Raw genomic sequence first — 71,765 nt, forward strand, 5'->3', positions numbered from 1 at the left:
GCCAGCATGGAGGTAAATATTCGCAACTGTTAGAGCGGCACACTGCGGTACAAGGATATCAACTGCAAATATCTACAATCCGAGCGCATTATATGTTGTGACACATTCGCGCGGTGAAATAATTTTGATGAAATCAATGTCAACCCCCCCCCCCCCCCGTTCGTGCGATCAGCTCTAAACACACGGAAATTCTTAAGTGATTAGGACCGATTAGGAGAGAGCCGGGTTTCTTGCAGTAAAATAATGTATCGGCTATTCATAAGTAAGAGCCGCTGTAAATCATGGAACTAATATGCGATTGAGCGACAACTCCATTTGACGACGGTTTGTTCATTTATTTATTTATTCTGGTCGAATAATTACGGAGAGGAGTGGGTAGTAAAAAACATACAAGAAAAATATTGGTACAGAAGAATTGGGTTATACAATCACTAACAAAATTCTTAATTAACTCGGACATTGTAATGGATGCAATGGAAGCAGGAAGGTGGTTCCATTCCTTAGCTGTCTTGGGGATGAAAAGGCGAAATGGATGATGGTGCGACTGCTTGGCATTTCAACCTTGAACTGATGGCCGCGGCGGGAAGGAATATATGAAGGCGGCAGAAGTAGCGAGTCTCTGAGATGAAAGTTATAATGGTATATTTCGTGCCCCCTCCTCACCCCACCCCACCTGGACCTGCCTCACCAGGAACCGATGAGAGTCGAGAGGACGCTGCAGCAAAGTTCTAGGAGAAGCAGGACGCTACAGGGGTCGACGGGTCGCGGCGAAGAAGGTATACGGCACACTCGGAGGCTTGATCCGGTCGTCTCGATTTAGGCGGGTCGCGTACCAAGACCCAAGACGTACCTCGAGCAGCACGATGTGGTCGTTGCTTTGCTCAGTAAACATGGCATGTACCCACGCGGGGGGACTGGCCAATGTACGGTGGTGAATGCCAAGGAAGTATATGCACAGGGAAAAAAAAAGGCGTTAGGGGACGAAATATAATAATGGAATGTTTGAAACTGAAAATACTTGTTGAAAAAGTCATATAAATTCAACAAATTTGAAGCACCAAGAATGGAATAAAATACAGTTTTTGGACATGCGGCAGCATTTTATGCGCAGTTAACATGGTAACCGACCAGTTGCAATAATGTAATCACGAAGGCAGCCGCGAACACTACTTAACGAGAATCCCTTGGCGCTCGCACCGAACGAGAAAAGAGCTGGAAGAGGGATTCCTAACGTCGAAAGAGCGACCTATATATACTGCTTTCTCTGAAATGCAAACCGCCGGCAGGAGAGGAGAAAATGTTCTATTGTTTCAACTTCCCCAGATGAGTCATAAGGGTTTGTCGTAGCGAGCCCGCATCTGCATAAGTACAAATTTATGCGAGGGATTATGCATTGCAGAAGAGTCAGTGGCGCCTAAAACAGCCTTGATTTATACGACCGGGCATTTCATAGGTGCTTTAAGTGTTGAAAATCATGGCTATTGAGCAACTGATCACTCAAGCTGGCTGATATATGTTGGAACCGCTGGAAACGATAAGTCTTCAAAGCAGTTAGATGAGCGACGGGATGAATTACAGGGGCGCTGAGAGCTGACCTTGCCAAAATAGACACCAGAACGACTAGGTACCCAGACAGAACGGACCTCGCTCACTGTACGCGGAACAAAAACCTTAAGGGAACGATTAAATAGATATTTATCGGAAGTTTGGAGAGAGACTAAAATGAAAGGCAGTGTGGCAAGGATAAGAGCCCATGCTACATGGCTCAGGATTTTGAGAAGAGCCAAACCAAAAGCCAAAACCTCTGCAAAGAATGTAGGAGTATAACCAGGGATACGAACGGAATAGCTCCAAGCCAGATCCTGGGAATATAGCTTAATCGGCGCCTTCTTACAGCTCCCAGAGGCATCAGTGGAGAGAACAGTGTGACGAACAAAATTCTCTAGGTATTCAGCAACAAGGAGGAGATTTGCGGGCACATGTTTAGCATGGAACGGAAATATAGGGTCGTAATAGAAGACGGGGTCAGCCTGCGTATCAGCGACTCGTTGCAAGGAGATCAGATCGACCTGAAGCGGGCTAACAGGTTCCCGTGAACATAACTTGCGGAAGCTGATAACGTGGCCAATGATTAGCGAAACAGGTGTAAATGGTATAGAAAAATGGGAGTATTAACGCCGGGAGCCGGGTCAAAGGACCTAAGGAAAGTACGCACCGTGAGAAGTTGGAAGCTGGAATAGAGATCTGGAATACGGGTTTCTAGATAAAGGTCAGCGTTTGAAGATGATTTTTGGAGCCCGAAGCAGAGCCGTAGGGCACACCTTTCTAGTAAGGCTAAGGGGCTGCAGTTTGCAACTTGCCCTACCAGAGAACAGGACGCAACCAGCTTCCAGAATCGGTCTCATATATAAGCCTTATACAGAAACAGTAACATGTCGCGAGACATGCCAAAATTTTTATTGCCTACTCGCGTAAACCGGCCCAGAGCACGTTTCCCTTTAGTAACATTATTCTTGATATATTGACGCCCAGAAGGGGCCGTCTGCTGCAATATTTTAAGAATAAAGATGAATATTGCGCACGTTCGCGCCCATGAGCGAACGTAATCCATGAAAAACGCTGCACTCCGAACTACAAAATATGATAACCGAAACATTCTGCTCAAACGTCGCGGTGATATATGCACATAGTGCAATTAGAAATCCATATCTTAGATGAGAGTTGGAAGACGTTAGCGCCTTGCCCTGGACCACTTTTCGGGCTCACCTTTACCACCCTGCTCTAACCTCTGAGCCATCCTGGCGGATTTTAACGGTATCGACAACTGACCAAAACGGACCATGGGATTACGGTGAAAATAAATAGGTCTTGCTTGACGTACCATCAGCAACGAACGAAACGCGAACAAGAAAACTGAAGTTCCGAACAAAAGCACTAACGTATTAGCTCCTGGAGGGGAAACACAAGTGAGGTTGATTAACAGTTTTAATGGACCGTCTTCGCGCCTTCTAACTGAATTTCTCCTCTGTTAGTATTGAGGTGATCTTAGGAGCTTGTCATTTTGCTCTTCGTGGTTAAATTCTCTTGTTCGCGTTTTGTTTGTTGCTGACGGTAAATTGACAGACTCGGGCATACTAGCACCGATGGAATAAGGATTTGCAATTTCGATTTGACAAAGCAGGGCAGGGCAGGGCAGGCAGTTCCAAGGCTGCCCAATAACAATGGGAAACACAGTGCAAAGTCCCCCCCCCCCCCCACCCGGCAGCCTTTACGATTAAAGAAAGTTATCAGCTTCCCCAAATCCAAAACGGCTCTAAGCCGTTCAGAACCTTTTTTTTTTCTTTCTTGCTCTTTCCCGCCTCTCGGGGAAGAGATTAGGTGATGTCTCTAGTTTGCAATATTTTTTCTTATTTTCATTCTGTATGTACGAAGTTCTTTCTTGACTATAACTGCACCCCTTTGTCTAAAATGATTTGTGTAACACAGGCTGCCAGCCTCTTTCCCTCTCTATTTCCCTCTCCACCTGCGCTCGAATCTCTAGACCCCCTTCGATGGAGCCAAACTAAGCTGTGCGTGTGCCCATCACGTTACCACACTCTGGTAAAATCAGTGTTCTTCGATCCTACAGAGTGGGAAACTGGTTCGAAGCCTGACTCACGGAGTAACGTAGATAGGAGCGCCGACTCAGGTCGCCACGCCAACGTGATGCGCTGTGCGGTGCCACCCTATTGATGTGCTTTAATGCCACCCCAGCGTTGCACTGCTCTCCCACTCCTCTTCCATGCGCTTCCCGACGCACCTTTGTGCCTATTTTCCCCGACGGCCGTGTCTCGATGCAGGCGAAACGCAAACCGATGTGCTGTACCGATGAAAGTGCGCGTTAAAGATCCCCAGGTGTTCGAAATTATTCCGTAGCCCTCCACCATGACACCTTTTCCTCTATTTCTTGTTTCGTTTCCTCCTTTATACCTTCCCTTAAGGCGCGGTTAAGGTCTCCACCGAGCGGTGTGTGACGTCACTGCGCCATTTCTTCTCCTTAATAATAATAATTGGTTCTGGGGGAAAGGAAATGACGCTGTATATTCTCATATATCGGCGGACACCATTTCCTCTCCTCAAAAAGCGATTTCCTTCCTTGCACGCGAGACTGGCGTGTCCCAACGTCAACGGCAAAGCCCTCACGGGCAACGTAAGATTTCGGCCTAGTTGGAATCAGTTCGGAGTGAACAACCGCGCTGTTTGAATGCGCAAGAGACGCGCCTTGACGGCAGCCACGCCCATCCCGTGCCGCCGTAACAGATGACGGCTGGCACCATGGCTGACACGCTGTACGGGATAAAATTCGCGGGAAGTTTGGTTGTAGCTTGGTTCAAGCCTCGAGGCGCGGTTTTTTAGGCGTGATTTTTCTTCGCCAGTGAGTAAACAGCTGTGACCATTCAAGGTTGGAATTGTGCAAAAGAGAGAGAAATACTGAGAGCGAGAGCATAGTGAGGAGCCGTTCTTCAGAGCTGTAAAGCGACGCTCGCCTCGCTCACAAGCAGTGCCTTGAAACGCTCAGGGAATTGTGCGAACGAGGTATATAAGGTTTCTTTACGCGTCTGTTATACAGACAGAAGTTGTTTTATTTGTTCGGTGCGTGAAGGGTCAGCAATCGACAGAACAAGGGTCACCCCTGCACCGCGTCATATTACAGATGTATGAAGCCCATACACAGGAATTGGATGGCCATGGGCGACGGGTTTTTACAATCCCTGTACGGTAAGATGAGAACGTAGAACACTGTACCGATAGTCACCTTTGATTTAGAGTCAGCTTGTTTGGGATACACCGTAAGAGAATTAATAGAATGAGACAGCAATCAAGGCCTTGCAGACAAAAGGGCTCCAAGACTCCGATAGAAAAAAAAAATCTGCCCCCCATGAACACCATTATAGTGCTGTATTCTTTTCAAATGCTCACTTGTATTTCTGTAGCCAGCGTGCGCATGAAAATCTGCGTTGAAGGAAAGTTTCACGGTGAAGCAGAGCCCGCTTAACAGCAGCGGGAGCAGCGCTAGTGCAGGCACCTGAACATGCCCCTTGTTAAGCGCATGCTTCGAAGGAAACGAACTGATAGCGCCCCATGACGCCACGTCACTCTGTTGCGACAACCACGTGCCGTAGGGTTTGTTTTGCAGAACTTTGACTACAAAAGTTCGTTTCGCGGGCACCCTTTTAAAGCCAGGCGCCGAGATTGAACTCGGAGGAAACTGAAAATCTGTTCGAATTAGCGGGAGGCTTTCTAATGCTCTGGATGGTGACGGCACCAAGTCGTCAGTTAAAATTAAGCGGCTCCTCTAATCAAGAGAGTTGCAATAACAAGAGTTCACTGTAACGCAAATACTGGAAGATTGAGAACTCCATCCAATTTTTTCCGGGGTAAAAATCGATTGTGCGGCGCTTTTCTGGTTATGTTGATGTTTGTTGACAGCAAAATGCGCGTTTACTGTAAGAAAGTTGTATTTAAAAATAGAACCTTTATCCCCGCCATTCGATTCGGACTCGTGAGGTGAAGGCCGAAAAGGACTCCGTGATGAGCGCAGGAAGTAAAGACGGTGTAACCTAGCCTCAGGGATCCGCGTCAAGCACTTTCTTGCTGTCTTGACGTCACCGCAGCTTGCATGCGAAAAGGGCCGGTGGTGCCCCCCCCCCCCCCCCCTTGTATTCTTTTGTAGCGATAGCTACATTACGCTAGCATTTCGAGCCTTCAGCGTGGCGGCGCCACCACGCTGTCAGGTGGTTGGTCACGTGGTGCGGAGCAGCTACCCAACGTTAATAGACTAGGAACCTAGTCTAGTAACGTTGGGCGAAACCGAGGTGCCACAGGTGTGCACATGCGCTGTGTCAAGTGGGACGAAGATGAAGAAGGAACGCTCAGCCAAACGAAGCGGCGAAAGACTGACTTTGCAATTCAACTCAGCGAGTTCCACTCGGCCAGATGTAGCTATCGTGTCACTCCAGGTTTAACCAGAGCTAAACCACCACCAATTTTTTTTACCTCTTCCAGGTTATAAAAGCTCCTTGTTCAGCGAGAGAAGCCACTTCTACCGGTGCAGACCAACTTTTTTTTTTCTCAGGGTCACATTAACTTGATTTTTTTTACTTGTTTCAGCCATATTTCTTGAACTGATGCGTTATTTGCACGACCGTGCCTGCGAGTGCATGCGCTCCACATGTACTACGCGTGAAGGGCGCGCTGAACGTATTGGCAGAATGTGACCGTGAAACAGCCAGTCCGGGCATCAGAAACGACTTCATCGTGAAGTTTACATCGAACATATATAAATTGCACCGAAAAAAAAGGCACTGCTTCACTGCGTACTAACAAGCATCAGTCGTGTGCAAATACAGTAAAGCTCAAAGTTTACCTTTGGCGTACATCTGACAGTCACACTGGCCTCTTGCTCCTTCCTCATTTTTCGTAAAGCTCGCGTTCATGTGTGATGTCACACAATGAAACCGCCTCTTCCACTCCTTGCAGTCGCGCCAGCGTCTTGTCGACTATTGCCTGCAGTACATGCACCACATTGCAGAGCAGTAATGAAACACGGAGTTAGCCTCTTCCAAAGCCGAATTTCTATCATTCACTCGATAACTCGATAACTAAGCTGACTGTGGGCCAATGCAGTAATCGTTTAATCGGAAGGTTAGCCTGCCAGCCTACGGCTTTGTAAGATATAAACGTGCAATAATTTTTGTTTGCGGCTGTGCAATCATCGATGCACGAAATGAACGCATCGTAGACAGGGAAAAGCTTCCATCAGAGGGATTAAGAACACACCTCCACGCAACCGCTAGGGGAGCAGAAAGGAGCGACATCTTGACGCGGTGTGTTGAACGCTGAAGGCGGTAGTCGAGCTGCGCCGTTGGTAAGTGGCGCTGTAGGCCTTCGTCGGGAAGTCGGGAATAACCACTGGCGCCGGGGCGTAGGGAACAGTTCGAACATGTAGGCTTGGTGCGTCAATAAACTTCCTGAGCAGCGATGGATTAAGGGGAGGCGGGGGGCGGCTGCAGCCCAGGGCCTCAACTCGGACAGTATAAGGGGGCCCATTTATTCTAATCTGCTTATAGGATATGGAACCATGGGCAACGGAACTTCGAGCGATATGTATGAAACAGCGCAGGCCATTTGTTCCCGCTGACAGTCGCAACAAGAGCGGAGAAGAGGTCGCGTACCTGGATGCCGAAGTGAGCCGAAGTCCAGCGGATGCGCGACCACCGAGTCGACGGTCGTGGTGTGTGTGGCCTTTTATTACCCGTGCCACATGCGCACTAGAAGTAACCGCAGATGTTTGTAGCCTTAGGTTTGCCTATGCCATTATTTTCGGAGCTGGCGCTTCACGTCCACCAGATTTAATGACATTATTATTTATTGACAGATTTAACAATACAGATTCGTGACTATAAGAGAGGAGATTAAAATCAAATAAATCGTATTATACGAAACAACAATTACGACGACGGTCGTGCAGGGAGGAACGTTGCGGAACTTGCCCACCCCGTCGGGTCGAGCACTCTGCCCACAACCTGAGTGGGTTCAGTGTTGATCTTTTCGCCGAACTCTCGTAGGTACTTGTCCGAGCTGCTGACCATGTCGCGCACAGACTGACGAATCTCGTGGAAGCGCTTGGCTGGAGGCTTGGCCGTGCGCTTGATCATCTCGGCGGTCTGACTCTCGTCGAGCTTCTTCCGACAGTGCTGGCCTTCGGCCAGCTCGCACACCTCCAGAGGAATGTAGAGCGGATGCGTCGGGCTGCCACTCTGCACGCAAGGGAAGTTCGGGTACGACAAGCGCCTGTAGCGGCTCTGGAAGTAGTCGGCGACGGAGATCTGACTACCTTCTGATTCAAAATAGATGTCCTTCGCAGGTTCCCTCGTGATCTTGACCACTTTGTACTTGCGCGGGTACGGAAGGTGCGTCACTTTGACACGGAGTCCCTTGAGCTCCCTATTCAGGCGCACGTACTGGTTGTCCCGCAATGACCGGAAGTCCGCGGGCGTCAACACACGACGGCTGTCGCTTAAGAACCTGCACATGAAGTCGACCAGTGGAAGCGACTCGTAGAATGCTGTTGCTGACATGTCGACGTTAAGCATGGGCTTCCATTGGGCGGGTCGAACACTCGTGTAGTAGCCAAACCACACCTCCCGGCCTCCTCCGAGGTCATTGTGCTCTTTGGGTCCCGGCGGTCTGAAGAACGAGCGTCCAACCGGTGCAAGGTTGATCGAGGGGCTGTGCCTCAAGACGATGTCTATGGCCTGGAGGACTTCCGGGGGCACAGTTTGTACGCGCTTTTTGAAGACGCCATGCAGGGCCTCCAGGTTCACTGTGGCCACGTACTGGATCTTGATTATAAACTTCTGGGATCTTTGGTCTTCCTCGAGGTCGACAGTGAATGTCCGCTCGCGAAAGTTGACCTGGCGGCGCGTGTACAGGTTCTTGCGGCCATCAAAAGCCGGGATGCAGTTGGCCAGGTCTTGCCGGTACTTCTTTACTAGGAGCTCGATGACAATCCTGTTGATCTTCGTGCTGAGACATCGGTACTTTTTCTGCTCAGGAACCTTGGTCTCCTGGGCAGTCTCCGAGGAGATGTCGACGTCGTAGTGGTAGACGATGCCAGTCGGTATCTCAATGCTGAAGTGGTTGGCCAGAAGTTGTATGGTCCGGCCCAGCTGGCTGTGGGCAGGGCGCCGCGGGAAGTGAGAGGGCAGGGTTCGCTCGAGCTCCTGCGCCGTGATTGGTGGTAATTAGAGCAGGGCATGAAGAAATAAGTAGGCATGCACTGTTTCGTGTGTTGAGCGTCACATAAGTTAGGCCGAATGGTCTTCGGTCTACACTACAGTGCAGGACCGGTTCCGGTGAGTATTAATGGGAAAAGCCTCCTGCACCCTGTGTGTTGTAGCGAGCCCGTTAAAGGACGGCACTTCATGAATACCTTAAAGTGAGAATGTTATAAACGTTTTGTGCAAGCGAATTTATCTGTAGTCAAAATTTAAATTTCAGCGTCTTCGAGCCTTTCCATCTCCTTTCGCCACTCGTTTCTTGCTCACAGGTCGGCGCTCTTCAGCCAGCCCTACCCACTCGGCCCCACCGCCGGCTGCCGACCCGTTCGGGGATTCCCCCGGCGTGTGTGTGTGTAGGGGGGGGGGGGGAGGGCTTTCTGACCCGCTGAACCGACGCTTATTACTGGCACCGGCCATAGTAGCTGTTTTCCTTCTGAATTTAACCGACAGACAGATTTGAACTTCTAGAAATACGCACGAGAGCGAGGCGGAGAAATGCGCGGGCGTGAAAAAGTCGCTGGAAAGAGCTCGCCAACCTTCGCTCGGTATTGTGGGTACTGTGCTCAATGTAGAAATATTTGGTTCAGGTGTTTGTGACGAGAGAACGTAGTGGTTGAGCAAGGTTATGTACGCGGTAGGTCAAAAGTTCAGGGGCCACAGCGTTTGCTTTTTTCATCGGCATGTTGCATTTAAGATGCCAAAAAAGCTATCAGGGTTCGCAGAGTATAGAACGATACCTCGTCCGCCCTCTACAGATATTTTGAGTCTTTGGGGGTGTCATGTCTGCCTGATTATGCAGCTCAAAAACAGACCCTATGGCCTGAGAACTTCTGACCGACCCTGTACTTTCCTCGGAAGGTATTTCAGAGCCTTGTGCCATCTTGAGCACCTATGACAGGGACCATCGGGACGATTGCAAAATAAGGGAACCGCACTGCGTGGTCGGGATGTCCAACAAAAAGCGAGAGAGTAATTACACGTTCTTTCTTTCTCTCCCTTAATTTCTTTATTCAGGGAACCAAGGCCATGATGGCGCCACAGATGTGGAAGCATTTCTTGCAAAGTTTCTGAACCACTCAAATGGTAATTGCGGGCGATTTTGAATGTGTTTAGACGTGGTATTGTGTTCCCATTCCCATCACATTTCTTAAGAGTCCCTTCTCTGTGCCTCAAAAACCGTTTTTCAAAAACCTGAGTAGAAGCCCTTTAAAAGAGGAAAAACAAGGAACGCGGAAACCAAAACTGGGTTTCTCCCAAAGTATGGCGTCAAGATTGAAGCTTGTCGTCATGCATACTGTCGCAGAACCTCTCGTCGCGCTGCCTGACTAAACTGGAGACTAAGCGACAGACCACTGGTTGTGTGAAATGATCAAAAACAAAGGACTTAATTTTCTTCTTCTTGAGCAAACTCTGAGCAAATATCGAGGGGCATGCAGCTGGTGACGTCACACGTCCAAGGTCGCCCACAGAAATCGTCCCGATTGGGGCGACAAAATTTTAAAAATTTAATTATTCGTTATGAAACAAACCGGCGCCCGGCGGCGAAGCTCGGCACAAGGAACTACCGTGGAAATTTCGGCATTCGTGGAGGTCGGAAAGATGCCGCAGCCGCCCATTAACAGCGAAAGATGAATAACAGGAATCTTTCTGTGAAATGAGAATGTGCCGGCGGGTAATTTAAAAGAATCAACTCCAGCTACAGGCCAAGGAAACATCACATTGCCAGAGTGGATATATGGGCCCGACAGTGCATAATTTCGCTGGGATTAAAAGCCCATTTAACTCGTGGATAAAAAAGACAATACACTGATAGCGGTGGCTCAGTGGTTAGGGCGCTCGGCTGCTGTCCGGTGTTCCCAGGTTCGAACCCGACCGCGGCGGCTGCGGCTGCGTTTCGATGGACGCGAAACACTAAGGCGCCCGTGTGCTGTTCGATGTCAGAGCACGTTAAAGATCACCAGGTGGTCGCAATTATTCCGGAGCCCTCCACTACGGCACTTCTGCCTTTCTACTTTCACCCCCCCCCCTTTGTCCCTTCCCTTTCGGCGCTTTACGGGTGTCCGCCTATATGTGAGACAGGTACTGCGCCATGTACTGCGACAGGTACTGCCCCCCGCCAAAAAAATTAATTTGCATTAGCTCAATAATAATAATTATAACTGGTTTTCAGGGAAAGGAAATGGCGCAGTATCTGTCTCATATATCGTTGGACACCTGAACCGCGCCTAAGGGAAGCGATAAAGGCGGGAGTGAAAGAAGAAAGAGGTGCCGTAGTGGAGGGCTCCGGAATAATTTCGATCATCTGGGGATCTTTAACGTGCTCTGACATCGCACAGCACATGGGCGCCTTAGGTTTTTGTCTCCATAAAAACGCAGCCGCCGCGATCGGGTTCGAAACGGGGAACTCCGGATCAGTAGCCGAGCGCACTAACCACTGAGCCACCACGGCGGGTTGGATTAGCCCCGCTAATCCAGGATATACAAAGCGAAAGCGAGATTGAGGTCTCCACTGACCCACGGAGCCGGTTGTGCGTCTTTCCTTTCATGAAAATGAACGGTCTTTGCAAAGTTGTCAACGCCAATGAATTCTATGAACGCCGTCGGCTCACTTGTTTTGTTTGGTTTTTGAGGAAAAGAAATGGCACAGTAAACGTCTCCCATCCCGGTGGACACCCGAACCACGCCGTGAAGGTAGGGATAAAGGAGGCAGGGAAAGAGGAAAGAGAGAACAAAATTGAAAGTTGGATTTTGAGGAAAGGCTCGGCGGTGCGCAGCGGCGGGACACCTGTGGCTCGGTGCTACTAGCGGCGAATGCGCAGTAGTGATTAGGGAGAGAAATGCGCTCTGTGTCATCACTGCTCCTTGTTCATGCGCAGCACGGCTGTCCAGGTATCACGCGAAACAGCTCAACCTGCGACCAGTAAAGCTTTCGCTTTAAAAACAATTTCTCACGGTGGCAACACAACACTCGGCCGCCGGTGTGTAGGTACTGAACCCAAAGGCTAAACCTGACGACGCACCTATTGCTTGAGCCACCCTTTATCCAGGCGACGACTGAGGCCCTGAACCTCACAGAAGAATCTGTGAAATTTGAAATTTGGTTTTTGGGGAAAGGAAATGGCGCTGTATCTTTCTCACATATCGGTGGACACCTGGAGCGCGCCGTAAGGGAAGAGAAAAAGGAGTGAGTGAAAGAGGACAGGAAGAAAGAGGTGCAGTAGTGGAGGGCTCCGGAATAATTTCGACCACCTGGGGATCTTCAACCTACACTGACATTGCACAGCACACGGGCGCCTTAGCGCTTCTCCTGCATCGAAACGCAACCGCAGCAGTCGGGTTCGAACCACTCATCTAAATACGGTCGTTACAACACAAACTTCGCTTTTAAATTTCACCCACTCGCCTTGCCCTCCTCATTGTTGACCAAGGAAGCCGTAGCGGTTCTGAAACGTTGTTCGTGATCTTGAATTTGTTAGCAGAGTAAATCTTGTTTCACTTCCAGAGCGCCCTATACGTCATGCACTACCACGATTCTTGCTACCCACACCACTTTTCAGTAGTAAAAACTAAGCCCTGCATAGTCGGCTGCAGCTCCAGAAAGAAGCGACGGATGCCCTACAAAGGACGCCTTGTAGCCAACGGCGTCGGCCGATTCTGCGGACGCCGCTGTCAATCTGTTTAAACGGTGGTTCATCTCCTTTCATCTGCCACTCCCTGAGATGTCACACAGGTCCAAGACGATTGACTAACCATGGCGTCATGAAAACCAGTCATCGCCATTGGCTGGAGGGCCTCTTTCGAGGGGCACATGCCGCTTCGTTCTTGAGTTGTATTATACCCGGGTTCGGTTCTCGTACCTTGCGTGTAAGTCGATGTTTCGGACAGGTGAGCTTTCCTCTAGCCTTCAAGCTCACAGTTGAACCTCTTTGTAACGAAGCGGTTTATAACGAAACAACAGATATAACGAAGAAATTATGTTTGCACGTGGAAGCTCGGCCAAGAGCGGATATAACGAAGCTACAGCTATAACGAAGTAATCGCCGGAAACCTTCAACTTCGTTGTAAAGAGGTGCTACTGTATATGGACCGCTGGCATAACGAACTGTAAAGCATGAGTTATGACGAAATAATGGATGTAACGAAGTAATTACGATTCCCCTCGGAAACTCGGTCAACACTGCATACAACGAAGTAACAGCCGGGAACGAACTTCTACGTTGTTATACGAGGTTAAACGAGATACATAGCATATGGCTCAAGTTGAAGCCCTTTTCGGCAAGCAGTACGCACCCTGATCTTGACATCGTCGCCGGGCGTGGTCTTGTCGCCAGCTTCGGGTGTTTGCTCTGTCACCGCAACGGGCGGCGTGCACGGCGGCGACGGTGGTGGGGCAGCTGCTGCCGGCTGACAGCCACTCACAGCGGCTACCGCGGATGCAGGCCAGGGGCTGCTGGCAGCTACGTTGGCGGCACCAGCGGCGGCCCCGTGGCTGGGTCGGTAGCCGCCGGGCTCCACGCTGGGCCGAGCGCTGCGCTCGGCGGCGGGGGTCTGGCTGTCGCTGACGGCGCGCGGCTGCGGGCTGGCCGCAACGCCCTGCTGCAGTGCTTGCTCGAACGAAACCCGCGAAGGACCGGCGGGCGAAGCGGTGGCTTGGTTGCCACCGCTGACGGAAGGCACCGCTGCGAGCCGAAAATGCCCATTTGACGTCGGCTTGATATATCTGCTGCGTTTTCGATCATAGCGATTGTTACGACACGCAATATACACCGCCGAAAGCAGAAGACTGGACAGCCGTCGCCCTAGCTCGGTAGAGCACCGGACGCGAAATTCAGAGGTCATGGGTTTCGGACCGCACCGGCGGCAAATGGTTGTTTTTCTTCTGCTTTCTAATCAATTATCTTTAAAAAGTTTCGTCTCTTTATGGGGGTTTAGCGTCGCAAAGAGATTCTTTAAGAAGTTATTGCCCTATTAAGCCCCACTGATGAAGACCACAAATTATTTTATAAAAAACATCCCCTACGCTTTTTGGTTCGGTAACTGTTGGCTTGAGTCATGCATGTCATAACGAGCACCTCTTGTTCCTTGCCTTGCTAAGCGTCTTGAGCCTGAGATGCTTGCTAAGCGTCTCAGGCTCGTCCATGGGAGCGCCTGGATGGACAGCCGTTCTAGAGTATACACCCACACGACCACGTGGCTTAGACGTAGTATCACATGGTCTTACACCTCCATTGAATGTGTTGAAGGTCAAAGGTGAACCCAAATGTCACCCAATGTACCACGTATGGTCATACACGGCTAACGTGGTTGGGCTGAAGGTCATTCAATGTTCTTCTCCGGCCTATGCGACGACTGCTTTACCAAACGTGGTGAAGCTTATCGCTTCGTGTTCAACAGCAGTGACTTCTTTAGTTTATTTTATTCTAGAGCGCAGCTCGCCCGTTCCTGCGTTCCGCGTCGTAGTCAGTGTAACATGCTACCTGACAGCTGACGTGTTGGCAGGCAGTAGCAGAGCGAAGCGCCACCTGACACGGCGAGAGGAATGGACAGCCGGAAGGCGGCTGCTACCGGACGATTCCGGAGTGTGGCTAGCAACGTAGCACGACACCTGCCAAGCGGTAACAGACAGCTTGCGAAGAGCTGCGCTCAAATTCCGAATTACCGTCTGCCGTAATCGGCCTTCGATTTTTTAAAGTGGAAGCTTTACTGGCCGCTAACTTGCGATTTCGCCGTGGCGGTACTAGGAGGAGGCACATGACGGCACAACGGGCGCCTCGCCGCGGATATTTCTCTCTCTCTCGCTCCCTAGTCACTACTGCGCATGCGCCACTAGTAGCACCGAGCTGTTCACTTGTTCGCTCAGCGGAAACGCCCAGGCACACACTCTCGCTCGAGATCTCAGCTGCCGAGCCGAGAGTATGATCAGCCACCCTGCTTCCGCTGACACTAATATCCCACGCGCTTCACTATCTCTACTCACCACTTACACGGACATACTCCAGCACTACAGACTCCAAAGGTGCATATATCCTCCCGCACACCGCGATCTAACAAGGCGCGAGGCCGTCCAATGGCGCAAACTACAAACTGGCAGCTTCCCACACCCCCTCTTATACAGCAGGATCTTTCCGGAACAGATAGCCCCCATGTGTAAACACTGCTCAACTCCGGCCACACTCATACACATGGTGTGGACTTGTCCACATTACAACAGAGACAACGCAAACACCCCAGAGACGTGGGAGTCTCTCCTGTGTACTTCCAAGCCAGCAGACCAACGCTGGCTTATCCAGCGCGCGGTGGAGGCCGCGGCATCCCAAAGGATCCCCGCCGACCTCCTCTAAGTCAGCGCAACCGGTCCTTTGACTGGTCCCCTGTTTTTGGGCGCAATAAAAGAGTTTACCTACCTACCTGTTCACTTCAACCGAGCCACAGGTGTTCCGCCGCAGCGCAGTGCCGCGTTTTCCCTCAAAATCCAAGTTTCAATTTTCAGTTCTCTCTTTCTTCTTTCCCTCCCTCCTTTATCGATTCCTTTACGGCGCGGTTCGGGTGTCCGCCGAGATAAGTGAGACGGTTACTGTGCCATTTCCTTTCCTCAAAAACCAAACAAAACAAGTGAGCAGATGGCGCTCATAGAATTCATTGCCGTTGACAACTTTGCAAAGGCCGTTCATTTTCACGAAAGGGAAGGCGCACAACCGGCTCCGTGGGTCAGTGGAGTTACCCGCCGCGGTGACTCAATGGTTAGAGCGCTCGGCTACTGATGCGAAGTTCCCGAGTTCGAAGCCGACCGCGGCGGCTGCCTTTTTTTGGAGGTAAAACGCTAAGGCGCCGGTGTGCTGTGCGATGCCAGTGCACGTTAAAGATCCCCAGGTGGTCGAAATTATTCCGGAGCCCTCCACTACGGCACCTCTCTCCCTTTCTTCTTTCACTCCCTCCTTTTTCTCTTCCCTTACGGGACGTTTCAGGTGTCCAACAATATAGGAGACAGATACTGCGCTATTTCCATTCCCCCTAAATCAATTATTATTCCTTTGCTCAAAGCCATCGCCGTCTAGAACATTGCCAACGCCAACGCCAATGAACACAGTGAACGCCGACATCTATCGTTTTGTATATCCTGGATTAGCTGAGCGAGTCCACATTATTTTTATTTACATTTACATATCGGGCGTAAAGAATGCACCTTTCTTACCGCGGACAACGCTTGCTGTCACGGAGGATGTCAGCACATGCTGGTTGTGGGAAACGTTTGCCCAGTTCCCTTCTTTCCTCAAAAGTGACGGAGTCCAGAACACCGTCAACGCCAATGCCAATGATCACAATGAACGCGACGGTGGCGGCTGAGTTACGTCATAGCTGTCACGTGGTTTCTCCTCGGTTCAAGGTCAAGCTCGCGTACACGGCGAAGCAGCTACGAAGGGTAGCAGTAAAGCTGTCACTTCACGGGAAGGGGACGATGAGGTGGCTGCCTGCCCCTGCTGAGCTGCGATGCAGGGGCTCTCGCACATGTCGCGAGGGCTCCTTGTCACCGGAGGTACCAGTTGCTAAACCGTCGTCGTCACTTCAGATGACGCGGTCGTTGCGACGCGCGTCCTTTCTTTCACTATTTCCTCTCTTATCTCTTTTAACTCCCCTACTGTCTGCCCGTGGCAGCGATTATCTGCAAGTGGCAGCGATTGTGGATCAGCTTGAGCCAGTGGCCGGGCCCCTGAACTTTTCATTCTTCCCTCAGTCCCAACAACAAAACCCTGCCACTCATCGTGCCCCACAGCGGGACGCCAAGTTGTTAAGCCGGCTTGGTTTTACCCGGCAGCCCCATAGAGTGCACACTCTTACCTATAGCAAAACACACTCAGTCGCCATAAATAGTGACCACAATTCGGGGAAAATAGACATTTGCTGAAGTAATAATAATAATAATAATAATAATAATAATAATAATAATAATAATAATAATAATAATAATAATAATAGGTTTTTTAGGGAATGGAAATGGCGCAGTATCTGTCATATATCGCTGGACAAGTGACCGCGCCGTAAGGGAAATTATAAAGGAGGGAGTGAAAGAAGAAAGGAAGAGAGAGATGCCGTACTGAGAGGCTCCGGAATAATGTGGACCAACTGGGGATCTTTAACTTGCTCTCACATCGCACAGCACACGGGCGCCTTAGCGTTTTGCTCCCATGAAAACGCAGCCGCCGCGGTCGGTTTCGCTGAAATAATAATAATAATAATAATAATAATAATAATAATAATAATAATAATAATAATAATAATTGGTTCTTGGGGAAAGGAATTACAGCAGTATCTGTCACATATCATTGACACCTGAACCGCGCCGTAAGGGCAAGCATAAAGGAGGGAGTGAATTAAGAAAGGAAGAAAGAGGTGCCGTAGTGGAGGGCTCCGGAATAATTTCGACCACCTGGGGATCTTAAACGTGCACTGACATCGCACAACATACGGGCGCCTTAGCGTTTTTCCTCCATAAAAACGCATCCGCCGGGGTCGGGGCTGAAAATTGTTTTTTAGGAAAGAAAATGACGCAGTAACCGTCCCTCATATCTCGGTGAACACCTCCACCACGCCGTAAGGGAAGAGTTAGGACTGAGAGCAGAAAGGAAAAAAGAGGTGCCATAGTGCAGTGGTCCGGAATAATTTCGACCACCAGGGCGTCTTTAACGTGCAATGATATCGCACAGCACACGGGCACCTTTGCGTTTCGCTTTCATCGAAAGGCGGCCGCCGCAGTCGGGTTCGAACCCGGGAGCTCCGGATCAGTAGCCGAGCGCCCTAATCACTGAGCCAGCGCGGCGGATAATGCGGATAGCCCAAGCAAAAAATGCAGCGGAAACAGAGTTAGGACGCTGAAACACGATGCCCGAAAGACGCAGTTTCGATCCCGGACGCGGCGGTCGAATTTCGATGGAGGCGAAATTCTATAAGCCCGTGTTCTGTGCGATGTCAGCGCACGTTAAAGAACCCCCATGTGGCCGATATTTCCGGGCCCATCTCTACGGCGTCCCTAATAGCCTAAGTCGCTTTGGGACGTTAAACCCAAATAAACCATAAAGAAATCGCAAATGCGCTTAGGGGATTGGGGCGCGGAGCTGCGGAGGGGTTGCTATGCATCAAGAACAACAGCGCTCGGAAACGTGCCGTGGATCAAAGCACTGACCAAGCGGAAGAGCGTTCCACAGCACCCGCCCCGTGTCAGGTCAGCAGCACGGCCGGACCACACAGGCGCACGAGCTACGCGTGCAGAAGCGCGTGCTCGAGGAGCGGCGAGACGCACAGTGCGCGTGCGCAAGGCGAAAGTTCGAAAACGCATTCACGGCAGGAACGCGCCGCCGGTCACAAATGCGCGGCTGGGATTGACCCCCTTTTATTGGCACTCTCAGAAAAAAACATGATGTGAAGCGAAGCGACGCGATCCTTTGTATTGGGTTTTGCCTTTCGGTTAGGTATTTCACATAACCTGTTAGCACTGACGTTCGTAGCATCCCCGGAATTTAGTGATTTTGTCCATTCCGCATACAGTCTGTCGTATAGCAATTCTACCGCTAGATCATATATTCCCGATCTGCAGCATCAATGCAAAACGTTGAGGGCCCAAACAAGAGACGAATATTAATGACATCGAAAGAGTGCATTGTCCACAACGCGGGTTCGAGATTGAGCAAGCTGAAGGCTTTGCCATTTCACTAAGCGTGCGCGCTTTGTTCGAACCAAGCAAGGCTCTTCACAGCCCTGGGGCAGCGCGCCAATTACCGGCGTTGCATATGGCGACACTAGGAAGCACGAGGACAGGAGACGCGCAGAGTGGCGCTAGCCCGGAGCTCGACCGACGTACGTAGTCCAAAGGCCACTTCACATGCAAGCGAAAACGCTAGCGATTTCTGCCGCCGCGGCGCACGAAACCGTTTCGAGCCGTCGCGGCGGGTCAAGCGGCCAGAGTGAAGAGGTTCCAAAATTTTGCAAATTTTTTGCTGCAACGCGCCGCTCAGTCGCTTGCACGTGAACCAACCTTAACGCGATTTAAAGGCTGTCGAGGTCGCTTCGACTCAACCAGACCAGTTTTTTTTTTTCTCTCTCAAGTCACGGTCACTCACGCTAACATAAAAACGACGGTGCATAATAGAGAAACAAACCGGCTAGCCACGCTCACGTATTTCGTTCAGCCGTCTCGCAAAAATATAATGCTTTAGAACACAATCATCATAGCCTACTAGCTTAGGCCTAAAGCAGCCACCAAGTGACGGCAGATGAACAAAGGGAGCACCCAAACCAGGCTGCCGCAGCGAAGGCCACCGAACCGAAAGGAAATACGCTACGCACCTGGACGCCCATCAGCTGAGTCGCTTTTCTTCTTGCCGTTGTGCATTGTAATTTTAAAGAAGAACGGCGCGCACTTTGAGAGGCACTACGCATTCCTTTCTCCGTAGCCACAAGCACAGCTGGTAATTGCACTTCTTAATCACTGCCGGCCAAGCGACTGGAGAAGAAGAAAGGGAAGGAAGGCTGCGGTGTTGCTCCTTTATAGTGGCCTTCTCCGCTCTGCGATTGGCTCATGCGACGCCACGCTCCGTGTTCCGTCGTCATTGGCTGGAGACGTCATGCGCGTGCCGGCGATTCAAAGTGCATCCAAGAACGCATAAAAAATGTATAGAACCAAATGGAATTGTCGTATGATGTCGCGCTACCACTGCTCCTTATGGGAACGCAAAGGCCCGACACGTCTCGAGCCCGCGCGCTGTGGAACTCGAAGACTACAAGTGGAGGGTAACCGCGCTTCGAAACCCAGCTAGCCCTAAAGGCTACTTTGCTGAGAGGGACTAGTTCGGAAAATACAGAGGCGCATACCAACGGCACGGACGTACAAAGTGAGAAAATGGGACGAGTGCTGCTAGCATTGATTTCCCATTTTGTCCAAGTCCGTGCGTTTCCATATGACTGAGCCACCAGAAAGCGGCAAATAAAGAACTGTAGCGATTTCTCAACATTTAAGGTTTTATTTATGTCTCTATGTATTGTTAATGCATCCGTTTAATTCATTTTATTGTCACGTGCTAGCGTGGTTAAGTCTCGGAGTAAGGACTGTGTTTTAGTGCCCACATGTGAGGTGACAGTCCGAAAAATTGGTTTTTGGGGAGTCGAAATGGCGCAGTATCTGTCTCCCATACCCGCGATCCCTGAACCGCGCCGTAAGAAAAGGGATAAAGCAGGTACTAAGAGAATGAAGGAAGAAAGAGGTGCCGTAGTGGAGGGCTCCGGAATAACTTGGACGACCTGGGGATCTTAACTTGCACTGACATCGAACATCACACGGGCGCAAATCTCAGTTAATGTCCTGTCGTTGCGGTGGCCATTGCTCTCGATGGAGGTCTCGAAGCACGGTTCGCTGGTCACAACCGTGGCACTCGCTCGGTAAAGAGGAGCCGCCAAACTTTGACGTCTCCTTATGTGCGAGGCGACAAAAAAAAAAAAAAAGTCGGCGACTTTAGCCTAGGCTTATCTCAGTCGGAATATCTGATACGCGTCTCGCTGGCAATCTCCGCGTTCGATGGCATTGTAAGATTATCGCAGACATCGATGTCCGAATTTATACATTCCCTAAGCCATCCATGTTGTTGCGATTACAGGACGATAGAGGAAAGTGCACGGGCCTGCCGACGGGCTCCAGCTATGCCCAACCACTGCCGCGTTGCAAACAAAGCACAGTTCAAGGAGCTTTGAGGGGAACTACTGAAAGGAGAATAGTGCGTTGCATCAACTGCGTCCGCAGAAGCGACGACGGGTGTCTCAGCAAAAGATGCTCTTTTCCACCCCTGCTCTATCCATGCCCAACTGCAGCTCTAGCGTAGGACATTTGGAACACTGCAGTGCAGAGTTGCTATCTATTGTATAGGCGGCCCTTGGACTGTTACGCTGCTCAATCGAGCAGCTCTATTTCAGACACCTCAGGGGACCTTTATATTGCGAAAACGCCCGCGTGCTGTGCAACATGCGTGCTCTTAAAGAACGCCAAGCGGCCGAAATTACTGCGTAGCCCTCTATTACGCTGCCTCTTTCTCACTGAGTTTTTTTTTTCACTTCCTCTTTCGTCCCTACGCTTAGAGGGCGGACAAGCCACCAAGAAGTGTTTTATCTTGGCCTTCCCTCTGACAGCCTACGCTATCTCTACCGACACCGCGCCTGTTCGGAATAGCACACTGGAAACGCGGCCACAGAAGGAACAACATCGGAGGCGCCGTTTGCCAGGGCCACGTGTCATTTTCTCGCTCAAGGACTCGCGGATGTTCCCTCGTCTGCAACTCCGGTGATGACACATTGCGCCGACAGCAACACAGTTTCCGCAAGGGATAACCCCCCCCCCCTCCCCCAAATTTACAGCTCAAAACACCCACCACACCTGCGATCAAAAGAAAAACCAAAATGGGACAGCGTGGCATTCGAAGCTAGGGATCATGCGTAGAGTGTAGATGATCGTACAGTAGGGATGATCTGAACAGTGTCGCAGCAACTGCGAGGCATTCGAACAAACGCACAGGTGAATGTGGCTTACTGTAGGTTTAACCAACCGGGGAACGGGAGCGGACGCCCCCGCCGAGGCGCCTCGCTCAACGCGGAGATCACTAACTTTTATCTCGGGCTAAGTTGCACGCATCCCACCCCTCACCCTGACTTTGACAGGGCGCAAGCCACGGCACTCAGACGCCTACTAACAAAGGCCATTCTTAGCCTCTACCGATTATGTTTAACCACCAACGGTGAATATCACCCTGCATGCCCCCACTGCGGTGACGGGACGCACGCCACTCAAGGCCATATTGTATGGGGATGCACTAGCAAACCCGCTCCGACGACACTTGCCAGCTCCCTCGGCGGAGGAATGGACAAGCTTTTGGTCAGTTCAAGAAAAACAACGCAGCTGGCCCTCATCACGCGAGCTCAAGAGGTCGCCCCTGGCTGGCGGCCACCGTGGGCTCTCCCCAGCCCCAACTAATCCCTTCCATTTGGTGGAAATAAAGTTGTAACCACCACCTCATTGTAGCAGAACGCTACGGCGGTACCAGCGCTACTATTTTCGAACGGACGCTGGATTGAAAGCAGGTTGTTCCACCGAGAAGTAAGACAATTACTTCTCTGTTTCCTTTCCTCACAACCAATTTTTCGTAGCCCAGTGCTACGGCATCGTGTCTCAGTACTTAGCGAACTGAACGACATTCGAACAGAAGCCGTCTGGAAGGGTGTTGCGGCAGCACAACGGTGCGGCAACGCAGTTCCGTCACCATATAGAGTTCCCAGCATCAAAAAATAAAGAAAACAACGCTTCGGCAACGGACTTCCACCAGCAACTAGCCTTGCTAACATAAAAAATAAAGAAATAAAACGTTGTCACTTGGCACTTCCTTGAAGCTGGCGTTGCTGGGGTCGCCAGGTGTGTTGGGCCCAGCGTCGCCTCTTTCCCGAACACGAGTTAACGCCCAAGTGCTGTGCAAGGTCAGTGCATACATGTTAAAGATCCCCAGGTGGTGGAATTTACTCCAGAGCACTCCATTACGAGACCTCTTCCTTTCTTCTCTTAGTCCCTCCTTTATCCCTTCCCTTACAGCCCAGATCAGGTGTTCGCCGAGATGTGTGAGAGATACTGCTCCATTTCCTTTCCAGCCCTATTTAAAAATCTGGTATATATGTCTTATATGTCTCATATATACGCATTTATTGGATTACCTATCCATCGTATATACGAGCGCTTCGTAACCTTCGGACAGGTATGAGGGCCTCGTCATGGGGCCCTCATACCTGGGGTCACGGGGCCCTCATCATGGCCTTGCAACTCGTACTCTTGTGTACAGTTAATAGCTCTGAATATGTAAGTTACCTGAATGAACTTGCAACCCTTCAGCGCAGCAAATGCTGCATCCCAGCAGTAAATACCCGGCTGCAGTCAATGAAATAATTTTTTTTTTGCTGCCTTTATTTTATCATTTTCATATGACTACAGTCATTGACTACAGGGCCAGGGGCAAGTGCAGGCAATGATTATTTGATGTCCCTCAGCATGCCCGCCAGGTAGCGATTCAACTGCTCTCCAAATTTTCTCTTCCTCAGCAGCTCGTGCAGCAATGATGTATGCATCAAATGCATCTGCAAAAGTATTAATCATGAAAAAATTGAAGACATGCAGGTGCTGCAAAAATAAAGATATTTAAGACATGCACATTTAAATAAACGAATGTCCGTCAGGAAATCTACCTAAACAAAAGAGGTTTACTGCCCACAGCTGCTAGTTTTTTTGAGCTCATCCGAGGCATCTGCATGGCACCAGCCTTAAGGAATTGCCGGTATAATGAGCCGGTGATGCTCCTTCCCCGAAGGATCTTCAGGGAAGGAGCATCACCAGGAAGGAGCGTCACTTTTGTGGGGAGCCCCACAAAACTTTTGTGGCGTCCTTGCAAAAGAAGCAGTCTGTACCTCAGGGAAAGGAGCCAGCGCCACCTATCTGCACAGACAATTTCCGCTCCCGAGGTGTACCTGCAATAAAACAGCTGCACATATGCTTTGTATAAAGCCCTATAACAGGTTCGGGAGAGAGTTATTTGCCACATTAAAACTGCTAAAATCCCCATTCCTCAGGACTGCAATATGTAACATTATGAAAATGGCAATTTTCCTTGCACACACTACTAATGATAAAACATGACACATCACGCTCTTCTTTGGAGTGAGTAGCTCTTCTTTGGAGTGAGTAGCCAAGTGATCCATGTTGTTAAGTGATAAGGAGCGTCGTGTCTTAGGAATTTATAACTAGAGTATTATGTTTTTTGTTCTTGTTTGCGTCCTGCCTTTTTGGTTTTAGCTTTATGTTTTCTTTCTTGTACCTATGATGATGTGTTCCCTTGCGGTTTGGCGCTGCTACAGGTCTTACATGACTTTCCTTTTCGTTGCTGCACATGCCCGCTGTACTCTATATGTATTCGCTGCGCAGCAGCAATAAACACTGTTGAAGTCGGTGCTTTGTGGTGTCTCCCCTCGTGTCCGTGTTCGTCTTTGCGCTGTGAATGTAAGTCCGAGAGGTGTGCACTGATCCTCATGAGCCCCTACACGTTTCCACAGTTTCTAGATTGTTCGCCTGCAGTTACCAAGAACGAGAGCTAAAAGCATTTCAAGCTTACAAACTAGTTCTAAATATGAGAAGCCATCGTACCTGGCCATTGACCTCAGCAAGAACACCTGGGTTCCGTGGTGCAGCAGGACCCATGCTAGTGGAAGCCTGGAAAGTGTGAAAAATGTTCGCATTTGCAACAAGAGTAATGTACAGTGTTGGTGAAGTCTTAAGGCCAAAGGCTTTTCGCTTCGGCCGCATAACAGAGCCATTACGGCACTATTAAGGACCGAGTGGCCTTGAAATGCTAGCAGAAGGTTTCTTCTTGCGATAGAGAAGCTTCCTGCTTGACTATTGTTTTGAATGACCTGCTACACGGATCATTCTAGGAACATTCATTTCACTGCAGCTGAATGCTGTAGCCTTGACACTTTTGACCAAGACTCTACATGGTACATTAATGGGCACCTCCAGAGGATTTTTAAACAAGCTGAGTTTACTATCACATTACACTTCTTAAACCTTGTCTCAGTTGCAAGAAATAATTCTGCAAAATAATGAAACGTCAACTAGATCACAAAAAAAACTGGATTTCGACCACAAAACCATCGCTAAGCAAAGCTGCTCCGAGCTGCCACAGGATAAAATTGTGCCTGAGGCTGCTCTGCAGGCAATTGTTTTCTACTTCATATCATTCTGACAAAAGAACTTCCCATTTCTAAGAGGTGTGCAGTGATGCTCATCCCCATGTTTCCAGTTTCTAGATTGTTTGCCTGCATTTCTCAAGGATGAGAGCTAATAGCATTTCAAGCTTATAAAATGATCCTTGTAAGACAGACAATTGGGCTTTGATGCCCCAGCAGCCAGTGCTGAAGAAGGAGCAAAACACAGACGGAAGACGAGGCTGACAATGTTCAGTTTAGCGCTCAGGAACGCTTGGCTACCAAGGTGCGCTATGCTAGCAAAGATTGTGGCCGTCGACACTTCATGTTAGCACGGCGCACCCAGCCCCTCCGCCAAGTGTAAAGACGCAAATCAAATAAGAAGTGTGGACGGCCACAATCTTTGTTAGCACGGTGCACCCCAGTAGCCAAGCGTTCCCGAGCACCAAACTGAACTTTGTCAGCCTCGTCTTCCGTCTGTGTTTTGCTCCTTCGTCAGCACTGGCCGATGGGGCATCAAAGCCCAATTGTCTGTCTTGCATTCTAAATATGCGACACCATCATACCTGGCTGCTCACCTCAGCAAGATACCCGGGTTCTGTGGTGCAGCAGGATCCATGCTAGTGGAAGACTGCAAGGTATGAAAACTGTTTGCATTCGCTACAAAAGACTAATGTACAAGGTAAATTAAAGGGCAACTTCAAGGGATTTTCAAACATTTTAAGTTTACTATCACATTACACTTCTTGAGCCTGGTCAGTCCCAAGAAATAATTTTTCAAAATAAGAAGCAAAGAAATAATGAAACACCATTAACTTAAACACAGAAAAACTTTGTTTCAATCAATAGATCAAGAGATGATGTTAAAGGCTTTGATTGGTAACACTGGTGACTGGTGGCTGTCACATTCTGTAATGCACAAACTAGCTTTAAAGGAGTACAGACAACTATCTTTTGGGTGTGTGTTTTTTGCTTCCTAATGAGGCATAAGGCATTATTATACATGGATTACCTTGTGGTATTCTCCTATTCTCAAGAGCCTAGCAAGGGAACAGCAGTTCACAATTGGTAGCGAGGTAAGGGAAGTGGTAAAGGAATATGCCTATTTAAGGCAGGTATTTAAGGCAGGTACGAAGCAGTGTATAGGGTCGTTCAGAATATGTGCGAACACGGCTCAGCGTGGCCGCGCTCTGCGGAGTGCATCCGGCGCAGGCGCACATCGAAACTAAGCGGCACAGGTGCACAGGAGCCCGGAGGCGGTGCTTCGTGTTTTTCTGTTACAGTGCAGAAGCGCACAGGCACTGTGCTTGCATTGCAGTGAAGCGCACGAGACTGTGTGCCGATACAGTGTTTCGGGAAAGCGCACTTCTCTCATTGCAGCGTGTTGTCTTTGCTTCAGCTTGCAACTCAGTGGCCTGTTTTCTCAGTGCCGCGATGCCGGTTAAATATATAACAATAATAATATAATAATAAGTTCATTTCCATCAGATCAAATAAAATTTGATGGAGGAGGGGAGAAAAAAAGCTGCATTCCGCTTGACAGAGTTTTCACCTCCTGTTGAGGCGGCAGTGACAGGGACGGGAAACAATTTTTTTAGCATAAGAGTCAGCTTCAATATACAATAGTATACAGTCAAGAAAATAAACACCATTGTGTGCGCATTCAAACAGAAATACAACTGTAGGAAAACTGAGGATTGGGCGAGTTGGTTGTGATCCATCGCATTAAGAACCAGCGCTAAAAAACACACACAGAGGACGAGAAGAGACACACTCGTCCTCTGTGTGTGTTTTTTAGCGCTGGTTCTTAATGCGACAGAAATACAAGGAATTATAAGGAACGAAATGAAATAAGTGGCTAAGCATCAAACAACAAATAAGAGTAGAAGGTCCATCATACAAAACGGTTGATATATTACTGGTAACTGAGATGAACTAGCATATTTCGCAGAGAGGAGAGAGTAATAGCGGGAAAGCTAATGTTAACCTCAATTAGCTTGTTTAGTGCGAGCGGTAACTGATAATTAACCATTTGACGTCCATAGTTGGTTCTTGTTAATGGTAAAACCCACTGCTGTTTATGGCGGTGTGGATAGGGCGAATCAGACTGACGCAAACTGGCCAGAGAGGAAATGGTGTCGATACGTCGTTCTTGCTCAACTTTATATGGGCGCAACAGTCTATAAGCATAAAGGTTTAGTATTGTAATGATGTCGAGGGTAGTAATCAGATTCTGGGTTGTGTGTCTACTGGGTGAGACAGACTATATGACGATTTTTTTTTTGAAGCACCAATATCCTTTGTAAATTCGAATGCGTTGTTGTTGCCCAAACTAATGTACTGCAATTTAGGTGGGAGCAGAATAAAGAATTATATAAGGCAAGTTTGACTTTTTAAGGTAAAATGTTTCAGTGACACGATAGAAAGCCTACAACCTTAGATGCCTTCAGCATGACGTAATTAACATGGTAATCTCATTGCATGTTTTCTTGAAGATAAACACCTAACGATTTAAATGATTTTACAGTTTCAATTATTTGTGATTTGTAAAACAAAGCTATTTCTGTGCTACAAGTCTTATTCTTCGGACGGAAAACTACAGCTTTAGATTTTGTCATGTTTATTGAGAGGGAATTCATGTCTGACCATTCTGCTAGTTTGTCCAGAATGCGATTAGCATGCATGCTTAGATCATTGCAAGTATCACCAGGTATAACGATTGTAGTATCATCTGCATAAATTATAAAGCGGGCAAAAGTGTCAATAGTAACAATAACATTAATATATAGATTAAACAGCACAGGACCAAGGATACTGCCTTGAGGGACACCGGTACGAACTGAACGTTGTGATGATAAGTTACTAATCTCAACATATTGTTTTCGAGATGATAAATAGGATTTCATAAGTAAGGCTTGTCCTCGTATGCCATATAATTCTAGCTTTTCAAAGAGATAGTTATGATTAATTCTGTCAAAAGCTTTAGTAAAGTCGATAAAAATACCCAATACAAACATTCTGCTTTCAAGTGTTCTAATATATATTCCTTCTGGTGAAGAAGGGCGAGTTCTGTTGATTTATTCTGTCTAAATCCGTACTGTGAACTAGTAATTATGTTCTGAGATTGCAGAAATTTTTCTATTCGTATTAGAATAATTTTTTCCAGGCACTTAGAAAAAACGGGAAGAATACTGATTGACCTGTAATTACCGAAATCATTTTTGTTACCCTTTTTGTAAAGGACAGACACCTTTGCTACCTGCATATCTGTGGGAAATGTTGCTGTTCCTAAGCATACAAGCTAGAGGGACAGAGACAGATTCAATGATATCTTTGACAGGACGAATCTGTACGTTGTTAACATCACAAGAGGTGGAGTTTGATAATTCGTGAAATATATTTATTATTTCTCTTTCATCAACAGGTGCAAGAAAAAGGGTAGCAGGACATCTTGTGATAAGTCGATGATGCCATTCAGAGGCAGGTTCAACGTACTGCGTGAAATGAGTGTTGAATGCTTCAGCTAAGTTGTTGCCTGTATAGTGCTTTCCGCCAATAGTGACCTTGTCAACTGCTGTGTTGATGTACTTGCCATCAAGAGAACGCAGCTTTTTCCAAAGTATATCAGGACGAACAACCGTACGAAAGCAATTCTCATAGTAACGTCTCCTTGCATTACGTATATCATTGTTTAGCTTATCTCTGTATTTCTTGAATTCTTTCAGAATGGAAATGTTTTTGGATGTAACAAAAGAATTGTGCAGTTTATTCTTCTCTTTGATGCGCGCAAATAACTCTGGTGATAACCACGGCTTTTGCACTTTCCTCTTCTTTCATTTGCTTTTAAGAGGAAAATGCTTGTGATATATGGCGTTAAATTTTTCTACAAAGGTTTGATATGATTCGTTCACGTTCTTTTGGTTATATACGTCGTCCCATTGTACAACGCACATCTCCGCATGGAAAGCATCAAGGGAGGCTGCTGTTATATCCTGGAATAAAGATACAATCTGCTTTTTAAATTTGGGTTTCACAGTGTGACATAATAGATAGATTCCCATGTGGTCGCTTAGATCACTGCAAGTTACTCCGGAGAGTAATGAAGAAGCATAGATATTGGTGATAAATAAATCAAGTAGAGTTTCTAAGCTCGAGGTTATGCGAGTCGGGTCTTTGATAGTAATTGCCATGCCGAAGCTGCGCAGAATTATGTCGAAATTGACACTGTTTGCAACCTTTGATAACATGTCTATGTTAAAGTCACCGCTAATGACTCACTCGTAAATATGTTCACATATAAATGTAAAAAAGGGCTCTATATACTAAAAAAAAACACAGATGTCACCATTCAGTGGTCTATAAAACACAGAAAACACAGTATTTATTGGTTATTACAGAAACAACTTCCACATCTGGAGACATGTGACAGATCTTCCACCAATTCACACTCAATTCGGTTATTAACAAGATTACAGACTCCTCCACCACGACGACGGTCGTAGTTAAGGGAAAACGTTGAAAATGACTGCAACTGGAAGTTATCTGTATTAAGCCACGATTCTGAAATCATAACAAAATCAAAGGAGAAGCCGAAGCTTTGCAATAGAGTTTGAAACTCATCTGGTTTGTTGTTTAACAATCGCACATTGAGATGGAAACATTTCAGCACAGAAGAAGATGACCACTGTGGGAGCAGCGTGTTCCGTATTGCTCTGGGTAAAAGATAACGTGCGCTTGTAGCCATGACAGAGCTAGTGGCGCGTTATTGCAGTGAACAGGTGGTTATCAGTTAATGACAAACCTAGCTAAGTCACGTGCGTCAGTGACTACCTGTGCGGAGTCACCTTCCTTTCTGCGGATGAGCAATTTGCCATTGAAGCACCAGACAAAGCGGTACCTATTGCTGTTAGCCCATTCTTTGGTTGTTGAGAGCAGAAGCTTAGTACGGCGCGTCAGGTTATCGCACATGTACAGATTGCTGTCCTTCTCTCTGAGCAAGGCACTCTTTGCCATCCACTTGTCTTTGAGTGCTTGCCTTCCAAACCTCACTAGAATAGCGGGCACTTTACTTGGTTTGGATGGGAGCCTATGACAAACTTCACAATCACAGTCATCACTTTGCCAAGTCAACGAGTTTAGCTATATCATTTACTTTTTGTAGGAAATTTTCCTGCTCAGTTACCGGAACGCCATGAATCTCCAAATTCGTTTTTCTGCTGCGAAACTCAAGTTCATTTATATATCATCGTGCAGCTGAGGTACAGCTTCGGTACAATTTACGTTCTCTACATGTTCAAGCCTTTTCTTGATCTGCCCGATTTCTTTCTCCTGGTTGTCAAGACGGCTTAGAATGTCGTCAAAATGGTCAGACATGGTTTGAATGGACTGTTCAATGTTGTCGACCTGTTCTTTAAGTGGCAAAAGGGAGTCGAGCTAACGACTCAGTTCAGCGAAAGCGGCGGCTACATTAAACTCCTGGCACACGCCCATTGCACTTGCCACGCCACTGCGGGAAGCAACTGTTTTGCACGTCAGACAAACAAAATTTTTGCGGTAGTTCCCACTCCTGGCCTTCGAAGCTAAACCAGAGCAATTTTCGGCGTGATAGGAGTGCATACATTGCTTACACTTAAGGACGTCGTCAGCAACTTCAATCTCACGATTGCAGGCCAAACAAATTTCCAGTTCTGAATCACTCACGACAATGAGTAACGTACACTTCGTAAGAGAAAAAAAAAAGACAGCAACAAGCAAAAAACTAGCGAGCTTGGCAGCAGCAGCGGTTTGAGCATACACAGTGAAGGAAAATGTGGAAAAGTGCCACAAACCTGGAAAAATGCACAAGAACTTGTCAAAGCCCACGTCCGTCGCTCCCCACTGCCACTGCCAAACTGCTGTTAAAAGGGGGCGTAGCCAGTTGACGAAGATTATGATGCACAGTGTTTGTGACGCAAGGCCCAACAGCCGCTGATTCCTGGGTGTCCAAGAAAAGCAGGTAACGGTCGTTAGGTTCCGTGCGCTGATGCAGCGTCAGAACAGCATATCCTGGAACTTTCAACGTGAAGTGATGGCAGCAGGACAGGACAGGATTTCCAGGATGTATTGCTGGAAATTTATAAGCCCTGCTATTGTTCGGTTACGCAGCTTACCAAAGTGAATCGGGTTTCTTGGGACGCCAATATGGCCCCAAACGATGACGACGATGGGGAGGGGAGTAACTTGCACTGACATTGCGCATCAAACAGCTGCTTCGCGTTAGACTTCCACTCAAACGGGGTCTCCGCAGCTGAGATCGATCTCGTGTGCCCCGACACTGCAGTCGGGCGGTCTGCATTGAGCCAGTGCGGCAAGGCCTCCTCAGAGCTTTACCGCACTATGCAAGTGACGCGGATAGCGGACAACTTCATTTTATGTGCGTGCTGTGTGAGGCGGATGAGATACTTTGCAGCAGCTGCTAATCTCTGTGCAGATCGATGAAATCAATGTCATTCTTCTTGGCCACAGTTCTCTCATAATAAGTCTCGCGCGAAAGTGCTCGCAGACTGCACCGCTCTACATCAAATTTTATTAAAGAGCTGATAAACATCATCAAGAGTTGTAATGAGCCTGAAAGAAATCAGAATACGTTAAACTTATCACGAAATTTTTGTTTTACGGATGCCATTCATTCCAGCACTCAGCAGGCAGTGCGACAATGCATTTGGAAGCTCAAGCGACCACTCACAGGACCCTATTCGTAGCGCGTTGTAATAGCCTGCCACACTGGTCGCTTTTTCTGGATCAGCTCTGATCCCCAATAATATAAAACAGCGAAGCCAGCAGTCACCGAAACTGAGGTTGCGGATCAGCGCGTGGGTATCGCATTTCAATGGATGATGAAATGCAAGTATGCCCAAGGGCTGTGCAATGTGCACGCACGTTAAAGACCCCTCATGAATAATAATTATCAGAGGCTCTAGCCGCGTCTCACGTGGCCCGATTCGCTTTGGTAAGCCACATAACCGAACAATAGCAGGGCTTATAAATTTCCAGCAATACATATGTTTAACCAGCATCCTGGCACTCAGAAAACAGGCCACTGAGTTGCAAGCCGAAGCAACGAACAACACGCTGCAATGAGAGAAGTGCGCTGTCCCGCAACGCCGTATCGGTGGGCTCGCTACAAGGCTCTCTACAGCCGAAGGCAGCCTGGCTGCACCCCAAAACCATAAATATTTTAGACAACAACGCGAGGAGGCAACAATAAAAATGAAACTTTGACCTGACATCAAGCACAGAATACAGGAGAGAGCAAAAAACAGCACACTTCCATCCATTCCTCATGCGGTTCTCTAGTGTCCTACACAATCTTTCGCAATGGTAGCATTTAAGCAATATGTCTATACTACAATTCAACTACAATTCAAAGATCAGCTACAAGGCTCTCTGTTGCTGAAGGGAGCCTGGCTGCTTCCTGCAACCATAAATATTTTAGACACACACAGGGAGAGACACCTCTCTGGCTCTGAAGCATGATGCTATGTAATGTACATATTGCGAATGGTAAGCTAGCGAGTGGCACTAGCAGAGGTATCCGCAGTAAAACTTCGCTCAGTACATACATGTATCTGTGCAACTGTTGTTCCTGGCTCAGACTCTTCAAAGTCCTTCGCAGTGATTTTTCTCTTCGACATCCTCTGGATAAGCTCCGCTTTTGTTACTGGAACACAAAAAATGAGAGATAAAATAATGAAAGCGACAGCAAACACAGGGCAAGCTACGAAAACGGATCTGTTAGTGTGTCGCGTTCATTGCTTTCCAAAAAGCATATGATGTGAAAAATTCGCAGATCTGAAAACAGCCTGTTTCTCCCTGCCTTATGCAATTACATGAATTCAAGAAAAAAATCACGAAATATTTCTTCGCTCAGAGTGACATTTCCTCGAGACCTGCTACAACACGACCACGCAGTTTTTCCCTTCTTTGGGAAGCAAGCGCTGGGCTGCTGTGTGCTCGGATCGCAAGCCCAGAGGAAGTGGTACTATAAGTGTTCTGCAAGTGCTCGCAACAGTAAAAAAAGCACACGCATCAACATTATGTAAAACGCCACCAAGCTTTGTTAAAAGCGTTAGGCTAAACTATACAGTACTCACGGATTGAAATAGGACATTCGGAGCGCGTGGCCGTCGCTGCATGCAGCGCCGCCCGTGGATGCTCATGAAACCAAGGTGCTGCATTGTGGTATAGCGCGAGGGGGAGAACATGTACAAAGCAGAATTGTCCCTTCCGGTCGCCAACGACCCGGCCTCTGGTTTACCACACTGCTAGGTATGTGTTTCCATCAAAAATTATGTTTTATATACCGTGCACTCCGCTACTGCGAGGAGAGAACGCATGGCGAAAACATTTCACCAGCACCTTGTTTCGTGCGTTGGACAAAAGCAGTTTGTAGAAATGGTCACTAAAGGCAGTGCATTCTGCCAACATTCAAGAGCAGGACCCCTTATCGTCGCGGTTATCAGTCGCAGTGAAGTAAAATAATGTATTGTGTTCTTCCCGCTTCATTCACCCAGGTTCGACGCCCCCAATCAGCATCGTGTTGCAAGCAGCGGTCGATGTAGTGTCACCGTGTGGGGCTGTATTTCCAATGACGGCTTGGGTCCGCTTGTACGCCTGGACCACCGCTTTAATGCCCCAGTATACTTAGACCTCCTCGACACCGTCCTTATGCCGTACGCCCTGGATGGGCCATTTAAGGACGGCTTGTTTTACTTCCACCACAACCGGAGCCCAGTTCACACCGCAGCACCCGTGAATCGCTTGCTGGAAGACAGGTGTGTGATGGTGTTGAACTGGCCTCCGCAAGGTGCGGACATGAATATTATTGAGAATGTATGGGCTGAAATAATGAAGGCCCTGTCTCGTCGGGCGCTCCACGCGTGTTCTTCGGACAACCTGTGGGCAGCTGTTCCAAGAAGAATGGGTGAAGGTAGCGCGTTCTTCCTTGGCCGATAGCCTCTACGAAAGCTTCCCAAGCAGAATGGCCGCCGTATTGGCTGCTAAGGGCGAACCAACAAAATATTAAGACTTCCTTTAAATGTTGCACGAGGACGGGCCTGTGACTGCTTCTTTTCTTTTTTAGTGGTTACAAAACAAACGAAATAAACTTTCTTTTCTTTTGTGCAAGTGTTCATCATGTCTACTAAGGCACGTACGGCGCAATCCCGTAGCTGAATCCCGTGTCTTGCTTGCACAGCACGCGTGCCGCATAGCCAAAACACGTGTAACGAGAGCGTCGTCTGCCCGCGCAGATGAGCAAGCAGACGACTCCGCAAAACGGGCAGTGCGCACCGCCGAACCATTTCGGTCGGCACACGAAGGCGCGCTAGCCTTGCAGCGCCACACAGGCAGTGTGGTAAACCACAGGCCGGCTCATTGGCGACCGGAAGGAGCAATTCTGCTTTGTACATGTTCTCCCCCTCGCGCTATACCACAATGCAGCACCTTGGTTCCATGAGCATCCACTGGCGGCGCAGCATGCAGCGACGGCCTGAGTATCTGACAGAGCATGAAAAATATGTAATGAACAAAGGTAGTAGGAATGCAGCTGTCATGAAAAATAGGGCACTGTGGAATTACAATATGTATGAAGCGGTAAGAGGGATCTGGAAAGGGGTGATGGTTCCTAGCCTGACTTTCGGTAACGCAGCCCAGTGCATGCGACTAGATGTTCAAGCAAGGTTAGAAATTAAACGTGGCGTAGGGAGGCTAGCTTTGGGAGCACATGGCAATACACCAAATCAGGGGGCACAAGGTGATATGGGATGGGCGTCGTTCGAGAGCAGAGAAGCTAGCAGTAAGATAGCACTTGAGGAGCGATTGAGAAAAATGGGGGAAAAGCAGTGGGCAAGGAAAGTTTTCAGATACCTGTATATAAGGAATGTTGATATGAAATGGAGAAAGCGGACTAGAAAATTGACAAGCAAATATCTGGACAGCAGTAGGGGGGCAAATCAGCAGTTATCAGTTAAGAAAAAGGTTAAAGAAACAGTGAGAGCTTTGTGGAAAACAGGGATGCTGACGAAATCAGCACTGGGAACATACAGGATTTTTAAGCATGAAATTGCCAAAGAAAATATCTATGATAATTGCAGGGGAAGCTCTTTGTTGTTTGAGGCCAGGACAGGAGTTTTGCGGACTAAGATATATCGAGTCAGGTACCTTGAGATAGACACGTTGTGCGTTGCGTGCGGAGAGGAGGAGGAAACGGCTGAACACTTGATACTTTTCTGTAAAGGGCTTCACCCTACAGTGGAAAGCAGCGGGGCTGATTTATCCAAGGCATTGGGGTTTAAGGTCAGTGAAGGGAAAGTGGATTTTAAGCGGGTAGAAGTAACCAAGCGAAGGTTATCTGATTGGTGGCTAAAATCAAGAGAACAGTAAAATTTCATTAGTCATGGCTAGGAGGCTTGAGCCACCGGCCGATTTAAAGGGTTCAGCCGTATGCATCCATCCATCCAGCCACGCGCTCCGAATGTCCCATTTCAATCGGTGAGTAATGTACACACACGTTTGGCACACTTCTGAAATCTGACCACGTAGCGAAGTTGTTCAGGCCCTTAACAAAAAAATCTGAACCTTAACAGGTCATACCCGGGTTCGAACCCGACCGCGGCGGCTGCGTTTTTATAGAGGAAAAACGCTAAGGCGCCCGTGTGCTGTGCGATGTCAGCACACGTGGTCGAAATTATTCCGGAGCTCTCCACTACGGCACCTCTTTTTTTCCTTTCTTCTTTCACTCCCCCCCCCCCCCCTTATTCCTTCCCTTACGGCTTGGTTCAGGTGTCCAACGATATACGAGACAGATACTGCGCCATTTCCTTTCCCCCAAAACCAATTATTATTATAAGCGAAGTAACTGCAAAACTCACCTCCAAGCTCCATTACTTGGGTGGAATAGAATGCCTTCTCATCTTTTCCGCCGCGCCAGTAGTCTTTTTTTTCGCCAGGTCGCTAACGGCAGTCGGTGAGATATCATGAGAGGTGTTGTAGCCCGAAGGAAACAAGGACGACATGGAGATGTGTACGATAGCTTTTGCGCCGTCGGTCGAAGTATTTCACGCACGCATATCTCGGCGGAGCTGACGAACTCATAGTGGAAGTGTCACATGTGGCTGCAAAACCCACAATGTATTGTAACAACAATAACACAAACCGACACAGTGCTGACTGGTGACGCAACGTTGGACGCAAACGACCACAGACTTGGATTGGCTTGGCGACGCGGACGGCACAGGGCGCTGCATACGATGATGATGATGACCACTTCGGTAAAATCCTGAATAATAAATACGCTTTATTCGATCAGTTTCCGCTGCTTATTTCCTGTGGCAGAACTTCCGTCTTCGACCCATGATCTCTATCTCGCTTCATGTCGCAGCCTCCTCGTGCAGCTCATCCGGCCATCCAGCTGACTGCTGGTTGACCGCATGTAGTAGCAGACGACGCGGAGCTCTACAACCATGAAATACTTATAATATTTGAAAAGTTACAAATACCACATTGAAGGGGAAATAGTTATCGGCGCCGTGCCAAGCTGTGCCACAGAGCGTTGGTCCAACACAAGCAGAACCAACTGCAGAACCAACTATCCCACCAAGTCGCTCTTGCACCTGTGACAGCCCATGGAGTGTGAATAGGGTGGCTGATTAGTCTAAATCTATGGGCTCTATCATGTATGAGCTTTATGGTACCGCTGTAACCTACATGTCTGAAGTGTTCTGGTAATTTTTATCGCCACGGTATTACACAAAGTAGTAGCTATGTGACAAATCACCATCGGTTTAGGTTTCAAAGCTCGAAGCTAGCGGCACGCGTTGCGCTTTTTACTTAGTGTTTTAAGCAAGTTTTGTGTGGCTTACGACAAACAGGACGCACCTATAGTCTGGACCTAGCCGTCACACGAAGCTAAAACTTTTTCAGTTTCGGTTTCGAAATATAAAAGCTCCTGTTGGAACTTGATCATAACACTGGGCCCTTCCCTTTTCTCTGCGCTGTAAACAGCAACTTCGGTGTTATCTACGATAAAATAAACACTTCTTTTATAACGCCCATAAATGCAGCAAGTGCTTGAAAAGTCTGTAATTGCTGCAAAATAAGTATTTTATGGCTCGGTGTGTGGTATATATCATAAGTACTATATTGCCACTTAACTGAAATCAGCCACTTAGGACCAGCAGTGGGGGGGGAGGGGAAGATATAAATTGCTGAATAGGTAAACTGATGCACTGGAAGAATATATGTTAAGAATATAGAAGAGTGCAAGGTACGAGGAGGAAGAGGTTCTCAAAAATAAACTGCTAGTGAGCTACAACTTCCAAATTTGCGTATTCTTCACAAAATTATCCAATTACACCACTCCTTACCCGTGTGTGCGTTTGTATCAACAATGTACCCTGGCTAATCCCCCATCGTGGGTACGTGCCATTCATCCAGAGGCCATCACCATCATCAACATGGAACTGCGTAGCACTAGAGTCACTAAAAGTCTTTATTTAGTGACTCTAGGTAGCACAACCGCGCTCTCGATCGAGGTGCTTCGTTGAGTTCTATAAGTATAGTTTCGCAGTGTTCTCTGGCACACCGCTGTCGTGTCCGGGTCATAATGGCAGCGGGTGAAGGTTTCGGCTGTGCTCGAGACAATTAGTATAGCCAAGGACTCCAGAACTTTTTTTTTTTTAGTGGGAGGGCAGGAGTTCGAGCTTATTTTGTTATTTATTTATTTAATAATTTTTACATAATAAATTTTATATATATATTTTTCTACGTTCAAAGCTTGATGCAAAGTGTCACGTTGCGGTGACGACACTCCAGCTGTCAGGAAGAGAACGAAAAGGCTTCCAAAATTAACTGTTTAACGGGCTGACTCACGCCCACTAAGAACTGAATTACTCGGCGGCGACAATAGGCGCAATTAAGCGTGCTCGGCGGTCATCGAACTGAATGTCATGCAGTTCTTGGTCGTGCTGAATTTAAAGCTGGCAAGGAACCTTTGAGATAAAGAACCGAAAGCAGCAAGAATCTGGAAAAATGTGGAATCATTTGCACGTGTCAATGATCAATGGATATAAGTCTGGTCGCATCTCGCATTACAAAACAAAATGATAAAGCCGCGTGCCGGCGGTTGTGAGTGCGAACGAACAAATGGTGCAAATATTCATGGCAATATAAAATAATTGAAATAAGGAGCTTGATTTATAGGTAGGAAGCTGTACGCACGAGTGATCAATTCCATTAAAAAGTATGTGCATAGTTTGTTGAAATTCTGCTGATCATGATCATGTACACGGTCAGGTCGACAGTCGATTGAATTCTGCAGGGACATGACTGGTTTAGGTTACTCATATACAAAGTGCTTTACAAGCAAGCCAAGCAGCTCAGCCCCACTGCGCTTTGAATTAAAAGGGTCCTGGAACTATTGTGTTCCAATTTTCAGAAATATGATCCAAGTAGAAGCAATTGGAGACTTGGGGGGGGGGCGCTGCCTCATCTGGAAAAATGTTGGAAGGGGGGGCACCGTACCCTTTGCCCCCCCCCCCCCCCCCCCGTTCCTGGGTTCCTGAGTATAGCCCACCTGAACTCGGGTAGGTGGCCCTATAGATACGTGATCGGCCCGCTGGAATAGGTATCTCGCATATTGTATATCTGATATTCGTCGCAAAGCCGGTGTCTAAACGTCCAAGGTGTTCTGAGAGATGTTCGATCCGACGAAGCATTCGGTCTGGAGAGATCTTTGAAGCCAATTCGCAGTGTATCGAATTGTTTTTTCCGAACATATAGATTTCGTCGAACTAGGAACTTTTTGGACTTCTTTTATTGACATATCTCAAATAAAGCCTTCATTTCTTCAAGAAAGAAAAACACACTGAACGAGGTTCAGTAAAGTCTCCTCTCAGTCTAAACAGATAAATAATCAGGGTAACTGAGAAATTGCGAAGTACGACATCGTTGGACGTGCGCAGCAACCATGAGAACGAGAGGTATATGCGATATCTTAATATAATGCTTGGACTCGAAGGAACAGACTCGTACGTGTTCAGTTTCGAGGAAAAACGGCATGCACAAATTCGATGCAGCCTGCGGAAATCGTCTCTCACTGCAACTCCACGAATTTTCACGGAAAGCTGCGTCTCTAGTATGTACTGAATTCACGTCTGCCTTCATTTCTTTCGGCGTGGCTTGTTTACAGTGCTTTCAAAAAATTCAGCAAATTAACAGCAAGACTGACTTCCAATCACCTCTATCCTTGTTTTCACCGGTCTGGGGAAGTAAGCGGGAATGGTATTCACGTGCAGAAAGCAATATGCGTCCAGAGGCTTCTGAATGTGCTTCCGGTTTTGTAACATGATGCCACGAACTTCGCGGTGACATTCAAGGCGTTTATAGTAGCTCTGTTGTCGGGCAAAACCTTGAACCGTTTTCCTTATAGCTTTAGCCAACAGGGATAACCTGAATGTGATAACGACCGCCGTTTCTTGTTCCTCCGACTTTAAGTAAAGATATGGACTGTTGCAACTGTGCATTTTTGTATCGTTACAAGAACGATCCTCGATGCGTCACTGATAACAGGCTTTCGCGAAACAAATCAAGGAAATGACCTCAAAAAGAACTCTCAGCGAGGGCTACATTTGTTACAATGGCAGTCACAAAAGCATTGTGTGTCATCTGCTAGCGGTTCATCTGTAAGCGCTGCCTTGCGGTGGACGCGGGCTAGGTGGCGCGAGCCGCCGTCCAATTTCAAGGCTTTGGCCTTGTTCATCCATCCACTTATTTATCCGTCCATCCAGTCACACATCCAGCCAATCCAGCTGATCCAGCAGCTTTGCAAATGGTGTAAGGCGTGACTTCTACAGTCAGTGGGTCAGCAGTGGCCCAAAAGTCGTTTATATCACGTCGCCATGAGCTAGAGCAGCCAACCTACGATTCCAAAGCGTCGCAAGGTGTACTTGGCTAACGAAAGCAGCGCAGCGGTCACTCACGTCGAGCGAGGCTGCTGAAACGCCGTCTTCGACGTCTGGTAACCGGAACCCAACTTGCTCCGCTCGCGTTTCATGCAGCTCTAGTTCCGCTGAGCCTAGCATTTAATCCCACTTTGGGGCTGTGCCGTTGGCGGACGCCACAGACGAAACTGGCAGCAGCGATGAATGCTGTCACGTGTACGACAGCATAGATGACACCAGAGGGGCCCACGGTGGTTTGTGTCGCACACGGACTACGTGGAACCGCAAATAGATGCCACAAGCGAGGGTGACTGCAGCAGCAGCAGTGATGAGTGCGGTGACCCGGACGACGGCCAAGATGACGGTGCCGGTGGACCGCACGGTGGTGCTGTGGCACAGTTTAACGGTGCAGTGCGTCTTGCTCAATGTGTACTGTACTTATGACGCCAAAAACACTGCCTGGCTCGTCGACGACATTGGCTGAGGCAGTTTTTCTGTTAATGGCCCTTGTTTTTGCTAACGGGCTGATTTGAGCAGCGCTTGATGCCTTGTTCGGGTACCGGTCGGGCCTGCCGCACTCAGATTACCTCTTCAGAAAGTTGTGAACGCCGAAATGTGCAAGCTTCGTTCAAAGCCATTTTTACTGCGAAGTGTGCATGCCTCCCCTCCAGGCCAGCAAAAATAGTCAGACGCGAGCTTGCAAAGTGTGCAGAACACAACCAGAAGTGTGCATTTTTAAGGAAAGAGGCTGTTTTTCTTTTGTGATAATTAACCTCAGGGAACAGCTTTGTCTTCTCACGGACAAAGAATTTCTGCTGAACACCGCTTTGTTGCCCCTCCAAGAAGCGCACCTAACATAACACGTTTTCTAAGCAGTACTTGTAGCTAGGCTTATTGGCGCATATTCAGGAAAAGTACAGGAGTGCAAAGTATGGACAAAGGTGAAGTGATTTTGACATGCCAGCATATTTATCCCTTATGAAGATGGAGAGAGCACAAACATTACGCATTTATGGACAACAGCTATACTCGGGTACAACTCAAGAACACGGCGGCTTTTCCCCGTCAAAGGACCCCCTTCCAGCCAGTGGCGTCGGCCGATTCTCATGACCCTGCTGATGTGACCAAGCAGGGAGTGGCAGACGAAAGGGGGTAATCCCTTCCCACTGTGTCCAGGGATAGACCCCTCTCTTCATTGCGAACTGCCTGCAAGGTTGAGCACTGCAATATTCTTAACTTAGCACCGGTGCTGTGTGATGAGCATGTGATGCTTCGTGCTCCTCAGGGCATCCATATCCCAGCACAGTGCATGTCGCAGGTCCAACTTTTGTGCTTCTCTTCAGTACATAATTGACCGCACAAATCTGATGCTTCCACTTGTAGAGTAACACTCATGCTGGCAGCATTGTGTACCTAAGCTATGTTTTGAACTACTTTTACTACATATCACAGCAAGTTACTTAGAACTTGTAGTTGATAGCATGGTAGCGGATAAGCCACTCCGATATGAAAGAGGCTGGCAGATGCAAACAGCCACCCTGAAACATTCAATCAGAGATGCTACCGGGGTACTGTGCAAGCCTGAAGAAATAAATGAGAGATGGGAGATGGCGGGAAATTGTCTTGGCATCTGCTCGTGGTTCCCTGCCTTCTGGTGGCACTGAGTAGTTTTGGTAGTTATGGCTACCCTTTTGTGATCATTAGCAATGCCGGAAGTCAGGGTGAACTTGTCGAGGCCCACTCTGTACACATTACTAATCCCCAGGAGAGTTGTCAGCATACCCTCCACAGCATTTTGAACTGTTGCAGCCCATGCTGCCCATTGTTTCTGTCCATAAAAAAAAACAGGTAGTTGCTGACATACTCCAAAATCCTGTTATGAAAGCTTTGCAATGCAGTTTGGAAGGCCCTCTTTCTGTAGCTAAGAAAAATCTTGGTTCACAATACATGAGACACTGGCAGATACTGGCTTTTTGTATGTACAGTTTCGATACCCATGTAACAACGGTGGCATGCAAAATACAAATGAAAGGTGAGAAGCTCCAAAAATGCCCTCAACAGAAAATATAGCACTTTGCTTTAAAGACAAGTTCATCATTGTTTTGTGCTGTTCCTTTTTAGAATGAAACAACTCATCTAGCTCTCCACGTTATCGTGATTGATGCCTCTGACTCTTGCAGGCACTGAGCAAATATGTTGAACTGTGATCGTCATGTTAGCATAAAGTTAAAAAACATGCCAATATGTAGCGTGTGCACGGGCACCTTCCTCTCTTCTGCACATTTTGTGCTGCACAGTTCTGGCTATAATTCTGCCGTACTGATATCATTTTGATGGGACTGTAATATAGAAACCTTTGTTGTACACAGGTCAATGTATTTGTTGTAACCCACAGCTGACTGAAATGCCAGTAAACAACCCTCACTAACCTGGGATAAATTCTATATGTGTTGCATTAAAAGGTATCTTAAAACTGTTCTTATCCTTAATCAAGGCATTTTTGGTGTCAACTGTCTTTGCAACCTCTGTTTTACATGACCAACCAATTCAGTTCATGACAGCTCATCACTAACCTTTTTTTTTCCAGTGTGTGAACATCAAAGGTGCAGTGTTATGTAGCATGTTTAAATGTACTCTGAAGACAAATTCCTGTTGCTATGTATCAACAGATTTGTGCATTCCAATGATGAAGTGGTTACTTTCATTGAAAAACTTATTAAGCTGGTAAAGGTAAAAAATGGAATACAGGTGTCACCACCACAAGGCCTTTTCTCAAGAAAATTGTGGTGGTGCCAAGACTGGTTTCCCACCATCCACTTTCTAGCAGGGATGACAAGAGTATTTCTCAGTCTAGATATGAATTTGAATGAAGTAGCGAGAAAAACTAATTTTTAAATCCAGTTTTCCCAACAATAAATATATATTTTGCTGCTGAAGAAGTAACAGAATGGCTAGAAAGGGCCGTACAACATATTTTTACTGAGAACAGAAATTGCATTGACATGTCCTTAGTGTCCCTTTGAGAAGCAGTACATAGTTTCTTTTGTATGTTGTGTAAACTATAGTTGGATACAGCCACCGCGGTGGCTGAGTGGTTATGGCGCTCGACTGCCGACCCGAAAGACGCGGGTTCAATCCCGTCCGCGGCGGTCGAATTTCGATGGAGGCGAAATTCTAGAGGCCCGTGTGCTGTGCGATGGCAGTGCATGTAAAAGAACCCCAGGTGGTCGAAATTTCCGGAGCCCTTCACTACGGCGTCTCTCATAGCCTGAGTCGCTTTGGGACGTTAAACCCCATAAACCATCCAACCATAGTTGAATACAACTCAAGAATGCAGTGGCAAATGCTTCTCTATAATTCATCTCGCAAGTTGTTTGCATGAAAGGTACGACAACCTGAGCCAATTAGGATGGCGCACACTATATAATTGGGTTGCTGCATGCCTGCCATACCCATTGCCTTGTGACAGGTAGCTCCATTTCTGGGAATGAAGGTGTACTAGTGTTTAGGCTGTTTATTTCTTCAGCAGGTGGCACTGTCTTTTTATTTTTGTTTTGTTTTCAGATGGGTGGACATGTTCGCACACTGAAGAGGGCATTTATGGCCCACTTTTCTTTTTGTCATTACCTGTCCATATTCAGTTCTTTAGTTGTCAGGTCACAGTTGTTTGGATATACATTTATTCACTCCATTGTGGTATATGCCCAAGGAAGCCGAGTCAAATCCAGGCGAGGGCAGTCGCATGTCGATAGAGGTGAAGTGGAAAACACGCCTCTCTGTTGTCCGTTGTCAGCACATCTAAGGTTGAAATTAATCTGGAGCCCTCCACCATGGCGTCTGGAATAGCTCATCAGAGACATTGTCATTCTCATTTTTGCTAATCTCATTGTGGCAGTGCTCGATGTGCTCGGCTTGTATACACAGACATTTAATGGATCACATTGGCCTGTTAACGGGCTCACATCTCATCGTCATCATCAAAACACGCATGAACACTGCTGGTTGAGTCCTCCTCCTCCATGCCGATTACGACGCCTGGTCCTTTGAAAGGCATCTGCCACGTCATTCTTGAGTTGTATTCGAGTATAGTAAATATGGAGAAATATACCTAATATTGTATGTCACTTGCTGCTGTGTTGTTCAAGTGGTCTGTGTACAAAACTCTTACTCTTGTGCCATGATATATTATGTAGTGTTTTTGTGTATTTAGGGTTGTTTCATTGAACAGATGGTATTTGTGGATTCTGTTTGTACGAGAGGTGTTCAGTATATTTTTTACCTCCTGGTCTGTAACACACTTATTAACTCATGAAAGGGAAAGACGTTACAATGAAAAGAAAGTTTGGTGCTCCCACTTTTCATGATGTTTTCATTTTGCACATGGCACGACTGATATTGAAGTAGTCACAAGGAAAATGTGGGTATACATCAGTGCACGGTTCGAACAGTTTTTCAAAACCAAATTTTGGATGGCAGAAGGTCTTCTCCTTATCACTATCCACCGTCAATTGAGTCCTATTTGTGGTAATGTGTATGTTATGTTTCCAGTCAGAAGGTGGGTACAAACTGTACGTGCATGCAAGATCCAGCTGTGTTGAGTGCGAAAGACGAGGAGCGCAGTGGGTGCCCGCTGTCTGCATCTCGCACCTGAGCTCGTGGCACATGTGGATGAATTTATTGGTGATGATTGTCACATTAAGCAGATGGTTATTGCGGGCATTCTTGAACTTGAGGATGCTGAAGGACCGAGAGCTTTTGCTTAAAGTTTGTACTTAAAAAATCCATCATTTAACGTGACAACGCTTGGCATAACAACAAGTTAGGTGGTAAAACCGCTGTGTTGAATAAGCTGCAGTTTCGGGATGTTCTTCCTCACCCACCCATAGTTCTGACCTAGTGCCCTGTAGCTGCTGGCTGTTCCATACCTGAAGAAACATTTGAAGACCTTTAGTGACCAGTTGGGGCAATCAGCCTCATTCTTCTCGGAGGGCATGTAAACAATAGTGTATCGATGACTAAGGGCATCAGTGTGAGTGGGAGACTATATCAAAAACTTAATTACACCTGTGAAAAAAGACATCTGAAGCTTTATTTTTACAATAATATGTTACACTTTCAGTAATTAGCACATTATAGACAAGGAGGAAAATTATTCAACACACCTCTCATGCTTAGGATATATGTATCGGAAATTTTTGCATCTGTATAGTCACTTCCTTATTATTGGAGGTTTCTTGAGTGATTTATCCCATGAACCAATGTTTAGTGGCCTCATCTATTTTGTTTTAGATGGTCTCCTTGGATTAATTATACTTCATGTCCTGATGGTTTTCTAAATTATTTTTCGAATGTGTGTGCTTTAGCTGAGGTGTAGCTTTGAAACTGCACAGTATTGGAATGCCATATGCTTGTTCATACATGTGTTGCTAAGCAGATACAACGTGGAATGGTACTATACTTGGGATTTAACATCCCACCACATTAGAGGGACCTATTTTGATCACCTGTGTCCTTTAATTATGAGCTCAAGTGCACTGCGTGAAAGACAAGATGAAATGTAATCCATTTAATTTCATATGAGCCATATAAAAGGCACACATATGAGCTGAATGAGAGACGCAGTTCACCCATTTGAGTGATACGAGAGCTGCATATTGACTCAAATGGGTTTTTTTTTTCAAAAATTCACTCAAATTCACTTTTTCTTCAAGCACAAACTTAGACCTCGACTACCTTAAATGAGCCATTGTTTCGTAATTATTTGACTGTACGAGGCACCCTGTCGAATCCCCCGCTATGGATATGTGGCACTCCAACAGAGGTCAATAACGACGACGTCCCAGACACTTTTGGCGAGGACTGGATCCGCGGCTAACTGGTTGCACGGAACAATTCATAATATGCTAGGTACCTCGAGAGGCCCACAAAGGAGTGGGTTTGCAGGTTGGCTTAGCGCGAGACAAACGGGGACAAGAGAGGCCACAGGGTGAGCGCTCGTCCTGTGTCAGCGCTCATCCTGTGCCCCTCTCGTGTCCTCGTTTGCCTCGCGCTAAGCCAACCTGCAAATCATGAATCACCAACTGGCCCAAAACTCCGCTTTGCCAAAGGAGTGGGTTCCTCGGCAGCGGCGAAATAGAAAGTTGCAGACGGCCACTTGTTAATTGGGCCACGGGGGAGCACTCACCACTGTGCTAATTAAACCCGACAAATGAATGCCACCTTTTAACACAAATCTCTCGCTTGCATCTAAAAAGTATAGTCACAATGCTGCAGAATCGGGAAGAAAACCGCCGCTGCTGACCAAAAGGTGGTGCGAGCTCACTGAACGAATTTCGGACAGTTCACAATAACGCTGTATGCATCAAATGAACAGATGCATGCAGTTCATTTCGAGACACGGCACAATATTCGAGCGATTCCGAAGAAAACGATATTTCTCATTCAAGTCACGCGAAATGCAACCTGCAATGAGAAAAAAAGATTGCGAAAAAACCGAAAAACCCTAGTTGCCTGTCGACGGCTTTTTTTCTGCTTTGTCTTGTACATTTTTTCTCTGTCTTTGTAACAATTGTGCATATAAACCATTGCATTGAATTGTAAACATATGCGGAAATCAATCGCATGGGTGTTCTTTTCGTCTTTTTTTTTTCGTATTGCCCTTTCAATAACCATGGTTTCATAAGAATGTATAACGTTACCTTGCCTCTCTGCTTTCTATTTCGCTTTGTAAATATATGGCCACGTCATTAATCTACTTGTTATCCCCCCCCCCCCTATGTAATGCCCAACCCAGGGCCCTTAAGGGATAACAAATAATGACGATGACTCTCCGAAGCGACGCGTTAGGGCACACAGCCAGAGAAGAGCGCGTAGTGATATACCTCTCTATTTTTTTTTTTACGGTCTACTTCCGTAGCCTGACTAGAAAAAATTTTATTTACATATGTACACATGCCAAGGTTACCGGATACAATGACATTCACAAGTAGACATGACTCTAAGCATGTAAGGCGAGCCAATTAAAGAGGTACCATAAGCATCTTTGAGCAACTAACAGGAATTGCTTGTGGGAGATTTAAAACGGGATAGTAAACCTATTCACAGAAAAGTGAAAGAGCAATAATCTGACACGAAAAAAAAGACCTTAGCACCGGTTTGGCCCAAAGACCAGAACAAGACGATAGTTGTTAACAGAAATGAATGGGCACGACCACTGCCGGAGGAACCCTTCCTCTCCCAATAAAAAGAGTTCCTCCGACAAGAAACTGATAAGCTCCCTTCGAAGACGGCCAAGTATTGACCACACAGCGCAGCGTCGAAAGCCACCAGCGACCGCGGTGCATCAACTGCGCTATGAACTAAAGAGACCCGCAACAATCAACAGGCGAGCAAAACGGCCGCTTCGGAAGCGGCCGCGGGAGACAAGGATCGAAATGCCCCGCCCACGGAATCCCGCTTGAACCGCGCGCCAAAAGACGCGCTACCACGCAGGTGACTGTAGCGTGGCGATTAGATTCCGGAAGCGGGTGGTTCGGACAGGTACTGGCGCGTAAAACACCCCACCGTTCTAACCGATCACAAGTAGGCAGCACCGCCCAGCCAAGTTTCCAATCAAAGTCGCGTAGAGGGTCTGGGACGCTATATACGCGCGCCAATTGAACGCGGCGCATCGGTGAGCGGCGAGGCGCCGGCACAACAGGCAACAGCAGCGAGCCCGTAATGTCCACCACACGGTCTGCAACGATGTTGACATCAGGTGCTACTGCGCTTACGTGTCTGAAAAAGGTCATTGACGTAGCATAGAAAGCGGTAGGCTGCTCTGATTAAGGTCCATGATTAACAGGGGCCGAGGGATTCAAAAAGTGCAAAGAAGGGCCCAAAAAGTGCCGCGCCAGGGTTCGCGCTGGAGACGTGTCCCCCATCAGGATGCGCAAAATGCACTTCAAAGCTATAGATATATATATAACAGCGAGGACGTGATGGGCAAAGTTGGAAATGCAAAATCGCCTCTCTCCCATGGTTGTCCAAGAACTGCACGAGCCACAAGCTTGGTTCTGCCTGACAAAAAAAAAATAAAGAACGGAAGCCTGCACCCGCCTTATGACGCGCAGGGGTGGTTTAACAATGTGGCAAAGGTACCAGAAGGCACCCAGCACGACCGACTCAACCAGGTAGCGCCTCTAAAGCAGAGGCAGGTGAAATGTCTGTGCCCTCCGCACACGAGCTGCAATGCTCTCTACGACCGAAGACCACATACCATCCCATATTCCAGCACAGTCGTAGGTCACGCCTCAAACGCGCATCTGCGCACAGCACTGTAAAGGTATCGCAAATGTAATACGTCTCTGACGAGACCCCACAAAAAAGTAATGACTCTTTGAATAATTGAGAGCAGTCCCCGACAAGGAGGTGTACTCACGAAAAACGTTTAAAGCTTCGAACAGGCTTTGTTCGTCAGCTAAGTAGAGTGTAATATCATCTGCATAAGCGGTGACGCGTACTGCCTCACTTCCTGGCAACGCCAGACCTCTAATAGGAGAGTGGTGATCGACTGCCAAGAGGAAAGGCTCTAATGCTATAAGACAAACAAGGGGGGGGGGGGGGGGAGCGGACAACCTTTACGGACGCCGCGGCCAACACAAATGCGGTACTTTCCCGGCTATCGAGGAATCCAGTTCTTTAAATACCCTCGGAACCCCTCAAGGGGCGGTCCTTTCTCCCCTTTTCTTTGACGTTGCTCTCATCCCCCACGTCATCCACATTCTCCCACGTCAGCCAATTAACTTACTCCCCTCACTTCTCAACCCAGTTGGCCGGATCAAACCCCCTACTTATTGCCGGAGATTTTAATTGCGCTCACGTGGACTGGGGCTATCGGCGCATTAACCACATGCAGAGGCACAGTTTTATACAATGAGACGCTGGCGCTTCACCTGACCATCTTTAATGATTTCAGCTTACCTACGCGGATTGGTAACAGTGTTACTGCCGATACTAGCCCAGACCTCACACTTGGTAGAAACTTGGACCACCTTCACTGGGAAAGAATGCGTTCCACACTAGGCAGCGATCATCACCTAATTCGAATAACGCTAAACTATCGCCGATCTCAGCGCAAATTTACCGTTAAGCACACTAATTGGGACGCGCTCCGCAAATTTAGACAAGCGCAGCCAACACAGGCCCCCTTCGACCTAGACACCTGGATTATTCAGTTGCAAAAAGACATTCGCCAACACACTCAAACACTCGAGTCTACGCCAGACACCCCTGTTATTGACAGCAAGCTCGCCCACCTCCTCCAAGCACAGGACAACATAACGCAACGGTGGAAGACTCAGAAGCACAATAGGAGACTAAAACTCAAACTTGCCCAGATTCAATCCCAAATAGTACAATGTAGTGCCACTCTTTGCAAAGCTAACTGGGCTCAGGTTTGTGACGGTCTCCGCGGCAATCTCTCCACAACCCGCGCTTGGCATCTGTTACGGCACAAGCTAGACCCCACGCAATCCAAATCTCAGACTCGCCTTAGCATTCGCCGCCTCGCTCATAACTATCGAGAGGACACCGACGCCTTCCTCGCCCAGGTGAAATGCACCTATACAACCCCCGGTCTCCCTTGCAAGTATCCTGATTATAAAGGCCCACCCCAGCCCGAGCTTGACGCCCTTATTAAAGAATCAGAATTTAGCGCCGCCCTATTGAAATTACGGAATACCGCTCCCGGAGATGATCAAATTACCAATGCAGCTACCAGAAATCTTGACGATGCTTCCATCTATGACTTAGTCAACTACTTTAACGAATGTTGGGAGGCAGGTACTCCCTGCCTCGTAGAAGGATGGAAGAATTATTTTTATTCCAAAACCCCACAGGCCTATCACCCTAGACAACATCCGCCCCATTTCTCTTACATGCTGTCTAGGCAAGTTCTTCGAGCACATAATTCTTGCTCGGCTAACAGCGTACATGGAAGACAACCTTTTCCCCCACAGTAATAATAATAATTGTTTTTTTTTTGAGGGGAAAGGAAATGGCGCAGTATCTGTCTCATATATCGTTCGACACCTGAACCGCGCCGTAAGGGAAGGGTAAAGGAGGGAGTGAAAGAAGAAAGGAAGAGAGAGGTATGCTGGGCTTTCGTGCGCATCTATCTGCGCAGGACGCCCTACTTCAAATTACGCATGACGTGCTTGATGATACCATCCGCCGCCACACTAAAGCTATCCTGGCAGTTCACGTCACCAAGGCATTTGACAGAATTCGACACTATGCCATCTTACGGGAACTGCAGGCTCTAAAGATAGGCCCTAAAACCTACAACTACGCTCGCGCGTTTCTCTCGGGCCGCACTGCCTCCCTGCACATACATCAGATTACCACATCCCCTTATACACTCGGAGAGCTGGGAACCCCTCAAGGTGCGGTCCTTTCTCCCCTTTTCTTTAATGTTGCTCTCATCCCCCTAGCTCACAAACTGGCTGTAATCCCACAACTAAAGCATACCCTGTACGCTGATGATATTACCACAGGGACCACTCATGGCTCTGACAGGGAAATTGAGGAAACTCTTCAGTTAGCAGCAACCATCTCCTCTCACGCGTCATCCATCGGGCTCGGATGTTCCCCATCTAAGTCCGCGCTCTTCCTAATTAGGCCAAAATCTGGCGCTAACTCGCCCATCCAAATCAATTTAAAAGGATCCCTTATCCCCATCACACCCGCCCTCCGCATGCTTGGCCTCCACTTGCAGGATTCTGGACGAAATGAACACACCCTTAAGAGACTCAAGGCCTCCAAGCAATCCATGTTGCACCTTCTACGCCGAGTGCCCTCCCTTAACAAGGGTTTAGACGAAGCGGACAACATGAAAGTAATGCACGCATTTACGCTCAGCCGCATTCTATATGCAACCCCATATCTCAAACTGAACCGCACGGAAACCGGACGCGTGAACGCAATAATCCGCCTTGCGACTAAGGCAGCCCTAAACCTACCTCGTAGCACTAGCACAGCCAAACTTCTTGCACTAGGCATGCATAACACCATTCAGGAACTAGTTGACGCGCACCTTCAGACACAGTACCTTAGACTTGCCACGTGCGCCACTGGCCACCATATACTCTTCTCCCTTCGCATCAACATACCCGCTAACCAGTCAACCCTTATAGCCATCCCTCGACATATCCATACACCTCTCGTTGGGAAACCCCTTCCTCGAAACGTCCATCCCTAATATCACATCCCTCGCCGCGTAGCTCGCGCTAATGCCCTCCATAAGTATTATGGGCAAGCCCACGATGCCGTTTGGATAGACGCCGCATGTACAACGCATGAAGCGGTAGCAGTTGCCTACAATCCAACCATACCTCACCCCCTAACTCACCGTCTTCCCTCGGGCTCTACGCCTGAGGAGGCAGAGGAGACCGCCATCGCCCTAGCCCTTGCACATTCGGACGCCCAATACATCTTCAGCGACTCCAAAACGGCTCTGTCCAACTTTGCCAGGGGCAGGATTCGCACCCCTGCCTGGCAATTCTTGAACACTCCTACCCAAAATTTACCGCGCAGGGTAGAGCTTCAGTGGGTGCCGGCGCACTATGGGAACCCTGGAAACGAGGCTGCCGATAAATTGGCCCGAGGTTTGATTTTTTGGCTCAGGACAGTCTCGATCCAGGATTCTCGAGGGATCGGGAGCACACCTCTGCGGAGCTCACGCAAATACCCCGTTTGGACCGTCGGACTTACCCTCCTCCCCACCCCTCTCTTACGCACTCCGAACAGATCGTCTTCAGACGCCTCCAGACCCGCTCTCTGTCATCCCCTCAGCTTTTATCCCACTATTGCGGCACATCCCCTGCATGCTCCCTATGCGGTGACCCCCACGTCACACTCCCCCATATCCTTTTCGGCTGCCCTGCCGACCCTCCCCCGCGGGGACAGCACGCCATCTCGAGCTGGGAGGACTGGGAGGTCCTGCTTATGTCTGCAGACCCGACATCGCAGCTTGCTGCGGTGACTCGGGCTGCCGACGTCATGTCCCGGCATGACCTACTTGATGCAGTGCGGGACCGCGCAGTGGCCCAGGGACCCAACTGGGTCTAAAACTCACTTGCTCAATAAAGTTTTTCTGTCTGTCTGTCTGTCCCGTACATCTCTGTGATGAGAAGCACGAAAGAAGGTGGGAAACCAAAAACATCCAATGTACCGTAAACATACTCCTGCTCTAAAAGGTCCAACGCTTTTTTTTTTTGACCGAGAGAAAGAAGAAGACTCTGTACGCGCCGCCGTATAGTATACTCTAGGATATCTCGCGTTACGGACGCTAAAACTATGTATTTCACGTACGACCCGGGATGGAGCAATCCTGGTGGCAGGAAACGAGGGAAGGGAGGAGAGCCCGTAGACGGCGAACGAGTAATTTTGCTAATACTTCATAATCTGAATTTAGTAAAGTGTTAGCGCGCCAATCTGCCGGACATGTAGAGAAAATAGACTCTTTAGGAATCAGGACAGTGCGGCCTCTTTTAAATGAATCGGGAAAGACATGCCGAGGGAAACAGATTATTAACACATCCTAGAAAATGGGGCCTACAATATGCCAGAATTGTAAATAGAACTCCACAGGAAGCGTATGTAGCCCTGGCGCTGAGCATCGTTTCATGGAATCTAACGCCTCCTTGGTTTTTCACCTGCTGTTGGTGGAGCCATAAGGCCATCATGAAGATAACGGTAATCTGCGCGGCAATCTACGCGGCAATCTGCAGCAAGCCTTCACAGCTTTGCACTAGGGCTCGATCATCCCGTGCCAAACGTTCGACGACGAAGGCATCCCGCAGTTTTGTACCGAAAATCTTAGCACTCAGCGTTCAAAAGTCTGGCGATTCAATTGACATATTTAGGGAGAGTGTCCTTGAAAACCACAGCGAAGGCTCGGGCACTGCAATCAGAATCTGGCCTCAAGAATCTGCACTGAACTGTTTATTGAAATAAAGAGTAGTGCAAAGTGTGAATGCAAAAGAAGTGTATCTTTTCTCCAGCTTTTGTTTTTACTTGCTTGACCGAGTGGCCCGACGCTGCCCTCCAGGCTGAGCTTTCCTTTCTCGCCGCTGTACAAGGCGACGCTCCACGGGCCATCCTTTTCCTCACGGCGCTGTTGAGGTGTACACTGGGAAGTGAGAGAGTTACTGCGCCATTTACTTTCCTCAAAAAACGCCTTTTTTATCTCGTGCTGCCTCGATAGAGCATCTCTTTGGTAGGGTGGCATCACCGATCGTTCGATCTGGAGGCGCCATTCTGAATCACAGGAATTAAATAATAATAATAATAATAATAATAATAATAATAATAATAATAATAATAATAATAATAATAATAATAATAATAATAATAATAATAATAATAATAATAATAATAATAATAATAATTTGTTTTGGGGGAAAGGAAATGGCGCAGCATGTCTCATATATCGTTGGGCACCTGAACCGCGCCGTAAGCGAAGGGATAAAGGTGTGAGTGAAAGAAGAAAGGAGACGTTTCCAATAATGGAGACGCTTCTAAATTTAATCTGAAATAATATTTTCATGTCTGGAAGAAGTACTGGTCACTCTGGTGAGTAAGAAAAAAATTGGAGAGGACACTTAAAGGGACACTGAGGAGAAATTTAAGTTGGCTTGTATCGATAGAACACCAGCTCTTGACAACAAAAACGCCACTCTTACTGAAAACAAAGCTCTTGTTAGGTAGAAAATAGCAATAACCAAAATACAGGTATCGTCGCTACATGCCAATCTCGCAACTACAAGTGTGATAACGTCATAGGACAAGAGACGTCACCTTGGAGGAGTTTTCCTTCCTACATGGGGGCGCGAATCTCCGAGGCTGACAAAGAAAGGTGGCGCGGTTCAATCTTGAAGTAAGTTTTCTCTTAAAACCGAAAGTGCGCTTTTGTTACACAAGACAAAAAAGACAACCTGAATGTTGGAAGCAAAGAAAACCGATGCTTGGCGTTGCCACAGGCGGTCAGGAGTTTTTCGATTTGTTATGGCACTTCGCGTCTATGAGATTTGCATGCCCCGTGGTTTTGTTTTTGACGCGCCTCGTTTCACAAGCGCCGAACAGCAGAGGAACTCCAAGTGCCGCTTAACGTGCTAGTTAACCTTTGAAGGTGCCTGTTAAGGCCGGTCAGATGATCGCCACAGTCGATGAAAAACTATGATGGCACGATGGTCGGTGATTGTACAAGGCAGTTCGCAGTATAAAGAGCACTTGGGTCTTCGCACGCTCGCTCGGCGAAACATTCCCGGCTGTGCCAGTCAACTTCAAACTACTTAACGGAAATCGTTTATTAGGGACGGGAGACAAGGTACAAGGCAGTTAAGAAAAATTGCCGATTGCCTTGCTCTGTTAGGCCAGGGTATATGTAGCGAAAGCGCGGAGACTTCTGTATCAGAAGAGTGCATTCTCTATATGCGCCTTTATTGATGGCTATACCTTGAGCCGTCGTTTCTGAGTGGCAGCGTCTCCGCCTAAAACGCCAAAGGCCCTGGTTCGATTTCCAGTCTCGGCACAGTGTATTTTTTTAATCAGTGAGTGGGCGGGGGGTTTCAGTGGCTCCCATAGATGCCGCCACCGAATACGTTGGTTAGCGTTTCAGCGCAGGCTCTGTTAAGGAGCATTTATACTCCGGCGTAACGCGCACGCTGCACGGCGACGTCACGTCGGCCAAAGCGAGACCCTTTATACTCCAATTGCGCTTGACCGCCGACGCGTTCGGCGGTTTCGGCGCACTCTGACCGCACTGGCGGAGACTCGGGGTATGTCTCTATTTCGCGCCGAGTGCGCCAGCCGCCGCCGGCCCGGCCAGACCGATTCGGCTCCGCGGCGAGGTGCGCGTTGTGACAATAGTTGTGTCAATAGTTTCGGCAATTGGGCGGAGCTCTTCTTTTCGAGCTGTCGGCTAATTTAATCCATTCACAGTACACATCTGAAGGTACATGCAAGTGGCGAGAGGCCCAATCCAGTGGACTCGTTGGATCCAGCGGAAGCCGTTGAAGCGTCGTGCGTCGGCTTTAGTTTCAAGCCGCCAACTTTAAACGCGAGCGCCCTTGAGCACCCATCCGTTTTTTTGTGGCAACCATGCATGGGAGACCTCGACGCCACCTGCTGCACCGTGCAACAGCGCCGTTCAAGGAATCACAATCCGTTGGCGCCAAAGAACCGGCCAGCCTCCGATGGGCGCAACGCGCCGTCCTTTTCCTGGCCCCTCGCGACTCCCCGCAATGGGGTTATGATATTTAATTTGCAACAGCTGCTCACGGCGGAAGGGGGAAACGACCCGCCGGCGCCTAATCTAACCGTTCTCCCTCAAAAGCATCGCACGCTCTCTGGGCCTGCGGTCGCTGAAATGCAGGCCGAAGTTTTTGCGAGAACTTCGTCGTCGGGTTCGGGAACGGGATCCATCGTAACGCTGGCAGGACGCCGGTGCAAACGTAAACGAAGCGACGGTAGCGACCCCCGATAGATGCCTTCAACGTGCGGCGGCGGTAGCTTTCATTTCGGCAGCTGCTAGACCGCACCGCTAGCCGCCAGAAACCACGGAGTCTGCATTTACGTCACTTTTCACGTCACTCCGTTCTATGACGTCACATTTGACGTGTACATTTGCCACATTTTGGTCCTGGGTGGGGACGTTGAAACAAACCCAGGCCCTATGACGATGGGCCAAGAGGAAAAGCTCGAACTGGTATATGTAACTGTTCAAAGGCTTGAGACGAACCACACGAATATCCTCGAAGGTGTTAACAAGATTCTTACAATTCATATTCGCCTGCAGAATGAAATGAAGACTTTAAACGATCGTGTGCATGAACTTGAACTCAAAATCGAGTCTATTCCAGTTCTTCAAAGTGACTTACAGTCTTTAGCTACCCGTGTGCAGGAACTGGAACTTAAAAAACAGTCAGTGCCTACCACAGTATCTGCCACGAGTTGTACACACTGTAAGGTTTCTGGCGACAGCCGGTGGTCTGATTTAGCTGCGTATTCGACCAGGACACCTGCAGCCGGGGTCCCTGCACGGCCATAGGCATCTGGGTTCCCACGGCCGGTCCTCGCGAGGTTTATTGGATTCGAGACGGAGGATTCCACTGCCGTTTGAAAACAACATTGTTCCCGGAAGATCGACCGTGCGGCACGGAGGCAGTTAGCGACCGCCAGAACCGAGCAGGGGGTGACTCACCCCTTCAACTGTGCCTGCTTGCCGGCGCCTCGCCCATTCGGACTTCCCGGAAGACGTGTCCGGCTGGAGCGTGAGAACTGTCGTTCGGAAGCGAAGACATCGCTCTCTCTGGTGGGGGCGATTGTCCAGCGGCACCCTCTTTCTCCGGCGAGGCATGTGACGGGGGCGTGTCCCTATGTGAAGTGGTGTGTGTGTGTGTGTGTGTGTACGACAACGCAAGTTAGGCCACGCCCAACCTGGCGAAGACCGCCTCGAGCCTGGGGAATCCTAGGGACCGGACCCTTTTTAAACCGGACGACGAGTGCCGTGAAAAAAGAATCCTCGATCATCCTCAGATCTTCTCAGATCCTCCGACCTTCCCCCATCACCCTCCAATGGGTTCCAAAATCTTGTAAATAATGTAAAATAAACCCCCTGTACAGTTTCCTTCATAACCAAGTCCGACAACGTCATTCGGAGAAGGGACCTGCGGTGCTGAAAGAGTCAGCTCACTCAAGGACCCCTCATCTCTAACAACACGATGTATCCAACATTCAAGTAAAACTTGATGACCTGGAAAATCGTTCCCGCCGGTCTAACATTCTTTTGTATGGTGTTCAGGACACTGATGAGTCTGAAACTTGGGAAGACTCTGAGCGTCATGTGAACGAATTCTGTTCTAGCAAACTTGGTATCACGTTGTCTTCCTTAGCCCGTGCTCACCGCATAGGCTGTTTTTCTCAGGAAAAAAAGAGACCCATTATTGTAAAGCTGTTCAACGAAAAAGAAGTCGAAACGCTTATGAGTAAGGGCTGTAAACTCAAAAATACCGATTTCAGCATTTCGCGAGATTACTCGAAAACGGTTCGTGAGAAACGCAGCCAACTGTGGAAGTATGCCAAATCAGTAAAAAAAGAAGGTGACAAGGTCCGTTTGTCTTTTGATAAACTGCTTATCAATGGTGTCTCGTATTTCTGGGATGATCAAACCAGTAGCGCAGAGCGCGTGTCCCTTGCCTGACGCATCCCTTCCAGTTCCCGTAAAGTGGCTGGCAAACCACCCGTGCGGCCATACGCGCAGCGTTGCTCCAATTACGATGTCAGTTTTCTGTACACTAACATAAGGAGTGTTCTTTCTAAAAACGTAGCACTTTCTTCTTTAATTGATTCATGCTGCTCCTCGGTCATCGCGCTTACCGAGACTTGGTTAAATGACATGGTTCCTGATGATGTCATTTTCGCCTGTGACTCCGAATTCAACATATTTCGTTGTGACCGCACGGGCTGTAGAGGTGGCGGTGTCCTTCTGGCTGTCAAGAAAGTGCTCACTGCTGTGCCTATCGAGGCCACGTCGTAGCTAGAATCGGTATGGGTCCAGTTGAGTTGTGGTCCCACGGTCGCCATCATTGGCGTCATTTACCGCCCTCCGGACATGAATTCTTCATTTGCAAGTCAGTTTTCTAATTTACTAAGCGATCTTACTTGTCGTTTCCCGAATTCAAGCTTACTTTTACTTGGTGACTTTAACTTTCCGGCTATTAACTGGTCGTCATTAACAGCTCCTGCCAATGATCCTGAAGCTCAGGCTTTCCTCCAGTCCTGTCTCGATTTCTCTTTGCAACAACTTATTTTTGAACCTACGCGTCGTTCCGCCACTACAGCCAATATTCTCGATCTTATCTTGACAAGTGATCCTTACCTTTGCTCCAACATTGCGCTCGTAGAAGGCCTTTCCGACCATTCCATAATCACGGGGAACCTGAATTTTGTGCCCCATAAAAAGGTAACTCGCACTAAACAAATAAGGTGCTACAACCGAGCAAACTTCGGTGAAATAAACGCTCAGTTGTCAGTCTTTGCCGATCATTTTCTTCACGATTTTTCGTCACGCTCCGTGGAAACGAACTGGAACCTGTTCAGCGTGAAACTTGCTACTCTCATTGACAGATTCATACCATTCATCAGTATCCCATGCACTAACACAGCGCCTTGGTTTAATAGGCATCTATGTCGCCTTAATAACAAGAAAAAGCGCCTTTGCAGACAAGTCGACAAGAACAGACACTCAGAATCTTGGCAATGGTACAAACTATGTGATAAGGAATATCAGTCTGAGTTGATATCTGTACGTAGGCACTTCACACACGATCTACCGGCAATGCTAACAAACAATCCACGGAAGTTCTGGCAGATAATAAGCCCCGCTAATCATCCTGACATTACTCTTACCAACGCGGAAGGCAGCAGTGTTCCAGTGTCCGAATGCGCCGAACTTTTCAATAACGCATTCACATCCGTTTTTACCCGTGAAGATCTCCCTCTACCTCCTATTTCTGTCAGCACTTCTAATACGTCAATGTCCGAAATATGTATCAGTGAGACAGGTATCTTATCCTTACTAGGGAAGCTTAAAACAACATCAGCATCAAATCACCTTGGCTTTAATAACAGAATACTCAAAAATTCATCTGATGGTATTCATCGCATCTTATCCGCTATTTTTTCACAATCTCTATCATCAGGCGTGATTCCGCTGGACTGGCGCCTAGCTAACGTTGTGCCAATTTTCAAGTCTGGTGATCGTTCCTCACCACTAAATTACCGACCCATTTCATTAACTAGCACTGTTTGCAAACTTCTTGAACCCATAATTCACTCGCAGGTAATTAACTATCTTAAAGAACGTAACATTATCTTTAAATATCAACATGGGTTCCGTAAAGGCTACTCATGCGAAACGCAACTCGCCGGATTCATTCAAGACATACATTCATCGATTGATGCTGGCATTCTAGTAGACTCCATATTTCTTGATTTTTCTAAAGCTTTCGAAAGAGTACCTCACAACCGGTTATTAATGAAACTAGCACTGCTTAATATTCACCCTCTTGTCATTGCATGGGTTAAAGTTTTTCTCTTTTCCAGGTCTCAATTTACAGCTGTCAATAACCACAATTCGTCTTTCAGTCAAGAACACTCTGGCGTCCCACAAGGAAGTGTGCTTGGCCCCTTACTTTTCCTAATATTTATCAACGATTTACCGGATTCCATTTCTTCCCATATCAGACTTTTTGCTGATGATTGCGTAATTTATCGCAAAATTTATTCTAACACCGATTGCCAATCCCTTCAATCTGACATGGATTCAGTAACAGCATGGTGCTCAACCTGGCTTATGCAACTTAATCATTCAAAAACTAAATTGATGTCTTTTACTAACCGAATGTCTCGAATTCAAACAGCATACTCCTTAAAAAATAGCTCACTCGAGCTAGTCACCACGTATAAGTCCTTAGGACTTCACCTTCATTCAGACTTAGCATGGAACCACCATATTAACCTTATGCTTGCATCTGCTAATCGGTCATTAGGTCTCTTAAAACATAACCTAAAGCATGCTCCTCCTCACCTCCGTGCCCATGCCTATACCACTCTAATTCGACCTAAAATCGAATATGCCTCGGCTATTTGGGACCCTTACCAATCTTACCTAATAAATAACATTGAATCATGGCAGAACCGCGCCGTTCGTTTTATTTACTCCGATTATTCACGTAACACCAGCATCACAGCCTTAGAGAAACGCGCAGGTCTCCAGGATTTATGTCTCCGACGCAAAATTGCACGACTATCACTTTTTCATAAACTTTATCATCATCCATCACTTCATAACGACTTTTTTTCTTTGCCTCCTTCGATTTTTGACCGCCGCGATCATCCCTTTAAAGTTAGGCGTTTCACGTGCAGAACATTTATCTATGCGCATTCATTCTTACCACGCACAATATCTGACTGGAACACTCTGCCTTCATATATCGCAACCACCACTGATCCTGATAAATATTTTAATCTTACATCTTCAATAACTACTGCTTAACTCTTCGCATACATTGTTATTTTTTCATGGCTTCCTTTACAGGGTATGTTATTAAATGATTCATTGCATTAGTGTTCTGTTTGTATAATTTTAATACTGCAGTAATCTTCGTTCTTTGCCGCGCTGCCATTCTTTTTATTCTTTTGCTTACTTATGTCATGTGAAGTGTCTTATTTTTGCTTTTGTTGTTTTATATTTTTGGTTTTGTTTTATTCTGGTCAATTGCCTGTGCCCCCCCCCCCCCCCCCCTATGTAATACCCTGTCGAGGGCCTTTAGGGGTATTCTGTATATAAAAAAAAGTTCGACGTGACGTCATAAGAGCTCTCGAGTTTGAATCGGAGCTGCGGGAGAGAGAGAGAGAGAGAGAGAGAGAGAGAGAGAGAGAGAGAGAAAACTTTATTGAGGTCTCTTAAGAGATTGGCGGTTCGGTCTTCGTCTTCATCGCTGTCGACGCTTGTCCTCTTTCAACAAGGTCGGGCCCCTATTCCAGGGCTCCACTGAGCCTAGCTGCTTCGCTTGCGTGCTGCACTAGTGCCCTTTGGGCAGTGAGCTCGCAGCTGGTGAGCCGGCTCTCCCATTGCTCCGCACTCGGGGTTTTGTGTTGGTGGAATGCCTAGTTGCGTTCGCACTCCCAGGAGATATGGTATAGCGTGGGGGTTGCCCCGCACCACGCGCATGTGTCCCTGAATTGTGTAGGATACATTTTGTGTAGGATGTGTAAGTTAAAGAAAGTTCCCGTTTGCAGCCTACGCCAACTAGCTGCAGGAAAAACTTTTTCAACTTCGAATCCAAATTTCTTTGAAATAAATGCATCTTTCGCTCCCGAACAAGCGGTAACAAATCCATGAAATGCCGAACTATCAGATTTTGCTAACGAGAAGATTTGATAGAGTTCTCCTCACTGTCCCTTTAAGCTACGCCTTAAGGGTATGACACGATAGCGCACTGGCTCAGGCTTTCCATATTGAGCAGTTTGCCACCTTCGAACGCAATTTTCGTTTCTTAAAATTGCTGCAGTTCATTAATCTATCAATTGCACACACTAAATTTTCCTAATTAGCATCATCAAGCATTGGCTTTTCATACTGAGCATTTTGATACCTTTGAACCACCTTTTTCCAATTTTGCCATTTTCTTATTTCTTTAATTTATCAATTCATTACAATGATTTCATTAACTCGTCATCGCTTATCACACACCAATCATTCATCAATCACTACAACCACAAATTACCATGATACGATTTTTTACCGCAGCCCCCGATTATTTCCGACACGCTGTGCCGACTATTACTGCGCCGACGGCTTTTCGGCCGAACCAGCTGTATACGCTATCGCGTAATGCGCGACAATGCTGTTAGGCTCACAGCCTCGAGGGTGTAGTAGAGTTCAAGGCACCCCGAGCAGAGAGACACAGGAAAGCGAAATAAAGTTTTGGGTTGTTGAGTTGAAAGCACCGAAACGAAACGACACTAACGTTCCAAAGCCGAGACATGCATCTGTCGCTTGGGAACGTTACTGATTTGTATAAAATTACTTATCTTTGCCATGTGACACCATGTGGAAAGACAGAGCGAGGAAAGGTGAGTACAGCCGAAATCACCTGCATTATTCCTTGAAATACGAGGGATTTATAGGGTCATTGGGCTTTTAACCCTAAGATGTGGCGTTTCTGCTCTCGTCGCAAGGTAAAGAGGATGAGCACGCCGGCAGTGTTCCTCTGCAGTTTTATGGATTAAGTTGCTGATATATTGGTTTGGTTTGGTTTATGGGGGTTCAACGTCTCAAAGGGACTCAGGCTATGAGGGACGCCGTAGTGAAGGGCTCCGGGAATTTCGACCAGCTGGGGTTCTTTAACGTGCACTGCCATCGCACAGTACACGGGCCTCTAGAATTTCGCCTCCATTTACATTCGACCGCCGCGGCCGGAATCGAGCCCGCGTCTTTCGGGTCAGCAGCCGAGCGCCATAACCACTGAGCCACGGCGGCGGCTCCTGCTGATATATTGGCAGTGCATGGTTGGTAATAGGGGACAGCGTAGAGGAAGTGCGCGTACTGGCTAAACGGAGTTTAATACATCGAGAACAATACGGTCATGCCACTCCTTCCAGCGACTGCATTGCAAGGAAATTACATCATTATCATCTCTTCTCAGTTTCTCTTAACCAAAAGGTTAGCAGTTGCTTTAATGTAATTTTATAGTGAGCTTAACTGCTCTTATAGGGGAGAAATTTTTAACGTGCTATTTGTTTGAAGAAGCAACTTATGCAAGCTTATATTCAGAGGCTGTTTGGTGAACATTTTAAGACTACAGCTGTTGCCTTCTAACCTGAAATGAGGACATCTGTGATCCAGTTTCTAACTTTAAGTACTTGCTAAAGGACAAACATTCCTGTAGGTGTTGTGAGCTTGTGTGAGTTGTGAAAACAAGTGGTGTTTGTTTCAAGTTTCAGCTTTAGACCAAATTTTTTGAGTATGTGTGGAGAGTGTGCTTATCTTCATAATTCTACATCACACTCTTGAACATGAGGATTAAACTTGATGCCACCTATCATGGTTGAAAGAACATTTTCAGTGCATAAATGCAGTAGAGCAATAAACGAAACATAACGGTGCCTTTCAGTCACCTCAGATTCTGCTTGGTTGTGGAAATATGCACGGGTTGTGAATTCTGCGAGAAAATATTCAAGAGCTTGAATGCCGGAAACCAACAGTAATGACGTTTGTTCCCCTCCTCACTGTTTATTGATGCACCATTCACACTTCGAAAAGCTTTAAAACACGAGGCAAGCAGGGTATATTTGTGGCTGCTAACCACTTCGTTTTCAGTATGTATTTTATTTTCTATGAAGATAGTGTGTATTTTAGTATACATTTGTTGCTATAAATCGTACTATTACAGCATACTCTTATCAGTGATTTTCATGTGTTCGAAGAGTCACATTGTGAGCACTGAAGAAATGTGCGTTAAACGCAGCACATTTAAAGATGTGTGCTTCTGCGATTTGCTTTTGTTTGGAGCCCGCTACATGTGTGTTGTGCAGGTGTCCATGTGTGCGTGCCATGCCACATGCTTGGCTCGCACCATGTGGCAGTGAACTGTAGTAGCACATTGTGGAATGCATTATGCTAAACACCTTAATGTGGGGATAATCCAGCTGCCGCTACTCACTTTGCTGAAAAGAGTTGAAATAACTTTCTTGCATACCATCTCACGGGATACAACATGACGGAGTGCAGACCAGCCATGTGTCTTGGTGGCTATGACATTCGACTGCTGAGCACAAGGACTTGAGGTTGAATCCCGGCTGCGGTGGCCGCATTTTGATGGAAGTGAAATGAAAAACACTCATGTGATGTGCGATGTCAGTGTGCTGAAGAATCCCTGGTAGTCTAAATTATTCAGAGCCCTCTACTATGGCGTCCTCCGTAGCCCATGTACAGCTGTGGGCCATTAAACCACGCAAACGAAACAAACAACAGATAAAAGACTGCAGTGCCATACGTCTGTACTATTAATACTGCAGCAACTTTTTGATCTCGTCATCTTTAAAGCTAGTACAACAAAGCTTAATCCTAATTGTAGGCCTCTGAAAAGCTTATACATTTATCTCTGGGCAATCAGTAGGTGGCCGCCTGCAGGTGATGATGTAACACTCGGCATTCACAATTAGTGGCAATGAGAAGCTGGTTACTAAAAACGCAAAGTTTCATGCCATGGTTGTGGTCATTGAACATGACAGTTGGAATGACGCCAGGGCAAGCATCTATGTAAGGAATATCTGGAAAAGTAAATGGGACCACAGAAGTGACTGAATATTTACTCCAGGACAGCTTAGCACATGAAGTCAGAAAATGACAAGCATGACAAGTGCGATCTACTATGCTTGGCATCTACTAATGGAGTAAACACTGAGGTATGTTTGCCAGGTCCGATGAGGTAAGCCAGGTTCTAAGAAATAAGATTTAAAATTCGTTTTCTTGGTTCATTTACTTTTCCTGCCAATGGTACAAAACATTATGTAGCAGGAAAAGCAGATAAATTCTTTCTTCTGCAGCAGCATGTGCATGTTGCTGGAAACGCACAAGAATTCTCCACAATCCTCTTTTTCAATTCAGAGTAACACTCTGGCAGCCAAGTGTACATTCACGGCCATATTTATTTCGGACATCATAAAGACCCGACAGAGAATTACACAGGGGAATTCTCTAACGTCCAATGCTGCGCACATAACGCACTAGAAACACACACTAGGATGAACACAAAAACAAGCAGTGCTCATAATACAAAACACAAAACTGAAAACAGAACTGAAAACTTGGTGATAAAGCATGTAAGTATGTATAACGCATACAGGGGCATGAACACTGCAGTAAACACAATTAAATTGGTGGCACTTCAGAAGCATGATTTGACAGAATCCAGAATCAATTCAGAGTAACTGAAAAACAGCGTTGCCCCATGTTTCCAGTTTCGGAAAATACTAATGCAGTTTGGAATCCAGGGGCAGCAATTTGTAACAGTTCTTTTTCAGATTCATTCTTTCACCACTCTACCAGCGGCAGTATTGACTTGCAATGTCTTGATGGACAGTCACTATGGCTGGGATTCCATCCCACAACTTTTGGTTCAGTAATCTAATGCCGTAGCCACTTAGCCAGTGCACCAGGTATTATCAAGCTTTAGCACAGTGAGATGTGCAGCGTGCTGTTGGGATAAGCCATGTCCAGGTGATGGGTGTTGGTGGAAACCTGCCATGGCACAGATGGGTCACAAGACACATGCTTCATATTTTAATCGCACCTGTCCACGGGGAGGAGGAGAGATGGCGTTTGCAAAGGCTGGTTACTCTGCATGTGAGAGAAACTGTCTTGGAGAGGGCATAGCAGAGAGAAGCACAGTGAGTTGCTGGTTGAGATAGACCGAATTTTGCTATTAACAAGTCTTGAAAAAATTTTTCCGAGTGCATTCATGAACATCTTATAGCCACCGGAGTGTAACAAACTTCTTGACAAGAAGCAGGTTAAGTTGGAGTTTCGGACAAAATAGTTTGCTCAATGCAAACGTGCCCATGAGCAAGGGTCTTAGTTACAGAAGGTTATTATGGAAACCCAGAGATGGCCACATTCCATGCAAAAGCATGCATGAACCGCTCAAAGCAATATGAAAGACAAGTCCTTCTGGGCATGCAGGCAGTGATTACTCCCCATATGCTAGTGAGCAGCATATTTAATTCTTCAAAGTTTTGTGTTAGATGTACGAGTCCTTTGATGCCTTCTCAAGTTTAAAACTTAATTTCATAATTACTGAGTGTTCTCTTTCGTCCTGCTTGCACATGCCTGCAGAATTAGAAATGCACGCCATGGTGGTGTTGACAGGCTGTTGGCAGAGGCAAAGGTTTCTTCATGCCCCAAGTTTCATTTTATTTACTTGAAGACCCCTTTTGGGCTAATGCGTGAAGGGTGGGCTTACAGACAGATAGTTGCAAGTTCTGAACATGAGCACTCACCGTCTTCAAAAATGGCTTTTGCAGATGATGGCCACGACGTGACCAGGGTGTCCCAGCCGACACCCGTTCGAGGGAAAGTGTTGGGCAAAGATGCGGGATATGGGTGGGAAGGCGACAGGTAGGAGGCCAGTACAAAGTGGCAGTATAAAGATGTATAACGTTCAAATCCAACTCGCAGTAATTGTCAATGACTATTGCCTGTCTCCATGTACATTGTAATGAGCCCCTCATTTTGCCATCCTTCCTTGCTCTTGAACTAAATCATTTAACAGGAAGTGCTTTTATGTGTGTTACCCATATCATTTTTCTAAGAATACAAATTTAGGTACAATACATGTGCACGTCAATAGAAAACAAGCCATGCACCACAGTAAAATCACTTTACTGTTTAGTAATCACTTTAATAGGCATTGAAATTTTCCCCCTGCCTTTCAGAAACAGCACCTATAGTTGGGTTTTTCTTCCAAGGCGATGCTTGGTTTACATCTTGTGCACCCTTCCAGAATGCAGTTTTTTACTTTGTGGCCTTACAGTTTTCAGTATAACACATTTACAAAAACTTTGCAGTCTAAGCACAAAGTTACATCTGCACAGTATTGCTCACAAAGCTTCCCTCTAGTTCCTGCTTGTTGGTTTGTACTTTATGGGTGTCCTCGGCTTTTCTTTGCCGCTCATACGCGCATAAAACACGTGCACTCCTCCATTTCTTCGAAGGGTGGGCCCTGGGCTCACATGGGCCATTCCTTGGCAATTAGAAACCCAGATCTGGTGCAAAATATGTTCTCTACCGAGGCCTTTGCAATCTTTGCATCCAAGGAAAATGCATCGCCACCCTCGGTCATTAAGAGGAAGGGGGGAGGGTCTCGTGACTAAAGATTATAGCACAAGAAAAAAAAATGCTTGCCGAAGCATTCTACAGCTTCTGCAAGCTCCTCGACATAAATGAGTGTTATGCACATGCACTATTGTCATTACTCCTCCGTGCCGCTCTCCCACCTTCCTTAGACTCTGAAAAGGGGCATCGCCCACCTACCAAAGGGACCACAGGGAGGCATATTTCCTATCTAGTCGAATAACGAGAGTCGAGTACAGCTAAACTAGATTCCTTCTGAATCAAAACTACTACTTTGAACGTCATATCTCCTGCATATCACAAGCAGTACATGTGTAGCAAGCACATTCTTGCCCCACTGACTACACCAGTACACTCTAAGCTATCCACCTAGACTCCGTGCATCTATAATTCTTTTCAAACGCGTGCAACTTGCATGGTGTAGCAAGAGTGATGTTCTCGATATTCAATCACTACAAGGGAAATGCCAAGAAAGCAATTCATTCACAAACCAACTTTTTAATGCGGACAATTACAGTGAAATGACGCATGTCACTATACAAGCATTGAACCCGGCTGCTTTTGTAGCACACAAGTGTGCAGTACAGAATGCTGGAAACTTGGGCACCCTACTGGCTGAATGCACTGTATTCCTCGCCACGTAAAGCCGGGACCAAGTGTAGCACTGAGCCACCAGTGACCTTATAGTCTTCTGCGAATTTTTGAGTGGAACCGGTCGCCCTTAGGGGACTGCACACTATAGTGAAAGTTGTCGGGTAGTGGTCACTCGACGTGCCACAGTGAACTCGCGACCGTGAAGATATCCCAACCCCATTAACAGCGAAAGTCAAATCAATCGCTGAACGCGAATAAGAGCGAATAAAAGTAATAGCACCGCTGTCGTAACAACGCGCATCATTTGCAGACATCTATGACCGAAGAACTTGCCCACTGAAATCTGTGCGGAAATCCCCATATAACATGGCGTGAATTGAAGCCTCCCGCAAAAACCACGTTGTATACTTATTGCGCAATAAAGCACCCAAGCAATCCGTTCTAGGAATGCCAGCAGGAAGGTAAATATTCCCAACTGCTAGAGCGACACACTGCGGTACAAGGATATCAACTGCAAATATCTACAATCCGAGCGCATTATATTTTGTGACACATTCGCGCGGTGAAATAATTGTGATGAAATCAATGTCAACCCCCCCCCCCCCCCCCGTTAGTGCGATCAGTTCTAAACACACGGAAATTCTTACGTGATTAGGACTGATTAGGAGAGAGCCGGGTTTTTTGCATTAAAATAATGTATCGGCTATGCATAAGTAAGAGCCGCTTTAAGTCATGGAACTAATATGCGATTGAGCGACAACTCCATTTGACGACGGTTTGTTCATTTATTTATTTATTCTGGTCGAATAATTACGGAGAGGAGTGGGTAGTAAAAAACATACAAGAACAATATTGGTACAGCAGAATTGGGTTATACAATCACTAACAACATTCCTAATTAACTCGGACATTGTAATGGATGCAATGGAAGCGGGAAGGTGGTTCCATTCCTTAGCTGTCTTGGGGATGAAAAGGCGAAATGGATGATGGTGCGACTGCTTGGCACTTCAACCTTGAACTGATGGCCGCGGCGGGAAGAAATATATGAAGGCGGCAGAAGTAGCGAGTCTCTGAGATGAAAGTTGTAATGGTATATTTCGTGCGCCCCCCCCCCCCCCCCACACACACACACACACACACCTGGAGCGGCCTCACTAGGAACCGATGAGAGTCGAGAGGACGCTGCAGCAAAGTTCTAGAAGCAGGACGCGGGAGGGGTCGAAGGGTCGCGGCGAAGAAGGTATACGGCACACTCGGAGGCTTGATCCTGTCGTCTCGATTTAGGCGAGTCGCGTACCAAGACCCAAGAAGCACCTCGAGCAGCACGATGTGGTCGTTGCTTTCCTCAGTAAACATGGCATGTACCCACGCGGGGGGACTGGCCAGGGTACGGTGGTGAATGCCAAGGAAATATATGCACAGGGGAAAAAAAAGGCGTTAGGGGACGAAATGTAATAATGGAATGTTTGAAACTGAAAATACTTAATTGTTAAAAAAGTCATATAAATTCAACAAATTTGAAGCACCAACAATGGAATAAAATACAGTTTTTGGACACGCGGCAGCATTTTCTGCGCAGTTAACATGGTAACCGACCAGTTGCAATAATGTAATCACGAAGGCAGCCGCGAACAGTACTTAACGAGAATCCATTGGCGCTCGCAACGAACGAGAAAATAGCTGGAAGTGGGAGTCCTAACGTCGAAAGAGCGACCTATAAATACTGCTTTCTCTGAAATGAAAACCGCCGGCAAGAGAGGAGAAAATGTTCTCTTGTTTCAACTTCCCCAGATGAGTCAAAAGGGTTTGTCGTAGCGAGCCCGCATCTGCATAAGTACAAATTTATGCGAGGGATTATGCATTGCAGAAGAGTCAGTGACGCCTAACACAGAATTGATTTATACGACCGGGCATTTCATAGGTGCTTTAAGTGTTGAAAATCATGGCTATTGATCAACTGATCACTCAAGCTGGTTGATATATGTTGGAACCGCTGGAAACGAGAAGTCTCCAAAGCAATTCGATGAGCGACGGGATGGATTACAGGGGCGCTGAGAGCTGACCTTGCCAAAATAGACACCAGAACGACTAGGTACCCAGACAGAACGGACCTCGCTCACTGTGCGCGGAACAAAAACCTTAAGGGAACGATTAAATAGATATTTATCGGAAGTTTGGAGAGAGACTAAAATGAAAGGCAGTGTGGCAAGGATAAGAGCCAATGCTACATGGCTCAGGATTTTGAGAAGAGCCAAACCAAAAGCCAAAACCTCTGCAAAGAATGTAGGAGTATAATCAGGGATACGAACGGAATAGCTCCAAGCCAGATCCTGCGAATATAGCTTAATCGCCGCCTTCTTACAGCTCCCAGAGGCATCAGTGGAGAGAACAGTGTGACGAACAAAATTCTCTAGGTATTCAGCAACAAGACCATTTAGGCTATTTGCGGGCGCATGTTTAGCATGGAACGGAAATATATTGCCGCGAATATTTGCAGTGTTTGTTCGTTTTTCAAACCTACCACGACACCACTTTATCGCTTTGTTTGCGACGCAAGACGCGACTATATTTATCTCGATTGATCGCAGCCAGGCAGAGCTGATTCTACGTTGTTCCGGAATGTTCTAGTAACTTTGCACTCTTTATCTCGAATGTTCGCTATCAGCTTTAAATTGAGCACGGCCGACAGCGGCGGGCATTCTGTTCGACGGCCGCCGAGCACGCTTGTCGCTTCGCCGCCGCCGAGTGATTCAGTCCATTTTGGGTGCAAGTCAGCCCAATAAACAGTTCTTTTAGAAGACCCTTTCGTCCGTCTTCATCGCTGCTTCGACTGCCGTCACCACTACGTGACATCTGGTGGAGGTGCTGGGTAGCCTTCCATGTTCCGGACGCCCCCTTCAAGTCGTGAACCCAGCCCTAAGCGCTTCACACCCGAGGACGAACCAGCAGCTCAGCGAGCCAGCCGACGTCTCCAGGGAGAGGAGCCTGAGTTCGGGAAACTGCCGGACCGCCAGACAGCGAAAAGACGCTGCTACCAGCACCGCAACCTCGCCGAAGATGTCGACACCGATCATACTGCAGCAGCCGCGGGTGCCGCCAACTTTCAATGGATCCCTAGGCGAAGACCCTGAAGAATGGTTGGACCAATTTGAGCGCGTGGCGTCATTCAACAAGTGGGATGATGCGGCAAAGATTGGACACGGGTTTTTCTCATTGGATGGCTCCGCACGCACGTGGTACGAAAACTACGAGTCGTCCCTTACGACATGGGAGCTATTCAAGAGAGAACTATTGAAGGTTTTCACCAGTGTCGTGAGGAAAGAAAGAGCCGAACGACTCCTCGAGTCCAGGATCCAGCTTCCGAATGAGCCCGTCCGCAATTACGTCGAGGAGATGAAGCGCCTATTTCGCCGCGCCGATCCCGGGATGACCGAGGAAAAGAAAGTACAGTTTTTAATGCGCGGCGTAAAAGAACAACTCTTTGCAAGCCTCGTCCGCAAGCCGCCAAAAACAGTCGAGGAGTTTATGCAAGAAGCCTGCACGATTGAGGAGACCCTCGACGTTCGAGCTCGGCAGTACAATCGCCCTTCCTCTGCCTGTGCAATCCGTTCGGACATGCCGGCCACCACCAGCGACAGCTTGCGGGAAGTTATCCGCGAAATCGTCCGAGAGGAGCTACGCCGATTACTGCCATCCTCCCCACAGCCACAAGCAGCGACTCTGATGGATGTGGTACGGGAAGAAGTGCAACAGGCACTTGACACCCGGACGGCCACAGAACCCCAGGCCATTACCTACGCCGCTGCAGTAAGGACTGCTCAGCCCCAGCGACAACCCCCACGTCCTCCCCGAGATGAGCCACTTGTTCCACAACGCCACCTCCCAGCCCCCGCCCGCCCAGCCTATGACCGACGCTCAAGCCCCAGGAAATGCGACGCCTGGAGGACTTCCGACAACCGGCCGTTGTGCTTCCATTGCGGTGAGGCCGGCCATATTCTTCGTCACTGCACGTACCGACGCATCGGTCTTCGAGGATTTGCCTTTAACGCCCCACGACCACGCTTCGGACAACGTCCGCACGAAATCGACGAGTACCTGCGTCGAGAAGAGTACACGCCGAACCGCTTTTCGCGCTCACCATCGCCGTCAACCTCGCGCTTTGCGTCGCCACGCCGCAGCTACGCAGCCGCGGTACGAGGAAGGTCTCCCAGCCCCCGTAGGGGAAACTAAAGGCAGCAACTTCTGGAGGTGAGGTTGCTCACGAGCTAAACGCCGAAGATCCTCCATCGACCACGCCCCATGAAGACGCTGCACCCGCGACGCCGCATGAAGAACCGACACTCGCTGCACCGACGCCGCACACAATGAGAACCTCGACCACGACGCAAGCTACCTTGAAATCGACGCCGCCACCCAGAGGAGCTTCGATCTCCGACCTAGAAGTGACTGTCGACGGCCGGAAAGTTACCGCTCTAGTCGACACAGGAGCCGATTACTCCGTTATGAATGGAACATTCGCTGCGCATCTGAAAAAAGTCACAACGGCTTGGGACGGCCCACAAATTCGCACGGCAGGGGGCCACCTCATTACGCCATCAGGACGATGTACAGCGCGAGTGACTGTCAAAGGACATACCTATCCTGCGACCTTTGTTGTGCTACCGCAATGCTCCCGCGAAGTGATCTTGGGTATGGATTTCCTTGATGAGCATCAAGCGGTCATCGACCTGCGATCCAAGCTGATCACGCTTTCGACGGACGAAGCCATCTTTTCAATGAAAACTCGGGAAAATCTCGTTGCCCTAAGTGTCCTGGAGGAAGAAGTGAGCGTCCCACCCCGTTCAAGCGTTATCGTGACCGTAGGCGCCACGAAAGCCATAAACACTGAAGCCATCATCGAGGGGAACATGCAGTTGCTACTAGACCGAGGAATCAGCATCGCAAGAGGCATCGCACATTTCCGCAATGGCCAGGCCGAAGTACTGCTGACTAACTTCAGCGAAGAATGCCGGCATATTAACAGAGGAACGACGATTGCTTTCTTCGACGAAATATCTGACGTACGAGACTCCTTCGCCCTCTCCGACCCCTCCGCAGAAGATTCGCCTGACCAAGAGAACTCGCCCACTTTCGACATCA

The 71,765-nt window shown here is 47.6% G+C and overlaps 2 protein-coding genes and 1 long non-coding RNA gene across 6 annotated transcripts; 1 reads left to right on the forward strand and 2 right to left on the reverse strand.

Moving 5' to 3' along the window:
- Positions 1 to 7,468: 7,468 nt before the first annotated feature.
- LOC144114139 (protein argonaute-4-like) lies at positions 7,469 to 19,206 on the reverse strand. Its single transcript, XM_077647656.1, has 3 exons — positions 19,161 to 19,206; positions 13,113 to 13,501; positions 7,469 to 8,765 (listed from the first exon to the last, which is right to left on the reverse strand). The coding sequence occupies exons 1-3, from the start codon at positions 19,204 to 19,206 to the stop codon at positions 7,491 to 7,493; spliced, it is 1,710 nt and encodes a 569-aa protein (XP_077503782.1). The 3' UTR covers positions 7,469 to 7,490.
- A 3,600-nt stretch (positions 19,207 to 22,806) lies between these two features.
- Positions 22,807 to 36,752, reverse strand: LOC144113803 (uncharacterized). 4 transcript variants are annotated; one of them, XM_077647137.1, is made up of 5 exons: positions 35,504 to 36,752; positions 32,195 to 32,292; positions 25,172 to 25,224; positions 24,034 to 24,099; positions 22,807 to 22,973 (listed from the first exon to the last, which is right to left on the reverse strand). In XM_077647137.1, the coding sequence occupies exons 1-5, from the start codon at positions 35,514 to 35,516 to the stop codon at positions 22,964 to 22,966; spliced, it is 240 nt and encodes a 79-aa protein (XP_077503263.1). In that variant the 5' UTR covers positions 35,517 to 36,752; the 3' UTR covers positions 22,807 to 22,963. The 4 variants fall into 4 exon arrangements, 2 of the variants coding, with proteins under 2 accessions (XP_077503263.1, XP_077503262.1); XM_077647136.1 differs by lacking the exon at positions 22,807 to 22,973 and having other exon boundaries at positions 22,985 to 24,099; XR_013310873.1 differs by lacking the exons at positions 22,807 to 22,973; positions 24,034 to 24,099; positions 25,172 to 25,224 and adding exons at positions 26,878 to 29,744; positions 30,369 to 30,567.
- Positions 36,753 to 39,458: 2,706 nt separating this feature from the next.
- Positions 39,459 to 46,202, forward strand: LOC144113804 (uncharacterized). The gene is made up of 2 exons (XR_013310875.1): positions 39,459 to 39,977; positions 40,556 to 46,202. It is a non-coding gene; the product is annotated as an uncharacterized LOC144113804 (long non-coding RNA).
- Positions 46,203 to 71,765: the final 25,563 nt, after the last annotated feature.

This window comes from Amblyomma americanum, chromosome 1, assembly GCF_052857255.1.
Source record: "Amblyomma americanum isolate KBUSLIRL-KWMA chromosome 1, ASM5285725v1, whole genome shotgun sequence".
Classification (NCBI taxonomy): Eukaryota; Metazoa; Arthropoda; class Arachnida; order Ixodida; family Ixodidae; genus Amblyomma; species Amblyomma americanum.

Excerpts from the sequence above, each read along its gene's own strand:
- LOC144114139 (XM_077647656.1), bottom strand. The coding sequence starts at position 19,206 with ATGCACAACGGCAAGAAGAAAAGCGACTCAGCTGATGGGCGTCCAG. Across the intron at positions 13,502-19,160 it reads CTCAGCTGATGGGCGTCCAG|CGGTGCCTTCCGTCAGCGGT; the intron begins GTGCGTAGCGTA and ends TTCGGCTCGCAG. Across the intron at positions 8,766-13,112 it reads GCGACGATGTCAAGATCAGG|GAGCTCGAGCGAACCCTGCC; the intron begins GTGCGTACTGCT and ends ATCACGGCGCAG.
- LOC144113803 (XM_077647136.1), bottom strand. Across the intron at positions 25,225-32,194 it reads CAACAGTTGCACAGATACAT|TCTTCCACTAGCATGGATCC; the intron begins GTATGTACTGAG and ends CATACCTTGCAG. Across the intron at positions 24,100-25,171 it reads AACCCGGGTATCTTGCTGAG|GCTTCCACTAGCATGGGTCC; the intron begins GTGAGCAGCCAG and ends CACACTTTCCAG.